The 68402-nt window shown below is 44.3% G+C and overlaps 1 protein-coding gene and 1 pseudogene across 1 annotated transcript; one reads left to right on the plus strand and one right to left on the minus strand.

Annotated features, from left to right (window-relative positions):
- Nucleotides 1-6716: 6716 nt before the first annotated feature.
- LOC147459390 (uncharacterized) lies at nt 6717-14478 on the minus strand (annotated as a pseudogene).
- Nucleotides 14479-16405: 1927 nt separating this feature from the next.
- LOC147459391 (uncharacterized) lies at nt 16406-60282 on the plus strand. The gene is made up of 12 exons (XM_086510660.1): nt 16406-16560; nt 47550-47634; nt 47719-47770; nt 47910-47930; nt 48005-48058; nt 48245-48295; nt 58743-58805; nt 58958-59023; nt 59098-59136; nt 59227-59349; nt 59441-59533; nt 59976-60282. Exons 1-12 carry the CDS (start codon nt 16479-16481, stop codon nt 60132-60134), a joined length of 888 nt encoding a protein of 295 aa, XP_086366786.1. The 5' UTR covers nt 16406-16478; the 3' UTR covers nt 60135-60282.
- Nucleotides 60283-68402: the final 8120 nt, after the last annotated feature.

Raw genomic sequence — 68402 nt, forward strand, 5'->3', positions numbered from 1 at the left:
GATTGTCTCTAAGACTCTCTTGAATGGCCTTGGTGAGATCTGCTAAAGTCATCTCAAATATCTATGGCTCCTTGCAATAGGCTTTAGGGTCATTGGTTGATGCCCCGATGCTTGCGAGCTAATAGATTTAGGCTCAACAAACACTCTTTCTCCTTGAATCATTAAATTATCCTCCAATTGGATCGCATTGGTGCTGAATGCTTCCCAAGTGGTGATACCTCTAATGACTAGGCCATTGTAGATATCCTCATGTCGTAATTCCCTAATGAATCTATCAAGCAATTGATTATTATTGAAGCGCTCATTTGGATTACAAGGAGAATTCAAATGCTTCAAGAGGCTAATAAAGTCTCTCATCGACTCTCCTTCCTCTCGTTGGGCTTTTGGGAGCTGAGAGGCTACACCCCAAAGCAATCCCTCTTGTATGTATTCTTTCAAGAACAGTCTCCTAAGAGTAGGGTAAATTGTTTTTTCCTCCACCCTTAGGGTTCTATACCAATCCCCTGCCTTCCCACTTAAGGTTAGGCTTAAGGCATTACTCTTATGCAGGTCATTGTGTTCTCCTAGAGAATCGCATATTTGTTCAAACACTTCGATATGCTTTCTCACATCCCCGTCTCCACTAAATTTTTGTGTGAGCTTGGCTATTTGTACTACCTTACTTCTAGGTTCTCTATCAGGCATGTTACACATATTCTCAGTAATAGATTGACCGATAGCTTGAGCAAATGTTGCCAAGTCACCTAAGTGAGCATGGGTGGAGGTGCTCCAGAGACTACATGTGGAGTAGGTATTGGCATTGGGCTTGGCAAGTAGGAAGCCCTTGGTCCACGTTTGGTACGGTGTTGTGCCATGTGGCAGCCCAAAGTTCATATGTGTGGCCCTAGGCATAGCAAACGTTGGATGTGACATGCTAATGCTAGCTGGTATGGTCCCATAAAAATAAGGACTTGTGTGTTGTGGTGGTGGAGCATAGGTTGTTGAAACAATGAGAGGGGTAGGGGCTACATGAGTACAAGGACCTATAGATGTATATGATTAGTACACACTTGTAGGTACTGTTGCAGGCATTGAGCTACCATATAGCAGTGCTTTACGAACAAATGAGGTCCATGGCGTTTTTCTTGGCATGCCATCATTGGGGTAGGCATGGTAGCCGTGGTGTCATTAAGGGAAAGATGAGCTAGACTTGGAAAAGTAAAGCTATCACTTGTGGGCTCAGATTGCACTGAGACTCCTGGCGAAACAACATATGGAGGATCCATTAGACTTACCGAGGGAGTCTCCATTTGCGATAAGGTTGGTTGTTTAGCCTTCCCTGTATCCAAGAATCTCATGAGACCCGTTGAAGGCATATGGATCCCCTTGTTCTATCTCTCCAGCTTGATAACCCTATGGATGACCTCACAAACTCTTTGTTGTTGATCCTCCACGCTAGTAGCACCCGTTGTGGATTGTAGGACATCTAACCAACACACGTGATAGGTGTGACCTGTGTATAGGTCGGTTAGAGTTTTCATTTGTAGTTCGTACTCCCAGTTCTCATTTAAGAATGCTCCATCTAGGATTGAGGTGCTAGGGGTGTCTTTTGAACTAGATGCAACGTGGCTCTCTATGGGTTGACCCTTAGTGGTCGCTAATTCAGGAGCACTTGATTGCTCTCCTAGCAAGGATATTGACATAGGAGCTTTAACTTTTAACTCTCTTCGTTGCTCCGCCTTGCGTAAGCTCTCAATTTCCTTTTCCCTAGCCGCGATGATATACCGCTCAACTTCTTGTACTTCGGCAAGGCTTCTACCATCAGGTAATATAACCTCGGAGGGGAATAGCTCTGAAGATCAGGTGGTGCGGTGAATGGAGTATTCACGTGCATACTTTCTGAGAGCACGGGGTCTACGTTGGTCATGAATGGCAAATTTACTTTCCCACCCCCCTCATTTACATCACTAGCTCCATGTTTGGAGCGAGTGGCTCTACTAAAGGTTTCCTTCAAGCGGCTAAGCACGCTCGGCCCGGACCGTGGACCCATGGCATGCGTGTCTTGGCTTGAGCTATCGGGATTAGGCATTGAAAAACCCTCCATGACGTCATAGTCAGAGGAAGAGTCACTAGCCGCTATGTTTGGGTCTTGGTTTGTACTACCTTGGGTCCGTGCCGAGGGCCTAGAACCTAAGGTAGGTGGATATTGAGAACTCGCATAAGTCAAAATGCTCTTTAGTTTCTTGGCCTCTAGCACTAACCAAAGCACAAATGCATGTGCCTTTGGCACCCTACAAGCGTCAGCGAATGCCCTTGAAGGTTAACCGCTCGATTTTTTAGGTGTTTTGCACCCCGTTTTCTACACACACACACACCTTCCTTCTCTACCTTTCCTACATCTGAAATTGCACCACAATGCAGCACAGAGTGCCTCTTGAGCTTAGTGCAGGGCATTACCCCGACAATGGTGCCAAAAATGTGGGCTTCTTCTGCACGTACTGAAGCAAGGACCTTGCCTAGCACTGTGTGCGAGCCACAAATGGCTCCAAGCATGCAACTAGCCTAAACTAGTAAGCTCAAAGATCGCGATGGTGTGTCACTCACTGCTCTACGCTTGCTGTCGTGGAGGATTCCTCGCCGCGAAGAAGAAGGAGCTACCGCCGTGCCGCGCTCAACCGCCTCGCCGCTGTCGCAATGCTTGATCGCACACACACACTCTCTCTCTCTCTCTTTCATGCATACACACACACAAGGAGATGATGAAGAAGAAGATGGAGATGGAGCAAGAGCACTCTTCAATTGCACAAATGAGAGAATGAGTGATTTTTAGATTTAGGTGACTTATATATGAACCCGCCCCATTCACACTTGGACGCCCATACTTAGCCAACTAGCCCTTGAATGTTCCTGTTAGAGTGCGCCTCTCATCAGCGATCACTCTTACCCTTTTCCTATTGGACCGACAAGCCCAGCCCATGACTACTAGAAGTAGACGCCAGTGGTTAACAATCAGTGGCAAGACAATGTAAGTGATGGAATGATCAGCCAATAGCAATAGTTTGTCCCACGTGAGAATTCGTTTACATTTGAGACAATCAAATGTGATCCAATGTTGAGGAATTTATTATTGTTGGTTCTTTGATTATTTGTCTGAATCCATACAGAGCCATGTAAAGTTGTAGAGGGATATGGCAATTGTTGCTATTGTTTGCATCTATGTTGAAATGGTTTCTGCGGTCTTGTTCAATGCATGCAAAGTTCTCTCCAGTGCTTCGTAAAGGGATGAGAGTTTCAACGAAGGATGTCTGTATAATGAAACAATGTTTAATTTCTTCTTGCTCATAATATATATGTTTGACGAAACAATTTCGATCCCATATGATATTAATCTATTTGTCTTCATAAAGCGATACTAGTTCTTGTGCAGTATAAGAACACTTGTTGGTCCTTTGGAGGATATATAATCAAATCTGAGGAATGGGTTTCTTAATTTTTCTGTGTATGTTTCTTGGATACACAGGATGTCTCATGACATAAGGCTCGTGTCTTTTATGATGTCAGAGTAATGCGCATACATGGACACTGTGTTTATAGATTGAATGATGATATTGTTTTCTGTGAAGTCTCTCAGTTTTTTGTTTAGAGTTTTCCACGTTGATTCTTGCTTCTGGCATTCTATTTTTTTCGACTTGAAACTCTCTTGGGATTTTTCTTATGGGAGTCCATTTTCTCGATATAGATTCTGTGAGGGAGATGTTGGTTCTCAAACCTTGTAGGCTGACCTACTTTGACGTTGTAAAATTCAATCCAGATTATTTTTTCGTTCTATGTCTGTAAACAGCTCTTGTAAAGCCCATCAGCTCCATTCATGAGTCCATCTATAATGTTCAACTTTCCAACACATAGTTCTACGACTAGGTTTGGTTTGAAGTGCAAGGTTTTTTGTAAGCCTCCACATTGTTTTGGATCTTCTGGAATCTTTATATATTTGTGGCAACTTTTGGAATTTTTTGTCATTGGCTTCAAATATATCTGGTATTCCTGGTGTGATTTCAAATATGTACTTGTTATACGTGTCTTTGCTTATATTAACGTAAAACAAATAAGAGTAGTTATTCAATGGAGGTGGTTCACGGCAGTAAGAATTGTTTAAGTGTCTGATATCTTTCTCTATGTGTTCACTTTTACGTATTCGACTTAAAATTTCAATGAATTTTATGTTTTCTTGTCGCATTGGTTGTGTTATTTCATATCGTTTGATATGTGAGTGCCAAAACGAAACTAGCAATGTGTTGAGCATGTTCTTGTGATAGGAGAAGATCCAAGTATCACGAACAGGACTCGCTTGACAAAGATCTCCACAAAGGATAATGTCCATGCTTGCAAATGGTCTATCATGTATTCTTTTTATTGCTCGAAGTCGTGCATCAGCTTGTTGGAAAAGACTTCGTCCAACAAGGGAGATCTCATCAATAACTACTAATTGTAAACTCGCATATTGTGAAGAGAGTCATCTAGTTTTTCTGCGCTCAACGAGGTTTGGTCACTCGCTATTAGTGGGAGACGAAGAGCAGAATGTATTGTGGTTCCACTAGTATTGAATGTTGCTTTTTCAGTGTACGCCATGAACAAAATTCTAGCAGATTCAATGTTTATGGGCAATTTAAAATTGTAGTGTCGTAGTAAGCCTTGAACCAACAACAATGATAGAAATGTTTTACCAGTTCCAGCACCTCCAGTAAGAAAAAGGTGTATTGGTCTGTGTGGATTTGTTCGTTTTCTCAGCATGACATCATCAAACAAAAGACGTTGCTGAGTATTTAGCATTCATAAGCCTTTGTGAAATTGTTTATTTGAAATCGCAATTAACTTTGTTATTGCTAGCTTTCTATTACTGGCAGTGTTTAAGTCTGGAAGATTTGAAGCAATGTTGTCGTGCATATTTTCAAGTAAAGAAGCAAAGGAACGTGATGTTGATGTTGTTGCAGTTTGTGAGATACTATTTCGTCCACAATATCTTTATTGAATTTTTTCTCATTGTAGGACACAAGATCTAGATGACGTTTATATATATCTTCCCATGTTTTAGGATAATGAAAGTGCTGGTTCTCGTCGTTGTGCCAAGGTAGATACAATAGGCATTGTTCGAGGTAAAAGTTGTCAGGGTCTTTATGCTTGTCGTATCGAACATAACGAATGATTCAATTTTCTCTCAATGAAACAATTTTGCGTCCACAATGCTTGTAGCACGAGCAAAATTCTACCAAGTAGATATTATGCAAGTACGTTGGTCTCTTGCTATATTTGTCGATGATGTTCTCAAAGAATATATCTTTACTGTCTGGATCCAATCATTTGAGTGTTTCTTTTCTTTTCAAAATGAGCGAACGTTGGTCTGGAGGATTTGTGTTGATGAAATTAAATTCTCTAGTAGGACTGTGTAAAGGCGAAGACAAAACAATATAAGCAGCTTGTTGTGCACTCAATTGTTGCATATTCAAGATCGTGTTTTAAATGCGCCGTAATCTTTCCACAGCGTTGGCATTATTGGCGATACAAATATTGATCTCAACTTTAATAGATGATATTAATGTGTTATCCAGTTTTGTTATGTATGATGAGCAATATGTAGCAGCTCCGTATGCGTTTACTATGTATTGGATGTCAGTGTTAGCGTTCCACAGTTTTGAAATTTTTGGATTGAAATTGTTTGTAAAAATATCCTATGTCCTTCGTTCCATCAGCACGGTCGACGTTACAATTTTTATCAAATTGCCAATATGTAATCATCGAAAGAAAGATCTAATTTTTTGAGCCAATCCTTGAAATCAGTTGGTAATTCTTCAGCTTTGGTTGCTTCGAGGAACTCTTTGATTTTTTAAAGATTTTTGTTTATGTTGTTTGTTATACTTCTCTTCTTCTTGTAATGGTCTAAGTATACAAGTATAAGGCATCGGATATTGGAGAAAATCAAAATGACATCTGTTTCTTTTTTTCAAGCAAGTTTTTTGATGCGCGTGTTATCGAACGTCTCTCAAACCTTCCTGGAGAATATTCCTATCAGTGCTAATGCATTTGTCAATGAATGCCGTTACACTGTTTGCTTCTGTTTCAGTCAGCTAAGGCGCATTTTCAATCCATATTAGACCGTGATCATGTTGACTACCACAACTTTCAAACTCGGTCACGAAAAGTAGTCTTTCACATTTCCTCCTAGTATGTTACTGTCTTTGTTGAGTATTTTTTTCAAGCTTCAAAATCTATGTAAATAATATCTAGAACATGTAATTGGGTCCAATCGCACGAGGCGTTTAATGTAAAAAAAAAATTGTCTCATTGTCATCTTTGGTTATAGGAGAGAATTCTTATAAACAACTGATTAGTTCTTTCCAACGTCTCTCCTGCAGACGACAAAGTGACAAAGAAGGTAGGAGGACCTAGTTGTCTTGTCATCGCAAATATATTTTTTTCTTTATTTTTTGTTTGTAATCTGGAGAAGTTATCAAAGCTTCCTAACCTCTGTAGCCTATCTTTGATTGAATAATTATGTCGACGTTCGTATCGTGCAACACATTTCGTGCATGAAGAACGGTCTCTTCGAGCTTGACCTTTCTCAGATGAACCCATAAAGACAAAATAATTTGTTGGGTCATTATTTTCACTGCTTTGAAGAATAAGTTTTCTATGTCCAATGCAAATCGTATATCGCTATTAAGTAATTCCCATTTTGTAAATTTTTAGTAGTTTTTAATTGCTAGCTCGTGATACTTGCGTGGTTCGCCAAAGAATATCCTTGGAAAACCTAGTTCTTCACAGAATGTGTCTTTCAACAAATCAAGTGGATAATTTCCTTCACAAGGTGCAACTTGTATGATCTTATCGTTGTAGTCAATGATTTGTTGTGCTGATGTGAACTGATGAATGCGAGTATCGTGATAATCTTCATTGTCTTCGTCACTGTCATTGTGCGTTGCAAGATGTATGTAATGCGCCTTCTGCAAGAGGGCAATATGTCGTAACCAATCTTGATCCAAACTTACGTTTTCTTTTGTGTAAAGATCGGAATGTAGAAGCTCTTTCAGTGCTTCAGAAGCGAGCATTCGGCGCACTAGTCCGCTCAAATAACAATGGTTATATTTTGGTTTTCTCTTTAAACCTATAGGAATCGAGTTTTCCTCATTGATGAATCGTGGCAAGCTTCTTTGTGTTTCAATAACGTTTACTAGTACGTTCACAATGCTTCCAGGTAAACTGTATTGCCCGTCGTATGTCAACTCTCATATTTTTGAGAACAGTATTCGAGGTGCGATCAGTCTTTCTTCTAGCTTGTTTAGCTTTTGTACAATTTTTTTCTTGTCATTAAATCCAATTTCTTGCAAAAATTTGTAAGTTATCACTAGTTTTCTTCTCTTTCTTTTGCAAGCTTCACAAATTTGCATAACAGTGTCGCTAGCTTTCTTTTTTTCGTCAACATTATTTGGTGACTGAACAGTATTCATTGCAAAGCTCGCATAAGGTCGAAGGAGTATCTTGTATTTCATTTAAATATGTTTCTGTAGGTGTATCACTGACTCATAATCTCTTTCGCAAGCATGGTTCTATTTTTGGGGAGGAATATTTTGGCGTGACTTTCTTAAACATTTTACTTTTGTTATTATCACTGTTTTTGTACGAATTGTGCTAATTTCTTGACACAAGTACTCTTCGGCGACACATTTGTTGCTTCATTAAGATACAAAATTAGCAACCTGTTAGATTCTAAAACCTTCAAAGGTGTCCAAACTTCAAATCTTTTCGATCCTGATGCAGGTTTGCGCATAGAATACACGTATAAAGTTTCATCAATGTCTATGATCAATATTCACTATTTCATACCAGCATTGCTGCATTCACCGGCGATGAATTTCTTTTGCTTCTTTCATTGTCCACTCTGTAAAGTCACCTCAAAGCACAAGCGATTTGCTACACAAAAAAACTCAATAATCTGAATAGTCAATTCCAATGAATTGCGAGAGGTTTTTAGCAATTCGTAGACTCTGTCGTAATTTACTTCGTTTGTGCCAATGTTGTTTCCTAAGAGAGTGTTTATTACGTTTGTCGATGTGGTTTAGAGTCCCATTTGGAAGAGGGTATACGCAGCTAAGTTTGTCAAAAGATCCGTTGGTGCAAGCGTTGTGGAAAATCCTCTTGACAGCTTGCCAATGCTTAGACCCTGGGCTATGCATGGATCTGCTGACCTGTGAGACTGCAAACTGAATATCCGGCCTCGTGTTGCATTCATAAATGAGGCAGCCAGCAACAGTTTGGTAAAGAGTGACATCAACAGGATCACCAGCATCATGTAGACTCAACTTCAAACCTGTTTCCATGGGAGTGGCAATAGGTTTGCAATCCTCAAGTCCAAACTTACATAGCAATGTCTCTATGTAACTTTTCTGACACAAGGCAATACCACCATCACACTGCTTAAACTGTATACCCAAATAATGATGCAACAACCCCAAATCTTTCATCTTGAAAGTAGCATTCAAATTAGCCTTAAATTCAGCAATATGTCTCTCATTTGGTCTAGTGATCAACAAATCATCAACATAAAGAACCACAATGAGAAGTACATCACCCTCACGCTTTACATACAATGTGCTTTTTGTTGGACTGTTACGAAAGCCTTGTTTGACCAAATGAGTGTCAGCTTTCTCATACCGAGCACGAGGAGATTGCTTCAACCCATACAAAGCCTTGTTACATTTGCACACTTTGTCCTCTTGTCCTTTTATGACAAAACCGTGAGGCTGCGTTACATAAACTTCCTCAAATATGTCACCATTCAAGAAAGCAGTAACAATGTCTGATTGATGCACATCCCAACCAAAATGAGCTGCCAATGCACATAGAAAACGCACAGTAGTCATACGACAAGTGGGAGCAAAATTCTCTTCATAATCTATGCCTTTTTGTTGTGCATAACCCTTTGCAACAAGTCAAGCCTTATGGCGATCGATCTCACCATCCGGCTTGCGTTTCAACTTGTAAACCCACTTCGTACCAATGGCCTTTTTGCCAGGAGGCAAATCACATAAAGTCCATGTGTCATTTTCTATAAGTGCATCATATTCTGATTGCATGGCAGTCATCCAATTTTCTGAATTTTGTGCTTCATCAAAAGTCAGAGGCTCCTCAACATCATGTAAGCTAGACACAGCCAAAGCATAACAATCTGATGCATAAGATGCATGGCGAGAGCCTGAACGAGTACGACTAGACAAAGGTGCATCCAATTTACTGTCACGCAAAGTGTGCACCAGCCATTTTGGCATACCTCTAGCCTGCTCATTTTCAGTCCTTTCCTCATCAAGTACATCATGTACATCTACATCAGTAATAGGCTGATCTAGAACATTTTCAAAAACCCCCATAGGCTGTACATTTGCCTCATTGGAACTTACATTCGTATTTCCACCACTGAAAAGAGGCAACAAAGTGTCATAAATGTCCTGTGAGCTTACATTACTGTCTCTAGTACATGACAGCAAGGGCTGAACAGAATCTTCCACAAACATTACATCCCGAGAAACCAGAATACGTTTTGTTTGCGGATGATACAACCTGTAACCTTTGCTTTCAGCACTATAACCAACAAAAATACATTTGACAGCCTTATCATCCAATTTTCTGCACTGCACTTGTGGCACCAAAGCATATGCCAAACAACCAAAAACACGCATGTGCTCAATAGAAGGTTTTCTATCATGCCATGCTTCATATGGAGTAATAGATTGCAAAGCTTTTGTAGGACACCTGTTAAGTACATAAGTGGCACACATAATGGCCTCAAGCCAAAAAAAAATGCGGCAAAGCTTGACTTTTGACCATACATCATGCCATTTCCGTCAGTGACCTGTTTTTCCTCTCAGCAACACCATTTTGCTGAGGTGTATAAGGCACTGTACATTGGTGTTTTATCCCACGACTAGCCAGAAATGCATTAAATTCATGAGACATATACTCCCCCCCTCGATCGGAACGGAGGGTGCCCATAGTACATTTCGAGACATTTTCAGCCATAGCCAGAAATTGTTTGAAGCACATAAAAACTTCAGACTTCGCTTTAAGCGGAAATACCCATGCATGCCTGGAGTAATCATCAATGAAAGTCATGAAGTACAGGTAATTGCCCAAGGACGGAGTTTGCATGGGCCCACAAACATCACTATGCACAAGCTGCAACCTGCATGTGGCCCGAACTGAACCATCCTTTGGAAATTTAGAACGCTGCATCTTACCCAAAATACAGCCTTCACAAACATGTTTGACAGGTGCTTCAAGAGGCGGCAAAGAAGCAACCATATCAGATTTCTGCAAACGCAACAAATTGGCAAAATTCAGATGACCAAAACGTGCATGCCAAAGTTTTGCATCTGAAATAGCCCTTGAATCTACAACATCATTTGAAAAATTTTGTCCACACTTGTCATACAAAGTGAGCTTATACAACCCACGGCACAAAAGCCCAAATGCAACAATTTCATCACCAAAACCAAGATCATGAACTGTACATCTGTCATCCACAAATTTGACTACAAGTCCAAGTCTAGCTAGTGTGGATACAGACAAGAGATTCTTCTTGATCCCAGGTACATAAAGTGCATCAACAAGTGTGAAGGAACTGCCATTAGCAACAGTGAGCACAATCTTTCCAACTCCTTGAACTGGATAAGAGGCGTTGTTGGCACAAGTGACTGAATTCCCATGAGGAACTGACTCGAGAGAGGTAAACAATTCACGATGTGAGGTAATGTGCTTTGTAGCACCACTGTCAAAATACCACACATGTGAATCTGCAGCAACTGACAAGCATGCATCATGGACAACATGATTGTAAGTGCACTCTGCGCTAAAAGCCCATTCTGCATCAACATCAGCAACACAATCTCCTTTCACAGAAGACTCAACAATGGCTGAATTTGTAGTGGAACCAGCATTTGCAGTGGAACCACCCTCTTTCTTCTTAGCCTCTTTGGCCTTCAACTTAGGACACGACTTGATCAAGTGATCATTGGCTTTACAATAATGGCAACGCATCTTCTTTTTGCCCTTATCACCAGAATTGCCAGACGAAGTACTGCCAGCAGAAGCATTAGGAACATAATTTTTGCCACTCGCAACAGAACCATAAGAAGTGGCTGCATTACTGTTACCACCCTTTCTTTGAGAAGCAATAAAAGCCTGTTCAACTGCACGCTGCCTAGTCCTGTTTCTTCTGGAAAGTGACTCTTGCAACAACAATGTGCATAATGCATCAAACTTGACAACTTCAGGATTTCCTTGGGTCATAAGTCTCCAAGTACTAGCAAAAGTCTGGTAAGAATCTGGTAAGGCATCAAGAACAGTCTGCACAAGGGAACTGTCTGAAATGACTTCACCTGCAGAAATAAGTTGCTCATTGATATCCTTGACACTAGCAAGGAAAGTGTCCATGTCATCTTCCTCATGCATAATCTTCGACTCCAGCTCTTTACGCAACAAAGCAATTTTAGCCTCATTGCGGCTTGCATAAAGACCTGCTAAAATATCCCAAGCCTGTTTTGCTGATTTTGCTGAACGGATGTGAGGAACAATGGTGCGCTTCACAGACAACGCAATCAATGCATGAGCCTGCGCATCCTTAACATCCCAACGAGCTTATTCTGCCGTAGGCAAAACAACTCTTACAGCTGCAATCCTTGCAGCAAGACCTGCAACATCCTCAACATCGCCTACATCCTCAGAACCAGGACGTACATCAATGCCCTGCACAATGTTCCAGACACCCTTTGACACAAGAACATGTTGCATCATATAAGCCCACATAGGGTAGTTATCCCCATCCAACCTGTCCTCAGCAGCAAACATCTTGAACACATCTGTGTTGTTGTTGTTAGCCATGGTAAATGCTGCACTTGATGTGAAAACTGCCCGAAAATAGGAGAAACGGAGTGGGAACAACCTGTGCTATATAGCACAAACCGTAGAAGACTATAAGGCACCTGTAATGCAAAAAATGGCACTGACATAAATTTTGCACAAAATGACGAAATAGCCTGTGCAGTACTGCCTGTAGTGGAAACGGAGGCCGAAATGAGCCCAAATCAAAATTCTGAGCAGACCGAGCTCGACGAGCTTGCCCAAAATATTTGTCGACCTGCGAACGCTCGCCAAAGCTCACTGAAATCGAAGAAGGTGAGCAGGCGTGTGCTGGAGCAGCTGGCGATTAAGCCCGGGAGGACGTGACCTACTCTGATACCAATTGTTGGAATTAGGGTTGTAGAGAAACACACACAGCTTGGAGAAGACGAAGGAAGCTCAAGGCACACAATAGAGAGTGTGTTACTTAGTGTGCAATGGAAAGATAGATAGCCCTAGAGTGATGGGCGTATATACAATGCACGGGGGAAAAAACCTCCTAAAGAGGGAAAAAATGCCCCGGCAGTCCTAGTGTGTTCACACACATCACTACCACATGTATATGGTAACACCAAGATCTCTCTTGCAACAACTATTGGACTTTTAGAGTACAAGCTTTGAAAAGTCTTGCCCAAAGCCAAGACCTCATCGACAATCAGACCAACTAGTTGCGCAGAAATGACAGGCCCTTCGCTCGGCTTGATCTTCACTTGAAGCTTAGGAATGTCATAGCTTGTAGTCGTCTTTTGGCAAGTAATACAGAACAAACCCTCTGTGGTTTTATGAACCTTATTCAATTTGCAAATGGCACAGAATGTCTCCAAGAGAACACCATTTATGTTAGAGAAACGCAAGACGCCGAACACTTGTAGGTCAAAAGTGAGGATCAAGAACCACACAACACAATTTCTAAGTAACTAATTTATCCAACAGTACATGTTTCCCATAACTAAGACTCTCAACTTGTGTCTTGGTTATGGGAAACTACAGGTCAAAAGTGAGGATCAAGAACCACACAACACAATTTCTAAGTAATTAAATTATCCAACAGTACATGTTTCCCATAACCAAGACTCTCAACTTGTGTCTTGTAAGCCTGTAAGAGATCAGATTGTAAGACTCTCAACTTGTGTCTTGTAAGCCTGTAAGAGATCAGATTGGAGATGCTTGCTGTGGACAGGCACCAAGATTGTGAGATCCAAGATGGACAGCGTGTTCTCACGACCTAAAAAGGGCCCGATGTTCCTTGCTACAAAAGTTTTCACTTCTCCATTGTCAATATCCCTTTTGATAGACTTGTACTCTTCTTTAGGATCATTGACAAAAGTCAACTAAAACAAGCACCGGTTAAATGTCGTGAAATCTTTTTTGACCAAAAAAGCGCAAAGTATTTCAATATAAGACACTTACAATTGCTCAATCCTTGGGAGTAGAACCGTCAGCCGCTAGTAGCTCTCCACGAGTAGAGTTGGCATAGATTTCGAAATTCTCGCTCTTAATAATAACAAAAGCAAGCGTACCCAAGTAATTTTTTGCTCCACTCACCCCCACACTTGCAGCCTCATCTGAAAAAAATCTTATCTTTGTTTCCGGGTAAAAGCTCAAGCGGATTGGAAATGAAGCAATGCAAGTGACGATCGAGGCAGCATCCAAGTAAAGAGAGAAAGGTGATGTTCCACCGCCTGCCTTGTTCTTTGTTTTGATTGCAGAACTCTCTATACGCACAAAACTACCAACACTTAACAAGGAAGCAAATTGTCTTGAGAGATGAACCAACGACGACAGTGACTGTGTTGGAGTTGTGCGAATCCACAAGATCAGCCTTGAAAATTTTTACGATTTTTGGGTTGAAAATCTTGTATGTACCATAATTGTTTAGCACATAACCTTCGATTCCAAATCTAGAATTGATGTCAGAGAGGTCCATTATATGCAAAAAAGGCACATTATGTTCTTCAACAGGTGGTTCTTGTTTCGAAAAAGGGTTAACTTTCACTTCATCGTCTTCAGTGTCAATTACAACATCTACAAAACAGTATATAAGAACATGGTAGCTCATTCACATCAAAAGACAAAGGTAGACAATCAATGTTTTTGGTTTTATATATACCGTGCCCCTTGATCTTAACGATAGCCATCTTTGCTTTTCGAGCATCCAACTTGTGCACCTATTGAGAAAAACGGGACATTTCAAAGCACAAAAGATAAATTGGTTTTGTGTAAGCTTTCTTATAAGGTAGAAATCAACGTACTGCAAGCTTGCCCTTTGCCTTTTGAGAGAGATGGTTGGATAGTGAAGTTCGGTTCACTGTACACACTACGCTTGCGAGAAGTTGTCGGAGTGCTTGCAGATGACTCACTCACATCAATTCGTACACATTCATGTTTGGAAGTTCCACTTTTTGGATGTGTGATACGTGCAAGGCTAACACTTTTTCTTGGCTCTACGAAACGAATATATTCAAGTAAGAATACCAAAGCGCAAAAAACACCATGACACCTGTACTCCATACCGTCAATCTCCATGCTTTGTATGCCACAATGGCTGTTGGCCATATTTTGGCACACTTATTTGCTTTGTCTACATGACACAAAAAAATATAAAGGAACACTTCGCAACTATAATTCTATCAATGATCATCTATACTAAATCTACAAGGAAGAGGGGTCAGAAAGGGGGAAGAGGGGGGGGGGGGGGGGGGGGGGGGGGATTGCATCTCTCCGATGGCACACCTTGCAAATAAACCACTATCTTTTGGAGGGGCACAAAAAAGAGCGAAGAAAGGTGGCATTCACACCAAACAGATAGAAGTGGAGAGAGCAGGGAAAACGAGCAATGGCATTTTGAAGAAATACTAGACTTTATTACACCACTAATCCAACATAGAACAGTGCCGCATGAGAGAAAAAGGAATGGAGAGAGCAGGGGAAGCGAATGCCTTTTTTTTGGGTAGTGATAGACTATATTACAACACTAACCCATCGTAAAGCACGAGACCATAAAGAAAACCAACAATGCACAGTTTGCATTCTTTCAAGCCCGAATGGAGTCAACAGAGAGAGAGAGAGAGAGAGAGAGAGAGAGAGAGAGAGAGAGAGAGAGAGAGAGAGAGAGAGAGAGAGAGAGAGAGAGAGAGAGAGAGAGAGAGAGAGAGAGAGAGAGAGTTGCATGCGTCCAAAAAAAACATCTTTGTTGAAAAGCAAGCCTACTCTCAGTATCATGCCCACCACCATTAGATTACTCTCAAACAATGTCCTACAGCATGCACATACACACGCATGGAAGAAGCGCACACGATCTCTCACAAACAACACAATATGGTCGACCTTACCACCTCAAATTCGAATGCAGACAACGTATTATCCTCTACATGGCCATTCTCGTGTACATGCAATCCATTTGACAGGGGGCCTAGGTGCTCTGTATTCGCCTCCCTGACTAAATTAGGAGAAACATCAGAACCGAAATAAATTTTTTCATCGTATGAGAGGCCAAACAAGGATAACAAAAAACCTATGGCAAAGAATCTTGTACATGTGATGCCTTATAAAGCCACAAGCTCGGGATGGTCTACATTACTTAGTGGATGCAAGCTGCATAAGGATCATTTGTTGTATGTATTGAAGCCAAATATGTACATGCTCTCTTTGTATAGAGGAAAACGGATTACAAACAGTATCTTTTTCTTCATTTCACAGCACCCCCCTTGGTACAGATTGAATGGCCGAGAGAGAGATTAGAAGAGACGTCATAACGGTGTGAAGAACAAAACACGGCTGCCATTTTTGCAGGTCATATACATCCCATAAGACAACAGCATAGTCTATACATAAACATACCCAAACACATGCTCAAGAAGAAGAGCAGTATCTGATACACAAGCCTCAAAGGCACCTCACATTCCCGACCTCAAAACCCACCCATTTAAGCCCGCCACAGACCATAACCGAAAATGGGAACTTCACACGAAGCCATTCCGCAATGAAAGCCAGATCCGAAGTCGATCGAGGAGCATGGGCACATCATGGCACACCTGGCCGACATTGGAGCCTCTGTCGAAGGTGGACATCAGCGCAGACGCAAGCAAATGCAGAGCCGTCCCCGAATCCGCACACGTCGGAGCAAAGAAAGCGAGGTGCAGGGGCCACCATCGCGTGACTCGTGCACATTAGAAAGGGATTTGCTACGTAAATTTCCAAAAGGGGGGGAGGTAAGGCGTCTCCTCCCAATCAATGAGGGGGGGACACATAGATGCCCCGACTTTGAGCCAAACACTAAGGCTGGCAGTATGGCAGGCCTTAGCCCCTTCTAATTTTTTTTTACCATCAGCGCGGGGAAGGAAGTAGGGAGAAACTATACACACATCATGTATTTACAACTGTACATTGCTGCACATTACACCTCGAGGGGCAACCGTGGGAACCACCCCCCCATAGGGAAGGAGAATACACCCAAGAGAATGCAACTTGTGAGCCTCGAACCCTCAACCTAAACTTGCGCTTGAAACTTCATATGGGAACATTAATGAATAATTTTGGAGAAGGAAACCAGCGTGATGGGGAAGCTCCCAGTTGTCTGCCTCATCGCCCTGGTGGTTTTGCCTTTGTCCTCGTCTTTGCCGTTCATCGTTCTTCATGGTACGTCAGCTCTCTGTGTTTTCTGCACGAGAGAGAAGAAGAAGAGAAGTTTAATGCTAGGAACGTTCCAGAGAGAGAGAGAGAGAGAGAGAGAGAGAGAGAGAGAGATTTTTATTGACATCGGAACATTCCAAGACACCTCAAAGATCTCTCGCACGAGTCTTGAACTCACGATGCGATACTACACACACACACAGAGAGAGAGAGAGAGAGAGAGAGAGAGAGAGAGAGAGAGAGAGAGAGAGAGAGAGAGAGAGAGAGAGAGAGAGAGAGAAATGAAATGAAATGAAATGTTATATTAACGTCTTCAAAAGGCCAGAATGACCTATGAGACCAAACTGATACAAAAGTGGTGAATCTGTTACAATGTCTGGGTACCTTAGTACTAAAGTACTAAGTATGAAAAGTGTGAAAATAAATGTGAAAAACTAAATACAAAGTAATAAATAAACTTCTTAGGAGCATTCTAGGTGTCTGGCTAGAGAGAGAGAGAGAGAGAGAGAGAGAGAGAGAGAGAGAGAGAGAGAGAGAGAGAGAGAGAGAAGGCATGTTCACCCAAAAAAAAGGAGCTCCATAAATTGGAGAAAAACAAGGTTGTACAGCGGTGTCAATTTCTGAAAGACCACCTGCAAGAAGAGTTACTTTAACATTCCAACTTTCATGGAACAAAATTGTTTACTATCTCCATGAAATAGTCCATTGAGCTCCCTTGATTCTATGTAATGCAGCTGAAAGTTGAGCTTTTAAGGGCTGCAAACAAGTGGTGCTCCAACACTTAAGTAAAAGAAATGGGTCTTTGTTATGTCATCTACAGAAGCAAGATAGTGGAGCACAAATGGCAGGCGTGGATAGGGTGCTTAGAGCACATTGTGGGTGCCATGATTTAGTGGTGGAGTCCACATTGAATCTGAGGAGACCTAGATGGCCACAACAGTGCGTAGCTCGGCACACCATAGAGATGGGTACGCTTGGCCAAGAAATCGAACCCAAAACAACCTAGAAAGTGTGGCCGAGGGGCCTAAGTAGAAGAGTTATAGTTTTTTTTTTCTAAAACCTAAATCTAACCAACATATGGAACACTGGCCGAGGGGCCTAAAACCCTAAAAACATCAAAGGCGTGATTCTTGGCTGATTTTTGTAAATCGCGCTGATAGAGCTGCCACGTGGCACCATCGTATGGGTTTCTGCAATTTGCGTTACTGAGTTGGCAGTTTTTACGCAAGGCTTTTGAGGTCAGCGCTTTTGGGAATAAGTGCTTTTTGGATCATATGCTTTTGGGGCTCGCTTTTGGGCATCCCTTGTAAGTTTATACGGGCCGAGAGGGCACTCTTCCATAGAGCATATGGATGCAGAGTCTTGGAGAGAGTTGTGTCAAAGTCGACGATGCGGAAGCGTAGAGCAATGGGGAGAATACACGAGAGAGAGAGAGAGAGAGAGAGAGAGAGAGAGAGAGAGAGAGAGAGAGAGAGAGAGAGAGAGAGAGAGAGAGAGAGAGAGAGAGAGAGAGAGAGAGATACTGCTGAACCAACCAACCTTGGCAATGTATTGATACTTTACAATGGGTGTAGGTGTACTTATATAGTCACCTTAGCAAATTGTCCTACCCCCAACTCTGACAAATAAGTAAAATAAATACCTAAAAGCCAAATTAAATACCTCATAGTGGACATAAATAGTGAGACCAAGTCGATGAAGAAGCTACCATGGACACCCTAGAAGGGGCCTCCAACTGGGTACTCCTCAGTTTTGCTACCCTCAACTCTTTACCTTAGAAGAATGCCATCTTGAGCATCAGTTTCCTTATAGAAAATTGAACTACGTCCAAGGATCCCCATTCGTGAATTGTGAACACATCACGTCCAAATATTCCAAGATAATGAACTTTGAAACACATCCTATCCATAATCCGACCAAGAAGAATGGATTGGTGCACTCATCCATAGTGTTTTAGATACGTTTAATTGGTTCCCTGCCAGATGCATGTGCTTTGAACTCTGACCCACGTGTTCAAACACCGATAACTTGAACTCCAACCAAGGGTCCAAATTAATTTTACGGAGCACATCTTGCCCCTCGCTGCCACTCACAAGCCTCTTTCTGGCTGAAGCTAGCGGCGGCATCTGCCCTTTGACTAGAAATCTGGTTCCTGGCCACTGTGGTTACCACCATGTGTGCCATGCCGATCTCCTTTGTCAAATCTTTACCACCGTTATCTCTGTCTAGCTTGCCTTTATCTTTGTCTTCCTGTAAGTTCTCGCCTTTTTCTTTGGCTTCAACCTCCCGAGCCAAACAAAGCGTCATGTCCCATCTATAACATTGGTTTTTGGACCTCATGGGTACCGAGGTAGCTAATTGAGTACTGGTACTGCCATCTTGTCAAGCTTGCCTTTGCCTTTGTCCTCTAGTGAACTTGTAACAAATTGCTGACATGTCAAAGCCTAAAGAATGGAGCCAACTTATAGATGCCGGCCGAGGGGCCTAAACCCTAAGAAGAACAAGTAATAGAAGAAGTCTTCCTAACTTATGGGGACCCCGTCCGATGGGGCCTCAAGTGACATAAAGGATTAAAATAAAGCAGGACCCACAAACACGCAAAAACTGATGACTTGACAGATTTTCGAAAATTGCGCTGGCATGATGACGTGGGAGGCTGTACGGAATTTCGCGTTTTGCGTTGGCTGATGACGTGGCAGGCTGTATGGATTTTTGTGATTTACGTTGGCAGCTTTTGGCTTTGCTTTTTGGACCAGAAGCTTTTGAGTTTTGAAGGCTTTTCACTGTAATTGCTTTTTAGGCCAAGGGCTTTTAAATATGAGGTTCGAGCTCATTCTCTGGCATGCTTCTTGGGAAGGTGCAGAGTCTGGAGTACCGGCTTGTACTGTGTTGATGCAATATAAAGAAATACCGAAAGGGGCGCCAAGGTTTGGGGCCAATACTCTCTGGGGTGGAATTCCGCCGCTCCGTGTCTCGTGTTGTCTCTCTCTTTCAGTTCAGTTGTTATTGAAGTGCTAAAAGTTTGTTCAGTCTGTTCTTTTCTATTGGCACGTGGTGCCCGTCTTGTGACAGTGGTATCAGAGCATGCTTTTCTGAAAGCAGACCGGTCCTACAAAAGAGCAGAGGAATTTTATAGCTATTGGAATTTTATTTGAGGTATCTTTGCCCTCCAACCCGGACTTATTAGCGACTGCCACCCTTACTTCATCGCGCATCGGGCGCGCTTCCGTCTTCACCGCTCATGTCTTACAGGGCATAAGCCAATTAAGATCACTTACAAGAGAAGGGTCCAAATTTGTTTCAAGTCACCGTTTTTCTCAGAAGCAGTGCCATGCAGATGTTGATGTCTACAGCTACCAAGCCGCACACTTTCAAGGACTTGGCAAGCTTTCAAGAAAAAAATAGCCCGAAGTTATATGGTTTTTGAACTCTTCCTTTGGAGTGCAACTTCTGGCAGAGTGGGGTATCCTAAAATGCTTGCCATGGTAACCCTAGCAGATTATAACTTGAAATTTCTCGACATCTCTTAGTAGATGTCTCTTCACGAGCAGATGACCTTGGAGGTCTAGTGCGATTGCTATCTTGGGACTACCATCGCCGTCAAAGAAACATTGTTTGTCCAAGAGTCGATGGACCATGCTGTGCTCGGTTACGCCCTTATGGAAAGAACCTAACCCTTATTTTTGGTGTGGGTTTCAGGATGGAAAGTCAGTCGACTTTTCGAGCTCGACTGATGTTGAGATTGCTTTTTAGTTTGGTGATCCTGTTTGGAATTTGTTTGAAATGGATGCTATCTGTTTTGAACCTGTTTTGGTGTCGATTTGAAATGTTTGACTCTGGTTTTAATACTGGTTTCAATGATTGGTGATTTTACACCCGGGTGGAGTAGTGAGAAATGATGTTTGAGAATGCTTGTTCATACTCATGGCCCGGACCCTTGTGGTTATTTGCGTGGGGAGTATTGAATGATTGAAGAGTGCTGTGTTTACTCGTGGCCCGGACCCTTGTGGTTATTTACGGGGGGAGTATTGTTGTTACTCATGGCCCAGACCTGGATGGTTATGCGGGGGGAGTATTAAGAAGTCTGAGCAGTGGTTACTCTCAACACCTCCAAATGACGCAGGTTGCGGTTTGGGGGGCGTTTGGTTGTAAAAGGCCTCTATATCTCATGGCGCGGACCTTTTTAGGTTATTTGTGGGAGGAGTGATGAGGGAGTCGTTGAACAGCTCATGGCCCGGACCTGGATGGTTATTTGCGGGGGGAGTGTTCATCGGCGGCTTTATGTTTCTATGTCTTGTAACATGCATATGTGAGCATTTGTGTTGCATTGTGATGTGCCAACTACTGAATATTTCTAATTGGATGAGATTGCCTGGGTGTGTAATTTTAATGCATCAAGACACCCGTGGAAGATCAGTATGGTCTGGGTGTGCTGGCTAATTTTACTATGCCGGAATATCAAGAGTTTTGATATGAACGAAAGGAGAAGCTAACTCCTTGATCAAAAGAGCAGAAAGGAGAAGCTAACTCCTTAATAAAAAGAGCAAACTGATTGTCCCTCGGAATGACCCTCGGAAATTTTTGAGCTAACTTGAGTTGTTTTGCAGATATGCTGGGGAAGATGTAACAAATTGCTGACGTGTCAAAGCCTAAAGAATGGAGCCAACTTACAGATGCCGGCCGAGGGGCCTAAACCCTAAGAAGAACAAGTAATAGAAGAAGTCCTCTGTTAGGTGCAGCGGAATGATTGTTGCGCTTTGCTCAAGATGAGTGCTCCGAACTGTGCTCAAGGTTCCTTTTAGTTCTTATGGAAGGTAGAGCCTTCCGTTCTTAATGGAAGTGCTATGATCACGAACAAAGTGAATGGACATGCAAGTGAATGAGACTGAGAGAAAGAGAGAGAAGAGAGATACGACACCAGAGACGTTGTAAAACCCTCCTCCGAAGGCCCCACTGTCGTCGGCGAGAGTGGTCTACTTTTGATTGCACAAAGTGGTACAATGCGTATGCAATGGATTGATGCAACTTGGGACTATGCCGACGACGACGACGGTGATGACGACGACTTGATGGCTGAAATCTGTGGTCTTCTATTTGCTGATTTTTGGGACTGTTTCGGTGGCTGAAAATGACTGTTTTGGCTGCGTTTTCATGGGCTGAAATTGGGGGAACTTCTGCAACCAATGGGGATGTATCTGCTACCTCCTGTGTATGCTGAAAACGCTGAATCTTCTGATGCAAAACAGGCTGAAAATATCAATGCTGGGCTGATCTGCTACAGATGGGCTGCAAAACAAAAACGCTGATGCTCCTCTGCTACAGATGGCCTGCAAAGCAAAAACGCTGATGCTTTCTCTGCTACAGATGGCTGAATATAAAAAACGCTACTGCCTTCTGCTAGCGTTAGTGAATCTGATGTCGATCTGGGGGCTGGTGATCATGGGAGGAAAACGCTAGGGTGCTGAATATGGCGATGATGCAGGGATAGGAAAACGCCAAGTGAAAGTGCGGCGAGGATGGGGATCCAAAACGCCAAGGGGTTCTTGCGGGGTTCTGCTGAGAAGGTGCCTGTTGAGCATGTGCTCCTGCTGCCTCTTCTGCCATTGAGTGCTAACTTGGGGTTGCTTATATATTAACTTAGCAAAATTGCCCTACCTACTTTTGTTGGGAAGTCACTTAAATTAATAAGTGAAAAATGTCAAAAATAGGGAAAATAGGCTAAATGCACTGGAAAATTCCCCTGATGGAATCTGATGGATTCTGATGGGAATACTGATGATCATGCTGTGTGCAACCAAAGGATATGCATCTATGCTAAGTGATTGGGCATGCACAGTCTACGAATAAACTCACAAAAGTGCCAGATCACTTTTAATGTAGACTTGACTGGACTGACTGAACCCTGTTGTGGTGTAGCTTGTCCACGGACACATAGGGTTGGGATGTGTCACGTGACATCCCCTCCTTTTCAAAGTGAGGTACTGATACCGAACTGTATGGCGTCGAGGGAGATCGCCAATAGCATCCGGAATCTTGGAAGGGACTCTTCGCCGGCCCACTCTGCTGTGTGGGTCGTGCGGTACTTGAACTTCATTTCACTTGGCAGCCAATCAGACGTAGGAGCACTACCAATCGAGAAAGCACTGTTTTTCTCCAGTTGACCCGTGCGCCTGATGCACAGCAAAAGGTCTCAAGAGCCTGGTCACACCTGTGAAGGTTGGCCTCTTGGCCCTCCCAAGTACAAAGCTGAGGTCGTATGCAAACTCAACATCCAGTAACTCGTCGCTTGAACAGGGAGCGCTAAGCCACGTAGACCAACCTGCTGTGAAACCAAAAATCTGCTCATCGCCTCAACATAGAACAGAAAGAGAAAGGGGGCAAGAGGGCAGCCCTGTCTGACCGAACGTGTGAGCATGAAGCGATCTCCTCTACCACTTACCAAAAGTACATGACTATATGCCCGTCTGTAAAGAGCTGCCACACCTCTGATCCAAGCATCTCAGAAGCCCATCCTGCGTAGAGTGCCCTCCAAAAAGTCCGAGTCAACTCTATCAAGTATCACCAGATCCTCACCATGGAGGTGAGCGAGGGTAGAAGCCTCCCAGAACGTAAAGATGTTGTCAAGGATACTACGCTCCTTGACAAAACCAGTCCGTGTCCCATGTATAATGCTCTCTAGAAGTGGCCGAATCCTTAAACTCAGAGCCTTGGCAAGAATTTTGTAGGCTGAGTTGAGGATGGTGATGGGCCTCCTCTGTCGAATCTCATCCAAGGAGCCACCCTCCTTGGGAATGAGGTAAATCGGACCCTCACTCATGCTGTCAGGCATCTCTCCTGTGTGCAGGATGTACTGAAAAGCGCTGCAGAGATCTGAGCCAAGCAAGTCCCAATACTCTAAGAAAAAAGTGGGAGTCAAACCATCTTTTCTTGGACAGCTATCACGGGGAAGTGCTTTGAGGGCCACGTGAAGCTCCTTTAGTTGAAGAGGCAGCTCAAGCCTCTGGCGCATCTCCTCAGTCACAAAACAAGGCATTTGTGTCCAAACTTGCTCTCTGCATGCATCCCGACGCTCTGATTGAGGCTCTGTTGATAGTAGGTCACGATAAAAGTCAGTAGCAACTGCTCGCATGTCCTCAGGTTCTAAAGCAACTGACCCGTCAGGCCTCCTCAACTGGCTGACCTTGGCATGTGTATGCCGGGGTCCCACTGCCTCAAAGAAAGCCCCTGTCGCTCTGTCACCCACCTGGGTCCACTGAGATGCCTGTTAATGGAAAGCAAACCAATGGCGCCTCTCCTTTGTGCTGGCAAGCTCCCGGCGAGCGTGCTGCAACTGCTCCTCCAACCAAGGATTGTTTGGATGCTGCTCATGCATCCTATGCAAGGAGGCAACACCCCGTCGGAGACGCTGCTCCTCTCTTGCCGCAGCCATGCAGGCCGGAGACTCCTGAAGAAAGAGCCGACTAAGCTGAGGGCTGCTGAGCAAGTCCAGAGGCCACTCTGTCAGCAGGAGAGTCCTGCATGTCTAAGCTCTCTGTCCAAAGAGCCACCACTTGCTCTCTGAGGACAGAGTCCAACAAGACCCTCTTAGAGATGCGTAGCATCGTGCTCCCCCTCCTCTGTCTATCTGTCACTGTGAGGATCACTAGTGCATGGTCCGAAAAGGAAGTCCCAGCCAGAATGCAAACTGTCCCACCCAAGTCACAGAAGTGGTCACTAGTGTAGAAGCGAGCTATCCGAGATAGATTCATTCCTGCGGTCTTAATGAAAGAAAGCTAGGCTGTCTGGGGGCCTCACAAAGCTAGAATGCTGCCACACATCTGAAACCTGCAGTCATACAAAACCTCGCCCAAGCTGCCAACTCAACTCCATGCACAGTAGTATGGCTACCTCCAATCCTGTCAAAGGGATCCTCCAACATGTTGAAGTCACCCCCAATGCACCATTGCTTTGCCTGCGGCAGAGACTGAACAATATGAGACCAAAACTCTGTACGTGCACTCGCCACATTGGGCACATAGATGTTCAGGAAGCCCACGAGGCAACCCTGAACCTGCATAATGATCCAGTGAGCCTTGCCTGGCACAATAATCCCTCTACCCACAATGGCCTGCTGCAAAGAATCCGCAATAGTCATACATACCCCTCCCTGGATGCCTCCAGGTCCAAGTGCAGCTGACCAAAACGTCTCATAGCGACCATGCAAAATCTGACCACACCGTCTAATGCGGCTCTCACAAAGATGATGCTCCTATAGCATAAGCATGTCAATCTCACCGAAGGGCTACATCCTCTGTCCAAGAATCCTCATGTACAAATACATAACAAGGAGGACTCTGAGTGTCAACAAACAAATGCACCACAATGTGCCTGCAACCCGCTAAGTCCGGAGGCGTCACGCTGAACTTGGCAAGAGGCCAAAGTGTCTGCACCAAATCTGTCACTCCTAAGTCCCCTATGTGGTGTGAGAACTCAGTAGCCTAAATCTGGAGCCAGGCAAGATTAGTGTGCTGGGTCCACTCTGTGGAATCCTTGCCGCACAATGGAAAGGATCTTTCTTCTGGGTGGTGAGATGGTTGCAGTAGGTGAAATGTACAAGTACCTTGGCATCGACGTAGACTCGACCTTTTCCATTGAACGCATCGTCAAGGAGCGAGTGGACAAGGGGAGGAAAAGCCTATTCGCATGTCAGCACCTACTGGCAAACCGAGCCATCCTTATATGGTCTCGACCGACTGTTTTTAAGGCGTGCGTATATCCAGTGATTTGTTATGGCGCGGAAATTATGGGGGCCCACGATTAGCGCGTTCTTCACTCTTTGTAGCGCCTCGTCGCCACCGGGATGCGAATGTTACTCGGAAAGGGAGCAAGGTCAACCTTTGTAGGGACGACAACTCTCCATCACGAGTTTAACATACCACCCGTACCTGCCTTTTGTGGGGGACAACGAGTAAGGGCTTTTAACAAGTACCGCTCGGTTTCATGTACCTGGATAGGCTCCTTGGTAAACAAGAAGCCTAAGAACCAACCGTTCAAGAAGTGGACTTGGACGACAAGAATCTGGAATTGGATGAATAAGTACATCCCAACGGTTGACTTTAGCTTAGTTCGCTACCATGCATGGGACAAGTGGGACGGGAGGCATTTATGCCTGGCGTTGGAGCCCTATAAGGAGGCCGGCTTTGGACAAACACGTGGATACTTGCTGTAGCTCAATAGGAGCACTAATAGAAAGGAGGAGAGAATGCTGGCCCTCGCGAGAGTAGGTGGGCTCAAACTGGCTGATAGTTACATGCGCGGACACAGCATTTGCACGCTGTGCTCCCAGTTAGAGGGTCGTTCGCTTCATTTGCTAATGAACTGTTCGGCGGTGATGAATCTAGGGGGAGATGGCTAGACCAATTCAACTCCACCTTCAATGCAATCGACCCTTCGTTGGACCCTGAAGAAAGGACCGTTATCCTCCTTGGTGGGGAGGCTTGCGGGAAGCGGATGCCCTTCTGGGTACGCTTGATCCGCACTCGAGGGACGGAACCGCAGGGCACGTGCCTGTGGCGAAGTTCCTCGGTGAAGTTGTACCCTGATACTTGGGTGCTTTGCATAGGCGGATGGGGAGATAATGCTCCCCTTCCTATGCTATTATTTTGAATCTGATCCCTTCCGAGGGAAATGATGTAATTCTCCTATTCTCCCCAAGCGAAGCCAAATGAGCTGCAAGAGCGCCCAAGTGCCATTCCCCCCCGGGGGGGTCAACTTCACCTAAAAGAGGTTGGGAGGTGCAAAAGGGAGACACCACCAACTTCAGCAGACGCCACTTGTGAGCCGACGCCCTTCCAAGCGGGTATGGCATTTCCTAGGGGAAAACCGTTAGGTTTCAAAGTCAATATAGTGAGGTGAGCGATAAGTTACCTGGAGGAGGCAACTCCAAAGGGAAGACCGAAGCAAGTCCCGTAGTACCTGGGCCTCTGAACAGAGGTACTTGGTCGCTGTCACGCCCAAATCAAGTTGGCGAAATGGGTCTCTCAAGGGAATAGTCATGGCCCTAAGAGTGTAGATAATTTTGGCCTCTTGTAGTCCAGAGGAAACTAGTGACAAAAGCGTCTGCCTTCGGTTTCTGGGTGCATAGTCCTGGTCGTTCTTGTTGTATACTTTTTTGGTGTACGAGGGAAGTGGCCGGGCCTGCACTACCCGACTCCGGAAAAAAAAAAAAAAGAAACCCACTCCCGTGTCCAAAGCCTCAGTGCCTCTAGTTGGTAGAACAGGACGTGGACTCGACAGCAAGCCTCCTCCAAGTCAGGAAAAGAGTCACCCAAGAACCGTGCGAAGTTGCAGTTGGAGAAGTCCCAGCGTTTGCGAATGTCAAAGCTAGTCAAACCTCTAGGGACTGTTGCAAAAGGAGAAGTCTGCACCAAAAAAGGCGGCCTCAGGTGGGGAAGTCCCTCTCGAGCCACACGGCTTGTGGCGAAAGCACTACCAAGAGATCGCCTCGCGGCAGACGCGTGTTCAATCCCCTGCATCTGAGGAGGAGTGGAGGAGGGGTTGAGAGATGAGGACGTGGGCCCCACCGGGAAGAAAGGGGGGACGAGAAGCAGAGGTGGAGGTGGGGGAGGGGGAGGAGGTTGGGGAGGCGGAGCGGCAGTGTTTGAGGGAGGGGAGGTGGAGGTGGAGGAGCTGAAGTAGACGGGGCCTCCTCAGGCAGGCCCTGCTGAAGGGGTCAAAAGGGTTCCTAGTCGGAACCTAGTGCTGCTGAGCTGCAGAAGGTCGGCCACCAGGGGAGCAGTGGGGCAAGCCCTCCCCTATCGGCGGCGGCCAGGCACTTGCTGCCAACCGTCAGCTGTCTGATCACTGGTCTCAGTCGAGGTACCATCGTGTTCGTCCTGTGTCTGGCTGTTGGGCATGCTTAGTCTTGGGAGGCTGCGCCTGTGCTGTGGGTCGAGGTCTCATGCAAGGACAGACCGTTGCCAAATGGCCCATTTGCCTGCAAATGAAACAGTGATTCCGGAGGCCCAAATACTCCACGCTCTGAAGGAACACCCACACTTTGGGAGAGTGTGGGTGTTTCGAACTAGAACACGTACTGTGGGGATGCCGGCCACCTTGGCAGCTACAGAGGCTACCGTGCGAGGTGTCTCTAGGACAGTCCCAATCTTTGAGCCTATCCTCGATGTGAGGATTAGTGGTGCTAATTCTATAATTAAGACTTAAAACTTCATACTTAAGATCAAACTCAGACTCAAGCGACTGATTGTGTGTTTGATTGATTGAATGATTGCTTGAAACTGAGTACAATATGCTCCTTATATAGGAGACAAAGAGACACAAATGAAAAGACACGTCTCATGGTGAAGAGGCGCGACTTTAGACGTAAAGACACATACTTTCAGCGAAGAGCTGCAACCATTGGACGAAGAGCTACAACCGTAGAGCGAAGGGGTGTGACCAGTTGTCGAAGGAGTGTGGCTTTTGGCGAAGAGGCATGTCTCTTGAGCGAAAGGTCGTGACCATCCAAGCGTAGGGGTTCTCCTTGGCATGGCACTTTGCGTATCTGCAACTAGGAGTGGACGTAATACTGCAACATAGTCACAATCGTGACATTCCCTCCCATTTAAAATGAGAGCCTCGGTTAAAGAAATGACTTCTGATGTTGATAGAACTCTAGAAAAGCATTGAATCTCGGAAAATCTTCAACCTTTGAGTTATTCAAAACCTTTGTTGAACCTTTACTTCTTGCGAAACCTTTTTGCTTTGACTGCTAATTCCCATGTTATTGCATCGTTCAAAGACTTTTTAGGAAAACCTGGCATAGTCAGGTTGTCTGCAACAAGGGATTGATCTTCAAAATCCTTTATGCAATGTAAGATAAATGGTTTAAGATCTTTCAATAATTGTGAAATACTTGGGGAAGAGGAAATCTTCTCAAGGCACTCTTCAAATGGGATAACTTCAACTTTGTGAATCACTGGAGAGGATTTTGGATTGAGATTGTAATTATCTTCCAATAACGAATCCCAAAATTCTTCAGAATTGTCTTCAGAAACTGTCACTTCATGACTTGCAATTGGCATATCATCATCCAACAAAGAATCAAAGAAAGCGTAGTCATCTTCAGACTCGAAATCTGCAACTATGTCCTTATCCTTGTTTGGTAACGAAGTATCACTTGGAAAAAATTATGCATCAATAATAATTTCTGCATTTGTATTGGAGATCATATTCGTTTCATAATCCACTATATCATGCTTGACTTGTACACATGAGGCTTGAATCACTCGTTCCGCATGATAAAGCCCATGTAAAATCAGTTCACGTCCATCTTTGGACAAATTGATAGTGTGTCCTCGAAAGCAATGTTGACCAAGAATCATGTCGTAATAAGATAAAGGCATGACTTCGAAATCCAATTGATCTGCATAAGTTTGAATCTCAAACTGCAATTGTCGAACTATCTGATCACAAGTCAAATTTGATCCATCTGCTAATTCCACATCATATAAGTGAGATGTCTTCTGAGTTGGTAAGCCAAGCTATTGAACTATTTGAGTGCTGACGAAATTATTAGAACTTCCGCTGTCCACCAAAAAATTAATGGAACGATCGTTTAGAGTTCCAAGAAGACTCAAAACTTGCTTTGAAAGAGGCTCCAAAACTGAAGAATTGCATCGAGCATGCTTCATAAGAATAGTCGTATCCTTTGAGACACGAATTGTATTGACCACTGATTTTCCTTTATCCTTAGCAGAATCTGGTTGTTCAGCATTCGATCATGTTTCCGCGTTATGGTCGCCATCGCAAATTATACATAAAACTATCTTTCTTTGAAGTCGAAGAAGCATTTGACGAAGAGCCTTGCTGAGAATTGGAACGCTGATCTTGAGAAAAATCACGTCCTTTACCACGATCAAGTGGAGCATTTGCAGAAGATCTGCTTTGAAATGTCGATCTTGAGAATAGAGCCTTGAAGTTGAATAAGGCTGTGTTGCTTGCTGTCTGAACTGAGAATGATGTTGTTGACTTTGGCTATAGCTTTCTCTGCAATCGCACTGTGAAAAGCGAGCGCTATTTGAAGATCTATCACCAAGAAGAAAATTCCGTGCAGGCAGGGCGCTGATTACCGCCAAGATGCTCCACATAGGCAATTGCAGCATCCAAGGTGGTAGGGTTGTATTTGTGCACATCGTCCTTCAAGTTGGGTTCGAGTCCGTCGATAAAGCTGTGAAGTTTATCGGAGGGACTAAGGGTCTCTATCTCCAGAGTTAGTCTTTGGAACTCTGTGATGTATGCGGCCAAGGAACCTGTCTGGCTCAGGCGGCGAAGAGAAGACCGGGCATGAAAATCCGCACTGGCAGGTTCGAACACCTTGCGAATAGCACGCCGGAATTTAACCCAAGGTTTGTGTTTACCATCAGCAACCCGTCGAGGCCACCAAAGAAATGTCGTGTCTTTGAGCATCACTACCACATATATATGGTAACAATAAAATGGGCCTGCCACGCAAGCATGTCAGCGCAGATGACGAAAATCCATACTCGACTAAGTCTGTGTTTGATAAGTAGACCTCCATTTTGAATAGCCATTGGTCCAGCACGCGCTTGTCGTGGCGACCATTATACGGTTCTAGCAGTTTAACATCAAGCTTCTTCTTCTGTGCAGCATTAAAAATTTTGTAAAGTAATTGAAGTTCGTGATTGTCTACCTCTTCAGTTGGATTTGGTTCGTTTGGTTCGTCCACGGAAGCTTCAGACGAAGGTGTTAAATCAGCATGTGTAGTCCGAGAAGTTGTAGGACGATTTCGGGAATCGCATCTGATCCAAACGAATGTGTAGTGATGCGAGACTGTGGAAAGTATAACCGGCCTGTACAACGTAGAGGGCGGTACTATTTCAATTGCCTGTTAACTTTACACAGAGCACTGAGAAGGGAAGAGAACACAGTTGCGTCCAGCGACTAGAATGTCACTGCGCACACGAGACCGACACCTTGTAGGCCCCAAAGACTGGCGCCCCTTTCGGTATTTCTTTATTCAAATTAAGGTAGACGAATCGACCACTTCGCACAAGCTTTCACAAAGCTGTCCAAACCTGGCGAGGGCTGAAAACGCAGGTTTGCGACCTGATTTTGGCAGCATAACGGCGCAAAAACCCTTGTAGGTCAAAAGCACCTGTCTAGGACGGATCCCCTCGCTATCTGGAAGCTTTTTGGTGAGCTGTCACAGAAATTTAGCGGGCTGTAATTCCCTGTTTTTCACTGCCGGGTGCCCAAAGGCCTGTACACGCATCCCAAGGCTCCCACGAGGCTCCCACGGTGCTCCCTTGCAGTTTAGGTGCGAAACCCTAAACCTGCAGAAAAACACAGCAGGCTGTAATTCGCTGTTTCGGATCGTTTTTAGCGGAGCGAATACGCCTACGCGTGTCCCAAGGGCTCCCGCATGCAATGGGACAGTTCCCCTGTGAATTGGACGAGTTTTCACGCGAGAAAACTCTCCGAGCTCGCAATCTTTCGCGATGGAACTGTGCGTACTTGTGGGGGATTAGCAATTAGCTAATCCGGTTCCTGTTCAGAAGGCTCTTGCCTTGGCAAACGCGCATAAACCCCCATAACTGTACATGTTCATCTGAGAAGCCCAACTAGTGGGGCATTACCATATGTGCCAAAGGGGAGAGAGAGATGCATGAGAGCAAGTCATCGCGCTACATGAGACAGAGGAGAAGGCAAGCTTTCCATTAAAGTTGTAGACCTGCACCCACTATTCAATCACACACTGTAGGTCACTTGCCTTGAGCAAAAATCAGCCCCAGCCTCAAATGGGCGCCCCCTCCAGCTGAGGTGTCCTGCAAATGACTCTACACCAAGTGTCCAGTTTGCCCCTTTGAGTTAATTCCCTAATTCCCACTCACTTATAAAGTTGTAAGTGACTTTCCGAGTGGCCCAGATTTCATTTGGCGGCCACAGGCTTCCATACTCATCAGAATTCAGTGCTAACTGGCCCGACCAGTCCCCGACTGACCGACCCAGACTCTCGATGTGAGAAACCTATTCGGCCGCAGCCGTTTCACACTGGCCATGCAATGTCCACTTGCACCTTTTCAAGGGTCCCGGGGAAACAAGTAAAAATAAAAATATCTAGTACTTATTTATTGAAGGCAACAGGAAAAATAAACCTCTTGGTGACAGAAAGTGTGACCATCTGCTCTTTGAAGAGAGTAAGGGCATCGTCAGATTGACCACATCCGTCTTGAGAATTCGGCATGGTTACGTCTCAAAGGGAATAACGAACAGGTGCAAATTTTGGGAACAAGTTCTGAGATGTGTACTCCAGGAGCGTTGTGTTTAGAATGGGTTCCGGCTCTTGGGTCGGGTAAATCTCGGGTTTTGTTCCCGAAGCAATTTTGCCTGAATATGGAAGTCGTCTTCGGCTATGATGGCAAAAAGTCTTGCGCGCGCAAAGTGCACACAAGGCCAGCGCGGGAGAGTGGAAGGGAGGGTGATACCGGTTGTAAACGGATGTTGAAGTTCATTTTGATCTGGTGGGTTTTTTTTTGTGGTCAAGTTATTTTATTTGGGGGTTTATATGATCAAGTGAGTGAGTTTACATGGGTTTTTAAAAAATTGGGTAAATTTTGGGGTAGGCCAGCCAAGTTTGGGGTGGGCAGTCAAGTTAAAACATTTTTAATGTTTTATACTTAAGTTCAGCCAGTGTAATAAACCATTAGCGTAAGAATTCAGCGAGGCGTAAAAACTCAACCAGCGAGTAAAATTCAGCCAGCGCATAAAAACGTCAGACGTTGTTGTCTTGGGGAATTCTGCTGACGCTTGGTGAGTGTTGCTGCTGCCGCTTGGGAAGAGGTGTAGCGAAGGGGCACAACTCTCCAAGTACTTACTGCACACAACTCTCCGGGTACTCGCAGTGCGCAACTTGCCGGGTCGGCCACACACACACTCCGGGTACGCCACACACTGTGTCTTTACTTATAGATTTGAATTAGAAAAAATCCAAGTTACCTTATGCTCGTATGCACATGTGTACCACCTTTCTTCTGCTTCCATGCAACTCCAGGAAGGGGATAGAGTATAGCGGCGAGGGTGAGAAGCTCACAACCTTCGGGTCCCGGGATTTTTTTTTTTGCTTTGATACCACTGTGAGGATTAGTGGTTCTAATTCTATAATTAAGACTGAAAACTTCATACTTGAGATCAAACTGAGACTCAAGAAATTGATGTGTGTTTGATTGATTGAATGATTGCTTGAAACTGAGTACAATAGGCTCCTTATATAGGAGGCGAAAAGACATGAAAAGACACGTCTCATGGTGAAGAGATGCGACTTTAGACTTAAAGACACATCCTTTTAGCGAAGAGCTGCAACCATTGGACGAAGAGTCGCAACTGTAGAGTGAAGAGGTGTGACCGGTCGTCGAAGGAGTGTGGCTTTTGGTGAATAGGCATGTCTCTTGAGCGAAAGGTTGTGACCATCCTAGCGTAGGGGTTCTCCTTGGCATGGCACTTCGCGTATCTGCAACTAGGAGTGGATGTAATACTGCAACATAGTCACAATCGTGACACTGGACAAGAGTGGCAGGTACTCCCTCCTCAAACTGGGAAAGCAGACGGAGATGGAAAGGTCTACCTCCTCTACCAGAACATTTGTAGCTGGATTGAGCCATGCCTCCACTGTCGAAAGTGGGCTCGAACTGGTCTAATGGCCAAGGGACTCATCATGATGATCTTGGACGCCATCTCGGAGGTCTCTAACTCTATCTGATAGTAGCCGCGTCCGAGGAAGTGAACATCCAAGATCTTGCCCACCTCGGCGAGAAGGCGGGGCCTGGAGAAGATCGCGCACCTCTCCTGTGCTGGGTTTGGTGCCGAGAATCTTGCAAATGACAGAAGTCGCCTGCAGGCGTTCCACCTCTGCTGCGAGGCTCGCTTGCTCTGTCGACAAAAGAGCAAGTCGGATGGTGGGCTCTGCGGGGTCAGGCGAGGGGGCTTCTTGAGAGTCCCTCTGAGGTGGAGCATGAGCCTCCATGAGTGTTTGCTGCCGTGGAGAAAGGGCAAAATGACGATGACGAGAGGTGGCCCTCTGCTGGCCGAACACGCCGTAAGTGCTCATGAATTCAGTCGAACAAGACCAGGGGGGAGGGGGAGGGGGTGGGGGTTGCAATGCAGAAAGAGTGGGAGTGCGAGGCTGCGGGCGGCAGGCGGCGGGAGGGGGGCTGAGACCTGGCGGGCTGGGGCGGACGTGCTGAGGGTTGACTGTGTGCTGTAGCTGCTGCGCGTTGGTGCTGATTGCAGGCAGCGGGCAGGGCAGGGCAGCACGAGGGAGGGTTTTTGGGGGGGGGGGGGGGGGGGGGGGGGTTGTGCAGAGCGTGCGCAGGGGAATTGGGCGAGGGCTCAGGGCAGCAGTGAGCGTCGACGGTGAGTGGTTTTGTGGTGGGCAACGTGTAGTAGCAGGGCTACAGGTTACTTGCACAGGACATGCAATTACTGTTATAGTTTGTCTCGGGCTCACACTCGATGGACTCTCGCCTTGGCAGTGACATGAGTGGTAGTCTGATGGACACCATGGCGAGTTCACCACCACCACAGTTTGGAGATAGAGGTAGCTCTACTGTCAGGGATATTTTACTGCCCATAGGTGGCTCTTTATGGTTGTATATATGCTCAGTTGGTACTAGTCATCGTATCGGTCTACTTTCTATGGTCTAGCGTATAGAGTCTCGTGTCTTGTGTCTAGTACAACACATCTGCACTTCCCTTCACAGTGGAGCCTCGACACCCTCATTGTACCTATGAGTCCTCGGCTCGGAGCTAAGTGTGCTACCAGCTAGAGATGTGTCACCTGCGCACTTCACTTGCGCTACATGGACATGCTTCTGCTACAATCTAGCCTGAGTCTTAGCTTAGGAGTGAGCCTGGCACCTTTGTGAGCCTCTAGCAGGACGTGCATGTCGAAGCTGGTCATAGTTGCATACCCTCTCTTGCACAGTATAGCATTTTCAGCATGCAAGAGTTTTGCCGCGTGTGAACCACCTCTAACTTAGCATTTATTAATAAGTCAATTTCAGCCTATTTTTCGCATGGTCGTGGCGTCTCATTTAGGCCTGCTCGAACCAGCCTTTTTCACCTATAAAGGCAGCCTATGGGCAGCGCTAAAGGGCAGAAGAGGCAGCACCCAACAGAGGAACTTTAGATTCGGGAACAGAGGCCAGCATCAGTGTTTTCAGCCCCTTCTCACCAGCGTTTCAGCCCTTCATGATCAGCGTTTTCAGCCCAAGACAGCCGGTGTTTCCTGCCTTTGATCGCCAGTAGACCTGAGCCCTAGCCTCGTCATTGGTTGCAGTTCCTAGCCATCGACATCGCTAGCAGTGCCGGCATTTAGCCATAGCGTCGTCGTCGTCACCGTCGTTGACACAGTACCCCAACACCTAGTACCCCTTGTGCCTTGGCTTGGCATAGGGATCCACAACCTCGCCGTCGACATCAGTGTCGTTGACATAGAGCCACAGAACCTTGTCGTCGACATCATTGTCGTCGGCATAGACTCGGTAGTACCCATCGTCGTCATCATCGTCGTCGACATAGAACGTCTCAGTACCTCAGTACCTCGCAACATCCCGCAGTACCATCAATACCCAGTACCCATCAATACTTGTTAGCATCAACATCCCAGCATTTAGTCATTGTATCAGCATTGTGCAAGAATAAGAAAAGTACTTGCTCTGGCAACAGAGCAAGGGGGCCCTTAGGGTTTGGGACCTGACATTCTGTGTCGTCTCTTTTCTCTCTCTCTCTCTCTCTCTCTCTCTCTCTCTCTCTCTCTCTCGTGTCTCTCTTTCTTTCAAAGTGTCCCTTGTGTTTGCGCGTAGTACTAGATCCGAGCTGAAAACCATGTCCGACCGTATGCAGGGTATCGTGGTATTGATGCGATAGTTAAAGCGGTAGAGACATTCTTTTATTAGCCTACTTTGAGAAGAGATGTGGATGCCTTTGTGCGAGCATGCTGATTTGCAAAAGGTCAAGTTTGACAGGCAAAAGGCACCAGGGTTATTACAGCAACTGCCGATTCCGGATAAGCCATGGGAAAGCATTGCTATGGACTTTATCTTTGATCTTCCAAGAACGCCGACCGGCGACAGGGAATGATGGTATATGGACCATTATTTGTAGGTTCAGGAAGTAGGCCCATTTTATTCCTGTCAAAAAGAAGATAAATTCTGATTAGATGGCACGGTTGTTAATGTACAATGTGTTCAAGTACCATGGTATGCCACAATCGATTGTCAATAATGGTGATCCTCGCATGACGAGTTTGTTTTGGAGAGGATTGTTTGAGAACATGGGCACTACGCTCAAGTTCTCGTCTTCGTTTCATCCACAAATTGATGGACAGTCAGAAGAGGCTAATTCTACTGTCTTGGATCTGTTGAAATATTATGTGTTAGATAATAAGAGCAAGTGGGAACAATATTTGCTATGCTTGAGTATGCGTACATCAATACGATGCATTCGTCCATAGGAAAGGCACCTTTTGAGATTGTTGAAGGTGGCAAAAAGGTTCCTCCCATTTATCATACAAAGGATAAGATCTTTGAGGCAAATCGATATGTTGAAAACATGGATGAAATGTATAAGAAAATCAAAGTTGCCTTGGAGAAGACTCGGGCAAAGCAGAAAAGGGCTGTTGATCGTCAACGTCGTGAATTACTGTTTTCACCTGGTGATTGGGTGCTTTACGGTTTGAAAAGGCAAGGTTAAAGAAGATGAAGGGCAAGGAAAGGCTGTTTCCGAAGCTCAACATGCGTTACTATGGGCCTTTTCAAGTGCTTGATAAGATCAACGATGTTGCTTATAGGCTGAAATTGCCTGACACTTGGAAGATTCATGATGCATTTTGCGCGAGTCTTCTACCTTTTTCTGGGTGATGTGCTTGAAGGTATGCCAAAGAGGCAGAGTACCGTGCTGTTTGGAGTGCTACATGTGAGTCAGTGTGGATTGGGAGGCCACTTTTGGAGATGTGCTTTTCGTAGCAGACGACCATTCTGTACTCAGACAACTAGAGTTGTAAAGCCATTGCGAGGAACTCGGTGTTTCTTGTTCGGACCAAGCATATAGAGATACAATACCATTTTGTTCGTGAGCAGACCAAGGGTGGCTCTCCGACTAGAGTATATTCCAACTTTGGATAACCCTGCTGACGTCTTCACCAAACCTCTTCCACAAGCGACACTATCCTCTCATGCGCAGAGAGGTGCTTTGCTCGCGGTTGCAGACGAGTTTCTCATCCGATTCACCCTTTTCCGTTGCACCTTTGACGGTTTGTGCTTTTAGAACTGATGATTTTGGGCTCTGCTTTTGGGCATCCCTTGTAAGTTTAAAAGAGTCCTGAGGGCCACTTGTATGAAGAGCATTTGGACGCAAAGTCTTAAAGAGAGTTGGATCTTCGGGAGTTGTACCTTGGTGAAGTAATAATAAGAAATACCGAAACGGGGCACCAATCTTTGGGGCTAGTGCAGTTGGGTACGGAACTCCGCCGTTCTGTGTCAACTCTCCTCTCTCTCTCTCTCTCTCTCTCTCTCTCTCTCTCTCTCTCTCTCTCTCTCTCTCTCTCCCTCTTCAAGCTTAATGATTTTGCAGTTTCTGTTTGTGTGTTTCTATTGATTTCTCGCTTGAAGTGTCCAAGCTTGTAACACTTAAAATCCTTGGGTTGAGGAGCAGGTAGAGGTGGTGGATAGTACAGATATGCATAAGGATTTGAACTATGAAACATAGGAGGTGGTGGCAAAGGTTTCCAAAAGTAGGTGTTGCAACCGTTTGACGTTAAACTCCTCCCATAGAAATAGAAGCATCTGTGGATAGATGAGATGAAGCTCTCGTACTATTGGGTGCCAGAGGATAAAATACGCAAGGCATGCCAAGAGGCATCATGTAGTTCAAGGATTGTTGCAGATTATGCTGAATAGGCCAACTGCGTCGAGGATGCCTTCTTGAAAGTATGGCATGCAATACATTGACGAGAAATTGTACGTATTTGTTGGAATCCATCAGTGCCAACTGTCTATTCTTGAAGGACCAGCTTGCTTGTTGGAAAACCACACAACTCATACCACTGTAACCATCTTGAGCGCCACGTGCCAATTAAAAGTACAATTGGAACAGACTTTAGCACTTAATCACAAAGAGAGAATCACACTGTAGACTCAGAGTGGTAGAGTTCCAATCTTATTTATATTGACCTTCATAGGAGTACAACTGCCCGAGGAGCGCACTCTACAATTTGCTACCAAGCTGATCAACAGGAGGGGCCCTCTAGGCTCACTCATGAAGGCCCTTGGCTGAAAAGCATTCGATACAAAAGTTGGCGCTGCATCCAAAAGCATGTGCTAAAACCTCGACGCTCAAAGGCTCTGCACCTGGCATAAAAATTGCCACATGAGCACTCAGATTTCACGTCACGCTTTATGGGGTCCATGTTAGCAAACCTTTACAATGGTGCCACATCATCCCGTGGGTACAATGCCAGACTTATCACTTTTGTGACATTCATGATACCACTAATTCAGATTTTTCATTGATAGATAGGATTATTGTAAGGTGCAGCGGAAGTGAATGATGTTCTTTCTCAGAATGAGTGATCCGATCGTGCTCAAGGTTCCTTTTTTCCTTACGGAAGGGATAGCCTTCCGTACCCTTAATGAGAGGTTGCAAGTGGTCACAAACAAAGTGAATAGACATTGTGCGTGAAGGTGCTGAGACTGAGAGATAGAGAGAGAATAGAATACGACACCAGTAAGTTGTAAACCCTCCAAGGGCCCCACTCTCGATGGCGAGAGTGGTTTACTATTGATTGCACAAACTGGTACCAGACTCTGATGCTAGCTTGAGAGGCTATGACGAAATGAGTGGCTGATGTCGGTGAATCTAATGCTGAAACTGATGCTTGAAACGCTGACTTAATGGCTCATGAAAAACGATGGCTGCAAGCCTTCTCCGTCGCCGATTGGCTGTCCAAAAAACTCTGTCTTGCTGTTGTTTGGAAAACGCTGAGTGCTGTCTTTTTGATTGCTGCAAAAACGTTGCTCTGCTGTTCCTTTGCTGGCTGAAATTCCCTGCTGAAAACGCTGGAATGGCTGCTATAAAACACTGGCAGAAATACAGAAAACGCTGTAGCAGAACTCTGCTAGTGGAAGCGCCAAGTGCAGGGCTGAATCGTTGATGAAAAACGCTGCTGAAAATCGCTAAGGCTGAAAACGCTAGGCTGAAGGGGGGGTGTCTTGCTGAGAGGGAGAGAGGGTAGCCTGTTGCAAGTCGATTGCTTGTTGCACCTTCTCCACTTCTGCCTGATTAGCCTAGCCCTAGGTTTGCTTGTATATTACTTTAGCAAAATTGCCCTACCCAGTTCCCAACAAAAGTCACTTAAAATAATAAGTGAAAAATGTCTAAAATAGGGAAAATAGGTTTGATGCATTGGAAAATGCTCCTGATGGATTTTGATGGTAATGCTGATGATCATGCTGTGTGCAACCAAAGGATATGCATCTACTCTAAGTGCCTGGGCATGCACGGTTTGCGAACAGACTCACAAAAGTGCCAGAACACTTCCTAAGCTAGACTGACTGGATTGACTGAACCCTTGTCATGCTGTAGCTTGTCCACGAACACATAGGGTTGGATGTGTCACGTGACATCCCCTCCTTTTTAGAGTGAGGTTCTGGGACCGAGCTGCATGGCTTCCTTGTAGTCTGCCAACAACTCTGGGTAATCTTTGAAAAACTCTTCATCAACTTACACTGCTTTGTGGGTCCCTCGATCCTTGAACTTCAAAAAGTATTGTCTCACTTGCTTCTTCGAACCATGTCGAAACTGATGCAACAACAGTTGCTCCGGCTCCATGACTTCAGCAACAGGGTTGTTCTCGTCCGTCGGACGGAACGAGGCGTATGGTGGCGTCCCGTCCGGTCAAGGCGTCCGTTGCGTCCGGTGGTTTTTTAGTACGTTTGACCGGTTTTTTAGTCCGTTGACTGTGCTTTTTTTGGGAGGTTTTTGGGTTACCTTTTGGCATAGGATCCCTCCCACCTAGCCTAGGATTCCCCTCCCTCCCCCCCCCACCTCCCACATGTCCTGAGCCTCTCTCTCTCTCTCTCACACACACACACACACACACACACACACATTGCTTTGGATTCCATTAGACTCCTCTCTCTTCCTCTCCCTCTCCCTCTCTCTCATTGCTTTGGTCCTTCACCTTGGATTCCATTAGGCTCCTCTCTCTCTCTCTCATCCTCTTATCTAACTCTCTCTTGTTCAAGGGCAAGTATCTACACTCTAAATCTATATATGGATGCCCTCTTTCTGTTCTTCTCCATTATGTTCCAACTCAAGGCTCAAGCTCACGAGTCATTCTCAAGCTCTCTCATGAGTCATGAGAGATTGCTCAATGGCTCAATGAATCCAGGATAAGCCCAGATTCACCCTTAAAGGAAAGTGCAAGGTATAGACCCATGGTAGTCACCCACAAGACAATATAACCATCAGCTCCATCCTGCATAGTATTGACTAAATACCACGACATCCCCACTGTGATAACCAATTGTCTAATTGTCTCAAGTGTAAAATCTAGGGTTAAGAATTGCATGTTTTTATTTTTGAACGTACGTAACCATGTCGTACGACATTAAATTTTCTAGTTCAATGAGTACCGTACATCTTCGTACGTGGACAAACGTACGAAACCGTACGAGACCACCCTGCTTCAGCTTCATCTATGATCTCAGGTTCTTCTTCTTCCAAAATGTCCTTTGGAGGCGTTCCCTGAAACACTTTCAACCAAGAAACATGGAAAACGTTGTGCATTGACCATGAGTTAGGCAATTGCAATTTCATTGAAACCTGATTTATCTTTTTAATGACTGGAAATGGACCATACATACGAAAAGACAACTTGGGACACTTCTTACCAACTTGCTTAAGACGTTGCTTTATGATTCTTAAATACACCCAATCCCCTTCCTGGATCGAAACATCCCGACGATGGTTATTAGCCTGCCGTGAATAAGATTCATGATCCTTGCTTAGCCGAAGCTTCACACTCCCAGAAATCTCATCCAATGACTGACTTTCAGCATTGGCATCAGGCGTTTGACTGACCGAGCGAGTCAAAAGCGACTGGAACGGACGGCCAAAAGCTGCCTCATACGGAGTTCGACCAATGGCAGAGGAAAAAGAGTCCTTCAAAATAGCCTGAACCAATGGGAGATAGAGCTTCCAATGAGACTGCTGATCATGTACATATGACATAAAACATTAAAAGCCAACTGATTGTAAATCTCTGTCTGACCATTTGACTGTGGATGAAAAGCCGATGAAAAATTCAACTTAGTGCCAAAATTTATAAAGAGTGTGCGCCAAAAATTGGACGTGAACTTAACATCCCTATCTGAAACAATCGATTTTGGCAAACCACATAGGGGTACCATTGCTTAATGAACAACCGTGCTACATCCTGTGCAGTGACTGTGGCTTTACAAGGAATCAATATGCAAACCTTGCTGAAACGATCAACAATTGTCAAATATTGAGTGTTCTTTGAATGCAAACTTGGTGGAAGGTTAGTCACAAAATCCATGGAAATATCTTGAAAAGGTTCATCGGGAATAGGTAGCGGAAGCAAGAGGCCTTGCTGCTTACCCCGAGGAGCTTTTACCTTTTGACATATAGTGCACTGTGTGACATAACGAAACACATCTTTGCGCATTTTAGGCCAATAAAAGAATCTTTCCATTTTTTTTAAAAGTGGTGTTCATTTCCTTGTGCCCACCCGTGAGAGAATCATGTGCATCATGCAATATGGTTGGCCTGAGAGAGGGCAACACACATAAACGTTGACGAAAATATAACAAACCATCACAAATGAGATAGTTGCTTGGCCCTTGGGAAGCAAGAGCCTGCAACCATTGCTTACCAAAACTCGGAATCCGCATATTGATTCTTCATGCTATTGAAAGACACACCCTGAATAGAAAATGTGGATCTTGACTCAAGAGTCAAAATCTGTCCTTTGCGACTCAACGCATCTGCAACAAGGTTAGCTTTTCCAGGCACATACTCAATCAAACCTCCAAATTGCTCAAAAAATTGTGACGACTGTGCTTGACGGTCACTCCAATGTGCACTAGGTATAGACTGGAGCCACTTGAGGGCTTGGTGATCTGTGCGAACTGTGAACTCTCTACCATACAGAAAATGTTTCCAATGCTTAAGAGAGTGAATGACAGACAAAAGTTCTTTATCATAAACTGAATAGTTCTTTTCCGCACTATTGAGCTTCCGGCTAAGGAAAGCTACAGAACGACCATGCTGCTGAAGCACAGCGCCTATGACGACATTGCTCGCATCCGTCCATACCTCAAAGGGGTCATCCCAAGAGGCAAGGATAAGACACGGTGCTTCTGTTACTGCAACCTTGAGAGCTGCGAAAGCCTCAATGACTGCTTCGGGCAAGTCTACGCGCTGACGGCGAGTCTTTACCCCTTTCAAAACACCAGTCGTAGGTGCGGCAATGTGTGCAAAATCCTCTGTGCGCGAACTACATGCTTGACATAAACCAAGAAAAGAATGCATATCATATGCAGTTTTGGGCAAATCCCAATTATGTACCTGTTCCACCTTCGCGGGATCTAGCTTGACGCCTTCTGCAGAAATGATATAACCAAGGTAAGTGACTTCAATAAGAAAAAATTCAGACTTCTTAGCTGCAATGTACAATTGACACTCATCCAAACGAGTTAGCCTTTCGACATCCTTTTCATGTTGTTCCCACGATGCAGAAAAAATGAGAATATCATCCAAAAAGATGAACACACATACACTGACCATATCGCCGAAACGGCCTACCATGAGACGATTAAATGTACCCACGGCACCTGTCAATCCAAAAGGCATAACAACATACTCCCATTGCCCTCGCTTGATGCGAAAAGCGGTCTTGAAGATGTCGCCTTTGAATACCCGTAGCTGATGGTGTCCACTCTTGAGATCGACCTTGTTGAAAACCTTTGCCCCATTGAGCCTATCAAGTATATACTCAATGCGAGCCATCGAAAAACTTGTTCTTGACGGTCATCTTGTTCAATGCCCTGTATCAACACACAAACAAGACGAACCATCCTTCTTACGAACAAACAAAATAGGAGCAGCAAAAGGACTTACCCTAGGGAATCCTCTAGCCACCCAACTCCGTGAGTTGTTGCTCTAACTCTTCCTTCCGTGTCTTGTTCAAACGGTAGGGAGCCTTACTGACAGGCTGTACCCCCTCCATAAGCTCGATGCGGTGGTCGTCCGGCCGCTCAAGTGGGAGATGGGGTGGAAGATCATCCTGCACATGCAAAATGAGAGGCAAAGAATGCAGACCTTCCTCAGCACGAATGATGATGGGTGAGTCAGTCTTGGCATTTAATGTGAGCGTTGGCCTCCCAATCAATGAGAGGGTTATGCTCACGAAACCATCTAATGCCCAAAAGCATATCACATCCTGAAAGAGGAGACACGAGAAATTTTCTACGCAAAGCAGCTTGTTGAACTGTAAACAACACATCAAGGTACTCTTTCGTGATGAGAGAGTCCATACCAAGAGCGAAGCCAGAAACCTCGAGAGGAGATTTCTGACTGACCTCTAGGCGGGCTCTCTCAACAAGAGAGGCACTAATCACATCATGCATACTGCCTGGATCAAACAATATGATAAAACGCTGACCCTTTACATGACCATAACACTTCATGAGAGACTCATCAATGTGTGTTAGAGACGTGAGAAGATTCAGCTTGGTTCATTAAAGTGCTTGTGGTTACTGTGGGTGCCTTTGATTCTTTAGGTGGGGCTGTCTTAGGACAAGCCTTCTTAATGTGACCCTTGATGTGACATTGATAACATCTACCTTCCTTAGCATAAATCACTTGTTCTTCAGCCGTGATGTATCCTCCTATAATTCCTTGTGTAACTTTTTCATCCGCGGTTAGCTTAGGTTTTGTAGGCGCTTTAGCTTTACCTTTAGATTCATTTTGAGAGTTCTTTTCCGAAGAATTAGAGGAAGATGGGCTAGAAGAGTTGCCATTCTTACCGTTCTTACCATTCTGCGGGTTCTGAGAAGTCTGAGAGGTTCCTTAAGAAGTCTTGTTCTTGTTAGGCTTTCCCTTGTTGTGCTTCATCTTCTGTGCGAGAGCAATCGCTACCGCCTTGTTGAGATCGATTGGATCAAGTACCTCCACATCAAACTTGATATACTCGTCCAATCCATAAAGGAATGCCTCCTTGCGCTTCGCATGCGATTTGTGTAATTGAGTGCCAAGCTGCAAAACACGATTAGAGAAACACATAACTGGTATACCATTTTGCTTGAGAGCGCGCAAATCGTCCTTCAATCGTGCGAGGTACTGAGGTGGCATAAACCGCGCCTTGAGCTTGTCTTGGAAATCGGCCCAATTGAAGGAAAGGGGCATAAATTCGTTGGCTTCCTCTAGGCCGATCGTGAGGCACAGAGAGAACTACGCACTCAAGAATTGGTTCGACAGGTTCTCGCCTCGAAGTCTGAGCCAACCAAAGATGTTGGTAGTTCATCAAGTGGCGCAAGCCAAGATTCGGACTCCAACAACCCAGTCACAGAGAAGTTGACTTTCAGTAAGTATGATGGTAAGATGGATGCCACAATTATTCATTCTTGGTTGCATCAATTTAATGCTTATTTTGCGACAACTAAGAAGACAGGCAATAGCAAGGTTTTGATGGCTGCCATGTACCTTGTTGGTGATGCCATAAATTGGTACCACGCATGGAAAGAGGCACAGTTGGCCGCGCACCTCCAAGGCCGCTCGTCTTTCTTCGGCCGCCAAGTGCACAACATCGTGCTCATGCTCCAAAGCTGCCTTTCTTTCTGCTTTTCTTTCTTTTCGTCCCTTGTCTGCCAAGCGTGCTTGTTCACGCTCGCGAATCATCAGTTTGTCGGAGGCTGCCTGTCGTTCTTGGCGCTCACGCTCCAAGGTAACGCACTGCGCTTCTTGTTGAGCCATTGCAACGCGGTTCGCTTCTTGTTGTTGTGCCATCACAATGCGATTCGCATCTTGTTGTTGTGCCATCATATCCATCATCGTCTTGACCAAAGCCTCCATAGGATTTGGTGCAATCCCTGGCGTAGATGGCAAAGGGGGAGGGTCAGGAAAACCTCCATGGTGAGGAAATTCTTCTTCACTACTTTCATGCCCATCACCTCCATGCGAAGTATCCATTCCGCTTCGGGTGATGACCATACACTGTGACCTTTGGTTCTTAAGTTCACGAGGAACTTGGGTTCTTGAGGGTCTTGAGGTTCTTGGGGGTCTTGAGGTTCTTCTTTCGCTTGCAATCTGTGTTAGAGAAGGATCTTCTCTTCACCCGAGTTCTGCTCTTTTCCGCGGGCGCACCCCTTGGCGGCCTTGCGCTCACACCAAGGTTGCTTTTTCCCACCTCACGCCGATTGGCCGGCCGCTAAGTGCACGGTCCGCTCTCAATGAGTGAAAAGAGGCACAAGGGGAGGTTGGACAAGCCCTTCTTTCTTGGGTTTCCTATCACTCTTCAAAAACACGATTAGGAATCGACACGCCCAAGTGGACTTGGGTTACGTGCGACCGCAACAAGAAGCAAAAAAAAATTTATGTGGTTCTTGTGGTTCTTTCCTTGATTGATACAGAACACTGCCAAAGCTCTGATACCAATGTAAGTTGCAGCAGAAGTGAATAATGTTCTTTCTTAGAATGAGTGATCCGATCGTGCTCAAGGCTCCTTTTTTTCTTACGGAAGGGAGAGCCTTCTGTACCCTTAATGAGAGATTGCAAGTGGTCACAAACAAAGTGAATAGACATTGTGCGTGAAGGTGCTGAGATTGAGAGATAGAGAGAGAAGAGAATACGACACCAGGAAGTTGTAAACCCTCCTCCAAGGACCCACTCTTGATGGTGAGAGTGGTTTACTATTGATTGCATTAACTGGTACAAGACTCTGATGCTAGCTTGAGAGGCTATGACGAAATGAGTGGCTGACGGTGAATCTAATGCTGAAACTGATGCTTGAAACGTTGACTTAATGGCTCATGAAAAACGCTGGCTGCAGGCCTTCTCCGTCGCCAATTGGCTGTCCAAAAAACTCTGTCTTGCTGTTGTTTGGAAAGCGCTGAGTGCGGTCCTTTTAACTGCTCCAAAACGTTGCTCTGCTGTCCCTTTGCTGGCTGAAATTCCCTGCTGAAAACGCTGGAATGGCTGCTGTAAATTGCTAGAATGGCTGCTGTAAAACGCTGGCAGAAATTCAGAAAAACGCTGTAGCAGAACTCTGCTAGTGGAAGCGCCAAGTGCAGGGCTGAATCGTTGATGAAAAACGCTGCTGAAAATCACCAAGGCTGAAAACGCTAGGCTGAAGGGGGGGGGTGTCTTGCTGAGAGGGAGAGAGGGTAGCCTGTTGCAACGCGATTGCCTGTTGCACCTTCTCCACTTCTGCCTGATTAGCCTAGCCCTAGGTTTGCTTATATATTACTTTAGCAAAATTGCCCTACCCAGTTCCCAACAAAAGTCACTTAAAATAATAAGTGAAAAATGTCTAAAATAGGGAAAATAGGTTTGATGCACTAGAAAATACTCCTGATGGATTATGATGGTAATGCTGATGATCATGCTGTGTGCAACCAGAGGATATGCATCTACTCTACGTGCCTGGGCATGCACGGTCTGCGAACAGACTCACAAAAGTGCCAAAACACTTCCTAAGCTAGATTGACTGGACTGACTGAACCCTTGTCATGCTGTAGCTTGTCCATGGACACATAGGGTTGGATGTGTCACGTGACAATTATCTACCTAGGAGCCCTCTAGGATTTTACTGTCAGTAGCGGCTTGTTGGTGAGGCAGCTACTATTGTTTGCCACTAGACTTGTTAGATCCCTTCATTACCTACCTAGGCCAAACAATAGACTTGTTAGATCCCTTCATTACCTATGAAGACATCTCGATCTCTAGACCTTCCATGCACTTAGGATCTGTGAGAGGTTTAAGTTTTGAGGGCCATCTCCTGGGTATTTTGCCTAGATCTGGGGGAGCATGCCTGGCCTCGAATCCTCCATGACTGCAGATTCTCCTGTAGGGTCTTGGGCAGTCACCAGTGCCCACTTTGTTGAGCCTTGTCAAATTTGGGCCATCTATAGAGGGTGCCCAATATTAGGGCTTTTGACCCTTCTTATTTGTTCCAGCACTCCTGAATAGAGGTTACCCCATTGCAGGGCTTGTGTCACACTCTTTTCTGTCTCACGTTCTCTCCCATGTCTCTTCTCCATGTGCTCTTGTGTTCATACACATTTGCTGCACTTTGATAGTGTTAGCTCAGCAGCCATAGAATCTAAGCGTGCGTGGAACTCTGGACTCAGAAAACATTCAGTACTCTTAGGACTCCTTAGCTTAGATTAGCTTAGTAGTACCTATAACATAGGGGCACGTGTGCTGGCAACAAATGTACAAGTTTTGTGCTAAACAATTGCGGAGTAAATGAATAACTGTCGGAGTGCTGACAGCTGTGAATTTGGGCCAATTAAATCTTCTGTGAAGTGTTCGTATGCCATAATATTTCCTTGAAGTTTATTTGCAGCATGGTGTTAAATTCTTTAGTTATTATTAGTTTTCCATTGTACATGCCTCCCACTACCCTTAGAATGCCCAAGACTCAAGTCACCTAGCAAAGTGAGGGAATGTATGCTTGCGGTATTGCACACAAACAAAAAGACCTCAAGTTTCTTTGAGCTCTAAAGCATGATTTGTACTCGAAGAATATTAGGTACACATATGACGGTTAGGCATTTCATCAGGGTTGCTCTTTCTACTCTTAAAACAATTTTTTAGTGTACTAAGCTTTTTTATGTTTAATTGGATCTCTAGTAATTTTATGGCTAAATTTGGGTCTTAGTAAAAATTGCCACTTTCTTTATGACATTGTATAGGCCTTGGAGATCAATGCAAAAATGCTGGTATCACTCGATTCACAAAATTGTTAAGCAATTTTTCAGGCCAAGAGGGTTTTTGCATGTGAGCTTTTATTTGTTGCAGCTTTTTTATTTTGTGTCTAGAGTTATTTTCTGTTTTTATGCTAATCTATATTATTTGTTACAGAGAGATTGGGGATGGTAGTCATGATTCATGGTTTACTTCTGTCACAAAGCAAGTGAGTGAATCAGCTCTGTATTTTTTGTGTCTTTTGTTGGTTTTTTTTTTTCCATTTTGCACACCTTCAGGTCTTTGCTGAGCATTGCAGTTTACTAAAGGGTACCTTTTTTTTTTTTTCTTATTTTGGCTGAGCACAGGTGGAGTCTGTGTGTGAAATGGTAAGCTTTATCTGGTGCCAGTTAATCATGACACAATAGACAAGAGGTTCCTCATTGTATGCTCGTAATTCTAGGTGAAGTCGCTTCCAGAACTTCAGTTTGGATATAACATGGTTGGTCTCTCTCAGGTTGGTAGAGTTATTTTGAAAGTAAGAAAACCAGAGTTCCATTCAATGCTATTTGTGGAATGAGAAATGTGGCTATATGTAAGCTGTAGTTTTTAGAATGTCCTTATGTTCTTCTTATGGTTAGGCGGTGTGTATTTAACTGATCACATTTTAAAACTTTGTTGCGTTCTGTCTTCTCCCAAACAGGGAAATGTGATTGGTCGTGGAGTAATTCAGTGGTGTGATGGTGGGCCTCCTGTAAGTTGGTTCTTTTCTTTTTATTCAAGCCATTGTCAATAGAAGAGATGCCGGATTTTAGATTGTTTTGCCCCTCATGTGCCCATTTACTTTTTGTGTGTGCATCTATTGAAGTGTAGTAAATATGGGGCTTGAGAATCATAACAAGCAATGAGCTGTGTGCACTGGTTGTCTTAACCTTAGGATGGAGTCTCTTTTTTTTTTTCCAATTCAAGAAATGAGCAATCTCTATGTGTATGAATGTATTCGTGTGCACCAGTATATATGCACACACTTCTGTTTCCATGAGCTATGCTCAAGTGCATTAAACTTGTAGCTTGAGAAGCATTTTCATGAGGGTACTGATCAACAATAGTATTAATACACCTTAGCCTGACATTTTCATACTTTCAAGTCTTCGGTCTTCAATGGGAAAATCTTTTTACTGTACTTACTGCTCAAAAATGAATTGCCCTTCAATGTTTGAATGCAGAGAGTAGACATAAAGACAAATTTTCAGGAACTGTGTAAATCTTTGTAAAAACCGGAGAAGTACTCATCTGGCTCTGCAACTGCTTTTAATTAGCCCCATTTCAGAAGGCTGAGCTATATCTGCCCCAAAGGGACTCTTATCTTGTGAAAGGGGTTGCATGTAGTGACCCAAAGCAATGGAGCAAGTATCGCGAACCTGGCAGTTGACGTTTTCTTTGGAGCAAGGGAAACTTGCACTTATAAATAGCCAGTGGGTACTCTCATGTAGGGTCCTCCAAGTGCAACACTTTTTTCTTCCTAGTATTTTCCTGTTGGTGCAGATATGGACCCACCTTGGAGGTATGGATTGTGTGTGTTCTCGCATGTGGTGTATCCATCGCAGCCCCTTTTCTGATTTGTTATATCCTTTTACCCCCAATCATGCCAGGGACCAATTTAAAAAGGTGTTCATTTGCTGGTGTTATACCAGATGCTCAAACTGCTTGGTATTGCGTCTTTTCTGTGAGGTGTACTGGCTGCCCATGGCAGCGGAGAGCCGTACTTGCACAGGTGCTGTTGGTGTTGGTGGTTTCCATCCTATTCTGCTGCCACTTCTGACATGATATTAGAGCCCTAGAGTTGACATGGTCCTTGAGTTGGTGGAAAGGGCCATAGAAACGCCGACTGAGCTTTGTGTAAAGTCGTTCTTTACCTTTTACCTTGCGTAGCCTTGTCTTTTCGAAACAAAGTACTAGCGAATCGTTGTTAACCTGCCATCGATGCAGCTTGCTTCTTTTTCACTTGAGAGTTCTGCAAAGCCTTTTTAACCTTTTTGTAAGTCAAATCCAACAAATTTGTTGGCCTCAAAGGTCTCGTCCTTTGTGAGTAGGATAGGTGGAACTCTGCAAGTTCCGTCAATGATTTGGATCGGAGCTTTGCCTGTCGAGGACTGAGTGGTGGTGTTGTAGGCAAACTCAATCAATGGAAGGTGTTTCTCCCTCAAATTCTCGTGATCAGCTACATATTTCTTCAGAAGGTAAAGTGATTGGATTTTTCATTCTCGGATTGCCCATCGATTTGAGGAGGAGAACTTTAAAGTAGTGTTGATGTTTTCAAATAGAGCTCTCCAAAAGAGACTCGTCATACGTGGATCTCGATCACTGGCAATAAAGGATGACATCCCATATGTCCGAAGATATGATGTAGAAAGAGCTGTGCCATCTGATCCTCTTTGATATTCTTCTTGACTGGAACTAAATGAGCTTGCTTGTTCAATCAGTTGATGATAATCCAGTTACCATTGCAACTGATGAGTTAGTCGGCAAGTCAGAGATGAAATTCATTGCTATGCTCTCGAATGGACAAATAGGAATATGAAGAGGAAGTAGCAAAGCCAGAGGCTGGCAAGAAAGGTCTGCATACGGATAGCTCGTCCAAGGATATCGAGAGTGGCATGGAAACCTCCAGGAACCTGGGGAAAAATGAAGAGCAAGGAAGTGATAACGTCACCGGATATGTTGGTTGGCAGGGTAGCCTTGGCTAACACTTGAAGAGCAAGACTCTCCAGCTGCTGCGCCATAAATTTTTGCTGTAGTGAAACGGCGGAGCTCCATATGAAAATCAATCTGGAAGGAAGAACTGCTCGCAGAGCCTGGAGGGCGAGGAAATGTAATAGTAAGAGTGACAGCCTGTTCCTCTTGGTCGAATTTATCATCCTTGCGATGCTCCTCTTGACATCGACACCACCTCAACATCTTCTTCCTCGTTCTCTTTATCATCTTCTTCTTTTGAGTCCTCTCCATCTTCATCAGCAGTCCTCTTCATCATTATAGATATTTTTGGTCTTTAGAGTTGTCCTCGTCGCCATCGTCTGCCTTCTCCTGAGAGGGTTGCTCGGAATGCATGAGAATGCTCCTGATGCTGTGAATTTCCATCTGGCTGGGCAGTTGTGTTGCTGGTTGTCTTTTTTAGCGAGAAGAACTGGAGCGCCTTATGGAGACTTGCTAGGTTCAATAAAACCTTTGACAAGATAGGCTTGAAGTTTCCTAGCTATCTCGTCTTCCTCTTTCGGACTGAAACGAGATGGCTATGGGGCAAAAGCTCTATCTTATGATCAAGATCAGGCCCACGAGACGGTGGAAGCCCATCTGGTAAATCCAGTGGAAAGACGTCTGCAAATTCAGCCAAAACAGAATCCAAATAACGCTTAACAGTTACATCATGATCAGACAAAGACTCAGGAACTTCCAATGCAGGTACCAAGGGACTCCTAGGAGGACATCACAGCCTTCCAAAGGCATGATGTAGAAGTCCTCGTGCCCTAAATGCCCTTGACAATGCAACCGAAGTTTGCCAATGACGGGTGTAATGGCTATGTCCCGTCGAGGCGCCGCTTGAACTGCCTCTGCTGGTGGTTCCATCTTGTCAGGTGTAATCTCGAGCCGTGCCGCCAATTCAGGTGAAATGAAGCTGGCCTTGGCTCCTCCATTAAAGAAAATCAGGGCTTCTTGATCATTCACTTTGCCCCAAACTCGGTAAAGTTCTGTACTTTCATCTATCTGGCTTGGGTCAGTACCCATGCAATATGGTACAAATCCTGCTTTCATCTTGCCTTTTGTGCCACGTTCCTCTCGAACTCTCTCCGGCCTGTCTTCAGTCGGTCCTTGCGGTGCCTTTTTGGGGCACTTTGTGGAGATGTGCCCTTGTTCCCCGCAACCAAAACACTTCCCCTCTTTGATATAGTTTGCTCTTTCTCGAAGAGTCAGTCGGGGTCGTGCATCCTTATCCTTCTTTTCTTGGGAACTCTTTTTCTTTCTACTTTCATTGTTAAAGGTCTGTCTGTTCTCTGAGTCAAGATCTCATCAATGGGGTAAGTCGAATTCCTCGAGTGTATGGAGAATCCCGACCCATTAATTCTTGGATAGAATTCGACTTTTGTTCAAGGCAGAAATCTTGGATCTCTGTAGGGAGTCCGCAGAAAAACCGCTTAATCTGTTCCTTAAAGGTGACCTTCTTAAATGAAGAGGTTGGTAGAAAAGAGTCCCAAAACCTCTTGCAATGAGCGTCCAAAGAATCTCCCTTGGTCATTCGGAGATGGTTCCAAGCGGTTCTTATATCCCGTTCGTACTCCTGGGTCAGCCAAGAAGAAATAAAGAGCCGTTTGAATTTCAACCACTTGATTGGAGCTTCTTTCCTCAAAAGAAGAGTGGACCACCATGTTCGAGCATTTCCTTTGAGAAAAGATGCATGCCTCCTAATCTTGGAGTGCTCTGAGTAATGCCCTCCAGAGAAGGCTATGTCAAACTGCTGGATGAAGGCCAAAGCCCTCGGAGCATCTCGGAATCCATAAAAGGATTCAAATTTTATCGACTGTCCACCTTTAAATTCTTTTGCTTTCTTGCTTTTGTCTTCGAGGAAGTCATATTGGTTGGCTCTGTAGAAGTGCTTCTTCTTTGCATAAAACATATGGTCATCGGAGTTTGAACTGTCAGAGGATGACTCCTCTGTAGAGCTATTAGAAACTGGGCAGAATTTGAGTTTCTTTGCCTTTTTCTTGCCCTTTCCGAAGCTTTGCTTTTTGCTTTTCTTTTTGCCCTTTCTGTCCTCGCTCGAGTCAGAAGAGCTAGAAGAACTGTCACAAGAAGAGGAAGAAGAAAAACTGGGTAGTCCTTCAAAGCGTACACGCTTCTTTTGCTTTCTTGCAGATGCAAAAGAAGATTGACGGCCCAAGTAACCAGGGTAGTCAGTCCCCTTCTTGCGCTTTTTCAATTGCTTTTTGGAATTGATTTCTCGCGTCCAAAAGCTGACTGATCTGAGTCTGAACCACCTCATGAAGTTCTTGTTCTGTAAACATCCTCGAAGAACGAGGTTTCTTGATTGCCGGTTTGATTGGTAGTTCGGTGGCTTTCTGCCACTGAGTGTGCATGGATTGCTAAGACAAAAATTTTGCAAACTGTGGGTCTTTTGCAAACGTAATCATTTGCTTTGTGCACTCGTCAACCTGCTGTCGACGTTGCATCTCTTGAAGTTCATATTGAGTAGGCCGAGGTGGCCCATACTCTTCCTCTGTTAAATCGTTAAAATCTTCCGCGTGGTCTCCTCCCGCATCAGCAGATGGAGAAGAAGTCGATTGATTCTTGTCAGAATCCCTAAGTGTCGCGAAATAAGAGATTGGATTTCCCGGTAGAAGAGAAATCGGCCGTGCTTTGATACCACTGTAACAAACTTGGACACCCCAAGTCAAGATTCTGCCGCGACACAACAGAGATTCACTTCAAATTAACTCACAAAACAAAAGAGTCGATATGGCTCGTCGTAGTTTCGTGCCAAGAGATATTGGCCCCAACTGGCGCCCCTTTCGGTATTTATTTTTATATTAATATGTGAGCAAAGTACAATTGAGCCCGCGAGTGCTCGCTCTCAGACTCTGCGTCCAGATGCTTTGAGAAGTGCGTCCCTAAGGCCACTTGTAAACATTACCAAAAGCAAAGCCTCAAAAACTTCAAATCAAAAGCAAGAGGCCCCAAAAGCAGCCAGTGCGATTTGCGGAAAATCCGTACAGTCAGCGCGTTTTGCGGAGATCCATAGTGTCACGTCAATACGAAAAGCAGACGTCCGTACTGTTCGTACGTTGCCACGTTAGCAGCCAGAGCATATTGCGGGATTCCATACACACTGCCACGTCAGCATGTCGGCGCATTTCCCGGATGGCTTCCATGTCACCAGTTTATGTGTGTGTATGTCTGGGTGGCTCAGCCACGTCACCAGTTTGTGACGATTATCCCTTTGGGTCTCAGGGATACTGCTGTGCTGACAGTATTCTTCTGTATGACTTTATTAAATGGAATTCCCAAAAATTGAACATGAATGATTTGTATTGTCTCATGTGACTTGTTTGAGTGCAGGAACTGAAAGACGAAATGATTGCAGCATTTCGATCTTATAAATCTCTATAAACATGATCGCAATAAGGATTAGTTAATCCGACATTAGTGAGGTCCGAGATGGATCTAGATGCTGTCACGATTGTGACTATGTTACAGTATTACATCTACTCCTAGTTGCAGATACGCGAAGTGCCATGCCAAGGAGGATCCCTGAACTTGGATGGTCACACCCCTTCGCCCAAAAGACATGCCTCTTCGCCAAAAGCCACACTCCTTTGACGACTGGTCACACCCCTTCACCTTACGGATGCGACTCTTCACCCAATGGTTGCAGCTCTTTGCCGAAAGGATGTGTCTTTTCGTCTAAAGTCATGTCTCTTCACAAAGAGACATGCCTCTTCACTGATGACTATTCAATTCCTATAAAAGGAACCCTTGTATCACACATTTCAATCAATCAAACACAGAGTCTTCTAAGTCTTGTTCTAAGTTCAGTTTCAGTTTCTTAAGTCTTAATCATGAGTTTAAGTACTTAATTAAGGATTAGCACCAAGAATCCTTACAGTGGTATCGGAGCAAATTTTTTCCCGAGACCCGAAGGTTGTGAGCCTCTCACCCTCGCCGCTACCCTCTCCCCCCCTTCCCGGAGTTGCATGGAAGCAGAAGAGAGGTGGTACACATGTGCATACGAGCATGAGGTAACTTAAACTTATTTAGTTCCAATTCTATACATAATGGATAGCAGTACAAATGTGTGTGTGTGGGCGTACCGGTGATAATGACCCTTAATGAGGAGGTTGGAGCGGAAGTGCCCCTTCAGTTTGAAGAGTTCGCACCCCTTCCCAAGGATCGCACCTCTTCACGCGAACGGTTCTCAAATCAGCCCAACAACACATCTTCACCTTGGCGGTAGCCCTTGGCGCCAAGAGACTCGCAGATGGGCTGAATTTTATGCAGGCTTCTTTGCACCCCTTCGCCGGTGTCTCTTCGTTGGTGACCCTCCGCATGCTACACCCAACCCAAAAGGTACCCTTCTCACGAGGCATCATCAGCGCAGCAAGCCAACGATGGCAACTTTTCGTCAAAAATATGCTACGCAAGGCAATCATGCAGCGCTGCGTTGAATTTACAGTCCAGCCAGCGTATTTTGTAAGCCCAGCGCTGAAGTTATTAAATTGGGCCACCCTTTAAAATTATGAAGAGAATTGGCCGGCCGCCCAAATAATTTAGGTGGGCACCCAAATATTTTTAAAAAATAAAGAATAACCAGCCAGCGCTTGCATAAAAAAAAGGAGGGTAGCGTAAGCAAACTTCAGCGCCCCTCACTGACCCAAATTTGATCGCCCCCTCTGCTGGCCATTTTACGGGTACTATTGCTCGTGTGGACACTCCCCTTTCCCTTGGCAATCAAATTTCAGCAGCCGACAATGGAACTTCAACTCGTGTGAATGTGCCATGGCCAATTCTCTAGATGGGTTCGAAGGCTTCACGATCATCACGTAACTGAGTTACGTGGACCTCAGTTACGTGGACGATATTCCCTCTGAGCTGTCAATATGTCCGGAGAAGGTGACGACGATATTTTACCCGAGAACCCGATAGCAATTCTCAAAAAGCAGATGGCCGCACTTTCAACAAGCCTCGCATCAATTCACATTCGCTTGGATCAGATGCAGATACAAAACGCTTCCCGGAGTCACTCAACAGCTTCTCAGACAATACAGGCATCTTCTTTCGACGCTTCAGTGGTCGACCAACAAGAACCACTCAAACATAAGCCTTCGGAACCGAAATTTTCTCACCCAGAGCATGGTTTCTCAGAGACAACTGGACACAAAGTACCTTCATGCGAGCAACAAAAGTCTCAGCATGAATATTCTTGGAAAAGTTACAATTCTAAGCAGCAAACTTCTTATTGGAATCATCAGCAACAAAAGCAGCAATATGAAGCTTCCAACAGATCATCAACAATATCAAGATGGGCTTACTTAGTGACACAGATATCCGACCATAGTCAAGTACTCGGTCGTAAACGCCGCGACGTTGGACAAGTTCCCCCTCGCGAGCCATGCCCTACATTTAAGTCTTTCTTGTCTGATGGTGGTAAAGTTGAAGATTTATTGATCCTTTCCTTGTGCAAGAGGATCCTTCAGAGGTCTAAGAGGCGACAACTCCCTCGACCTCCCCCTTCTCAATTGGAAGCCTTAATACACGCTGAGAAAGCTGAAGATTCAGAAGATTTCAATTCTTATGTGACAACCAACAAGCACATAACCCCTTCTTTGGCCGTCATCTAGGCAAGAAAATTCGCCTCGTCACCGCCTTTGCAGAATACAGTCTTTGTCTCGAAACAGACACCAGATGCCATGGTGAATGATAATTCTTCAAACTTGAAGACTCCAGTCCTTACCTTCAGCGGTGCAAAGGATAAAGTAGATACAGACTCTTGCAGCACGACTTTAGTTGCTGCAAATGAATCTTTGGACACAATTTGTTCCACAGATAAACCTTTACAAATGGATATACATTCAAAAACTACTCTGTCTCAGTCTACGACATCCCTTCAGGAGGATTTTACTGTTCCAGACAAACCAATGGAGTACCTTACAGATTTCCAACCAGTGGTCATCACTCAAGCCGGTTTATCAATAATTTCACTCGAAGCAAATACAGATTCAATCTTTTCTTGGACAAAGCTTGAAGTTACAAAAGACTTTGACAAAGACACTTATCAAGTTGCAGATATGATCAGTTTTCAGTTTGACAAAATAGTCATGGTTAACAACAGTGCCATGACGTGGGACTTAACAGAAAGAGCTTTGGATGCAGAAGCATAACAACAATATATTTCCTTCTTCCCGGAGTTTCTACAACTACCTTGGGTCTTATATAAAGAGGGAGAGAATGTCACGATTGTGACTATGTTACAGTATTACATCTACTCCTAGTTGCAGATACGTGAAGTGCCATGCCAAGGAGGACCCCTGCGCTTGGATGGTCACACCCCTTCGCCCAAAAGACGTGCCTCTTCGCCAAAAGCCACACTCCTTCGACGACGACTGGTCACACCCCTTCACCTTACGGATGCGACTCTTCACCCAATGGTTGCAACTCTTCGCCGAAAGGATGTGTCTTTTCGCCTAAAGTCATGTCTCTTCACAAAGAGACATGCCTCTTCACTGATGACTATTCAATTCCTATAAAAGGAACCCTTGTATCACACATTTCAATCAATCAAACACAGAGTCTTCTAAGTCTTGTTCGAAGTTCAGTTTCAGTTTCTTAAGTCTTAATCATGAGTTTAAGTACTTAATTAAGGATTAGCACCAAGAATCCTTACAGATGCGGTTACTAAATACGTTGCTAGCAGTCATGGTTTGAGATTTAAAATGAATTTTTTTGTGATTGATTTGTCATGTGATGTCCTGTGATGTCATGTGAATTGATATGACTGTCGTTTTTGTACAAGTGCTAGATGTGTCGTGTCTAGTGCGTCGGTACTTAGAGCCAGTGTTTGCTGATCTGGATTATGGCCTCTGTCTGTTTTGCAGGCGTAATCGAGGGCGATTACAATTCTTTAAAGAGGGGGTATATCACAAACTGCTTACATGGCATGACCATTAATAAAGAAACCCCTAATAAGTTGTTCCAACTTATGGGGTAAGTGACGAGGGGCCAAAGGGACACAAAGAAGCATAAAAAATTGCGTAAAAATTGATGACGTGGCTGGTTGTACGAACGACCGCGATATGCGCTGCTAACATGGCAGGTGTGCGGAATTCCACGAATTGCGTTGATTGCTTTGGGTGGCAGCTTTTGGCACCAGATGCTTGCTTTTCCAAGGCGATGGGCCTTTAAATAAGTCCCTTGGGTCTCTCTCTGGCTCATTCAGAGTTGACGAGCCGGTGAGTAGAGGAGAGCCCAGGGAATCTGTACTTGCTCAATTATTCTAATACAAAAAGAAATACCGAAAGGGGCGCCAATCTTTGGGGCCAATATCTCTTGGCACGGAACTACGCCGGGCCGCGTTGTCTCGAATTGAACAGTGATTTTAAAGTTTTGAACTGTTTAAAGTGAATCTATCTCTCGTGTCACAACAGATGTTAGACTTGGGGTGTCCAAGTTTGTTACAGACGCACCAAATTGTGAATCAAACCTTGCAGATAGTGTCTATCTACCCTACATACCGCATATGCAAATAGGTTACATAAAAAATGCATCAAATAAGCATATTGGTACACAACTTGAAAACATTTAAATTTTTAATTTTATTACAATTTATGATATAACTAATTACTTGACTGGAGCTAGAGAGAGAGAGTGTGCAAAAGAGAGAGAGAGAGAGAGAGAGAGAGAGAGAGAGAGAGAGAGAGAGAGAGAGAGAGAGAGAGAGAGAGATGATAAAATGAAATGTTATATGGATCGAATAGCTTATCGAACGGCAGGTTTTGGCGCTTATATACCTCCGGCCTTTCGATCGATAGGCTTATCGATTGATACAAAAATTTATGGATTGTTTGTATTCTTCGAAAATTCATGATTAATTTGGTATAATGCGATTTTTTTCCATTATTTGTTCGAACAAATTCAACCCAAATGGTTTGGATGGATATTCACCTATAGGCTATCCGGGTGGGTCTGTCACATTTTACATGTATCTTTTTTCTTGTGCAGCTATGTAGGTTTCCCTCAGCTGTGTTCTCTGTAGATCTTGGGTGTTTTTCACCTGCAGTTGTATCTTGATATTTGGCTTCGGCTGTTTTTTTAAAATCTTGTTTTGGCTTAATATAATTTGAAGGGTAGAAACTAATTAGAAAGAAGAAAAGAGAAAGGAGGATGAATATGAACTGACCAGGGCCTGATCCAGAACGCTAACATTGAAATAGTAACATATCGGCGAAATGATTGTAAAGCAGTCAATTGGTTGACTGGTTGGTTGGCTGCTGGCATTGGGGGACCGGAGTGATCCAAATTTAAATGGCGTGGCCTGGATGGTATATCAAGGATGCTTGTATGTAACGCTTTTGTGTGTATATTTAAACATAGATGTTTTTCAACAATGCTCCCCAGTAAAGATTAAATCTAATGTAACTGGTTTTTTTCTGCATCAGGTAAACAACATGGTATCACTGGGTGGGCCTCATGCAGGCACAGCTTCGGTTCCCTTGTGTGGGGTAAGCTGTCTTGTTCTTACAGTGAGGCATGTTATGGTTTTGTTGGATTCTTTTGCGAGTACGCTAGCTGGAGCTCTTTGGGCATCCACATGTCTGCGAGGCATAAATAATGGTAACATCAGTACAATCTTAGAAAAGCTACTTGTCTACAGAGAGGGACCTTCTGTGGAGTTGCCAACCTTTTAATAGAGCTGGGAGTATACACTCCCTATGTGCAGGTGTGGTATTGACCTCTTTGTAACCTTACAAACTGTAAGCTGAAGTTTTAAATTGAATTAATTTGACTCTGCAGGAGCATCTTGGACCTGCAGGTTATGTAAAGATCCCAACAGTATGTAGTAACAAAATTTATTTCTGTTGCTAGCTGTCCACTTGTTGCTCTTGGTCTTTGCGTTGATTGATGAATTCTAATATTGGTTAGGATTTAGAAGGGTATTCGAAGGGTTGCAAATTTCTTCCAAAATTGAACAATGAGCTGGAAGAGTTTAGAAATACGACTTACAAGGAGCGGTTCAGCAGCCTGAATGAACTCGTATTGATTATGGTACTGTCTGCTGGCTATGCTTGTCTTGTAATAGAAATCCAAGAATGTGGCATGGCTAATATTGTGACTTTTTTTCCTTTGAGGGGATCAGTTTGAAAATGACAAGGTTTTGATTCCTCCGGAGACGGCTTGGTTTGGATTCTATGCTTCAAATAACCTCAAGAACATTGTAGCTGCTAACGAGGTAGGAAATTTCAGTTTTTATTTGCGAGTTTGTAAGTGCCGAGGAAGTCATTCTTTTCTTCTTTATTTTCTCAACCTCTATATCTTCATATGGAATATACTTGGGTTTGCTTTACCCAAGATTTAGAAATTTTCTCATGTAGGAAAACAGTCTTTTTCAGTGTTTTTCATACAATGCATAACATCATGAGCTTCTGCTCGAGAGGCATCGCATACCTAGCTAGGTACGATTGGCGGGGCCGGCGGTCCCCTGCCCCCAATCGTACCTAGCTAGGTATGCGGTGCCTCCCTCACAGAAGCTCATGATGTTGAGGTAAGTCACAATGTGAGAATTATTGTGAGAATTTGTCCAAAACTTCTTGTGATAGAATTAATCGGTGAAATTTGTTGGATGCACGTGCTGTGGGTTTCTGCCCTTGTCCGTGTAATTTTTTTTTTTGCAGACTGATCTTTACAAGGATGATTGGATTGGTCTTAGAGCCCTTGATGAGGCAGGGAAAGTGACCTGGCTTTCTTTGCCTGGCGGTCACCTTCACATAAAGGAGGCTGAAATGATGACACATGTTGTACCATATCTTATTGATCCTCATGCAACAGTTTAATAGTTTGAAAAAGTTGTAACAGATTGTATTAGTGGCACTTATATGTATAAAATGTATTTACTATTGACTCACACGGACAGATATTGTTTAAATTGTCAAAAGGAAATTATTGCCCAAGGACTAAAACCCTTGTATGGATCTTACAGAAGCGGGCCTAACATGCTCTCTCTCTCTCTCTCTCTCTCTCTCTCTCTCTCAACATTGTCAATATTGGAGGTAAAGGTTCTCAGATAATGACAAAGGTTATCGCATGACCATCAAAACTCAGAGCATATTTGTGACTGAAAAGAAACGTGAAAATGCCGGCCACTCAAACCATTGTCTTGTCACAAAGGGATTCAATTTGCAACTATTGATAGTTATAGATAACTTTGAATGAATTCGTTTCATTTGGTTGTGTTCAATCTTGGCATCGAACTTTGCCAAATTTTCAGGGCTCTGTTTTGTTTTCCATGAAGAAATCTCTCTCTCTCTCTCTCTCTCTCTCTCTCTCTCTCTCTCTCTCTCTCTCTCAACTTTGGTCACACATGGACATAACCTTTTGGTCTTTTGACGACGCTAATATTTCATTTCATTTCATTTTCATCTCTCTCTCTCTCTCTCTCTCTCTCTCTCTCTCTCTCTCATAGGTCGTTTGGGGCTGTTTAAGGTGTTAATATAACATTAAATGAATTCATACATTTGTGTGTTTGATAAAAATTTTTAAAAGGCTTTTTTTTCCCCTTTTTCCAAAAAGAAATATCTCTCTCTCTCTCTCTCTCTCTCTCTCTCTCTCTTATCACCACAATTCTAGAGCATCGAAAATCACTCAACCCCGTACATACTACATCACATGTATCTTTGGTCCCATAGGCCTCTCTCTCTCTCTCTCTCTCTCTCTCGTTTTTTTCGACTGTCGTCACACATGGATGTAGCCTTTTGGCCTCATTATTTTTGCCTTTTGAAGACTAACATTTTATTTTCTCTCTCTAAATTGTTCAAAAAAAGGTTTTAGTTTTATGAAACTTTTTGTTATTTTTAACTTAGGAAAATGTCACTCAGTCGTCCGACAAGAGGGATGGTCAAGTATCGAGAGCGACACACAAAATACGATACTTGGCGATGGTTATTGGGTGGAGAACCATCACATCTCTTACGAGTAATTCGACTCTGCATTCAGATCTCTACAAGCAGTAAGTTTAAACAAATCATATTGTATTAGTTTTTTTGAGTTGTAATTTGGTTTTGGTTAATGTAGAGTCAGGGTGATCAAATGTGTGAACCTATGGACGATGACGAAGAGGAGGAGAACTTGGGACAGATATATAATTATTTGTAGTCCTCTCTTAAGATCTCAATGTGGCACAAGAAAAACTCTAAGCATATGTATATACAGCTAAACTAATTTTATATTATTTTGTAATTTTTTAAAATTATTGATCTGTTCCACTTTAAATTGTCAAGGTAAGGTACATTCAAACTCTATTGTTTATTTTTTTCTTTACAATTTTCTAAAATGCAATTGATGTTTCAAATGTTTCATGCAATTAAAAAATAAAGGTGTTCATTTAGGCCACCCAATTTTGGGTGGCCTAAATGAATACCTTTACTTTTGAGCGCATAGTGGTAATATCTGTGATAATAGGCGCAGCAATGTATACGATAATAGTCGCAAATATATATCCGCGACCATTACCACGCATATTGCTGACAAACCATTGCCTCGTCACTTGCCGTTGCTATTACCGCCAACACAGCAGTTCTCAATTTTTCCACAAAGAGAGAGAGAGAGAGAGAGAGAGAGAGAGAGAGAGAGAGAGAGAGAGAAGAATAAGAAAGAAAGAAAAGATGAGAGTAAAGTAGAGAGAGAGAGAGAGAGAGTGGAAAAAAAAAGCATGACGACATTAGAAAATGAGATTAAAAAAAACAAAGAGTATGAGATACAAAGTTTTTGGAAAAATTGATGAGAAATGAAATGTTATATTAACGTCTTCAAAAGGCCAAAGTGACCTATGAGACCAGAAAGTTACAATGTGGTGGATCTGATACAAAGTCAGAGTAACAAAATAACAACATAACAAAACAAAAAATACTATGGGATCCTAAGCTGGTCGATGTGAACTAAGCAAAATGAGCAGCTGGCTGGGATAGCTAAATCACAGGAGATCCAGCATCGGTCGTTGGGGATCTCATCAATCTCCTCCATGGTCAGTAGTCTGACCGAGCGTCGTGCATGCCTGGCCAGAGTGCTCCGAATCTTCTGATGTAGCCTCCGTCGATGCTGTGTAGTCCTCCGCAGTCGTGGGCGCCTGGATTTCCCCAGCTCAATCGCTCGATCGATCAGTGTGCCGCTGGTGGCTCCTCCGGCTATCCAGTGTCTGCTCTGAAGAAATCTGTGATCCGTCTTCAAGGCTGGCTAGCCTCTCCACTCATCAGGCTATCTTTGTGTCTGTGCAGCTCGAGCAAGAACAAACACAGGCATCTTTGATCCTCGTATCCCATGACTTTGGAGAGTGGTCCAAAACCCTCTCTAAACAAGCAATGGAAGCAGCCTCGTATCTCGTAGTAGATGGGGCAACGGCATGTGTAGTGTAACTCTGTCGCACAGGCTCCATGTCACCCAAGGGGCATGTCCTGGCCTCTGTCGGTACTCCGCTGTATCTCCCAGTCTCAATCCGCAGCTGGTGAGAAGATGTGCGTAATTGGCCAATAGCACATCGTATCCCATGAGACAAGTGGGTGTCCATGTATCTGGGTCTCATCACAAAACCATCCTCCGGAAGCTGGAGAAGATGCTCTCTGTAGAAAGCCATCTTTGTGCCTAGCTCCTGTGCTGGTTGTATCCATGTCCTCCTGGTGTCTAGCTGGTCAGGTCTTGGCGAATGAGCCTGGTGATCTCGGACTGTGTAAGAGTGAGAGATGGTGCATCCAATGACTACTAGAAGGGTGGCAACCTGTCTATGTTGAACCTCGTGCACCTGAAACCATGATGTCATCTCCCCATACCAGCATGCTGTCTCTCCCTGCGTGGATAACTGTCGAAAGGACTCAAGTGCAAGGCGGGCATATCTGTCTCTAGGAAGTTGCCACATGCGGTATATGAAGGAGACTGATCTGGTGAGCGCCTCAACCACGGGGCGGGGGGGGGGCTAGCTTTGCTCGGATAATGGCACATGGTACTGAGGCCTTGGCTCTAATGAGCCATGAGATCATAGAGACGAGAGGTTTCTCCATGCTCCCCCATCCATCAATGCGACATGACCTCCCATGATGATCGAATGAAGGTCCCCATATCTCAGCTCCATAGAGCAATGCAGAAGCCACCAAAGTCATCAAAGAGCCAAAGCTTCATCCGAGGCTCTTGAAACTGAACCTGCGAACACATCCTCTCCAATCTACCCAATGTTACATGGGCTCTAGTCAATCTGGTCTCTGTTGCGCTCCTTAGTGAGAATGCAGGTCCACTAAAAACCACTCCAAGGTAAGTGTAAGAATTTGTATACTCCACAATCTCCTGGTCGTATGTGAATGTAGGTGTTGACCTCTTGATCCACTGTGGGGTGGTATTGAACACCATAACCTTGGTTTTACCAAGGTTGACAGACAAACCACTTTCATGGGCAAACCTATGCAAAGCATCCAAGTGATATTGCATCCCCTCTGGAGATTCAGAGATCAACACAATATCATCTACATATAACAAAAGTGGAATCAATGTCCCTACCAGCTATGCACCTCTATCACCCAGAAACCTCATCCACATACATATCGAATAGAGTAGGAGAGAGCGAGCAACCTTGCTTCACCCCAATAGTGGAGTGAACCGGTGTAGATAGTCCCTTAGAGGTGCATACATACCCTACTACTAATCTATACAATGCCATGATCCCCCGGATGAGCTCTGTGTGGGTACTCCCATCTCTTGTGATCTACGCATCAATCTAGCTCTGGGTACTATGTCAAAGGCTTTGCAGAAGTCCACAAAGCTACAATAGATCCGTCTTCCATGAGATCTGCCCTCCTCGATGATGGCCATGAGTGTCAAGGTATGGTGAAGAGTAGAAAAGACTCTCCTGAACCCTGTCTGCCCAACTGCACGCATTCCTTCCTCTCTGCCCATCTACTCAACTACTACTCAAGAATGGATGCATAGAACCGTGCGAGGTGTGAGAGCTTGCCTGATACTTGGAGCCTATCTACAATTGTACCTATCTTCAAGTCAGGAGACCCTATGGAGGCTGGGAATTATTGCACAATCATGATTGCTCCAAATTAAAAGAACTTACATATTTGTGCTCTCGAATCATAGTGTCTAGGAGTTTGTCTACCCGAGCTTCGTGATGTTAATTATAGGATGAGCCCGGCAGCTTGTTTTTTCTTTTCGTACATGGCCCACTCCTACTCCGCATCTGCCATGTTGCCTCCGTGATAGCTCCTATTTGGGTTTGCGACCTGGTCGGTCGTTGCGCGCCGTACACTTGATTGCTTGTTTTTCAATAATATTTTAATGCAGCCCTCCAACGAATGTGCTAAAAAACGCTCATTGGGGGTATTTGGGAATCGAGCATGCAACGCTTCCTTGATGTAGCGTGCTGGCCTGATCGGGCTCCTGAACTCTGAACTTTACAAAATAATTCTTATACGTCGAGTATAAAATCTAAAGATGGCGTCGAAACGCCTTGCCTTGTGTTGTATCAAAGTCCACTTCACCGTCATATTTTACTCTATAGTAGTACCCATGCATGTCTAGCACGGGTGTGTCAGTATCCTCCTCCTCTATGTCTCGGATGGCACACTCTAAAATAGGGGACTCTGTCCTCTCCGAAAGAAGAGAAGCCATAGGATCCCCCGCCGCCGCTGCGCCTCTCTTGAGGCTTGTTGCCCTGAGATGAATGTCGACGCGTGCTGCCAGAAGAAGTGCATCGACGATGCCTGGGTGAAGCATGAGTGGAATGGAGTGATGTGGGACCCTACGATGGAAGAGGAAAGGGACCTTGTGATAGAAGGGGAGTAGGTTGGTAAGAAGGGACCGTAGAAGGAGATGCTCTCGGTGCGAGACTTTGAACGTATAGCGTCCCTCCCTAGCTCTCCCATGGCGCAGTCTGTTGAGAAAGACTGTAGGTCGCAAGCTGCTGCTGATTGTAGCGGCCAAACAATCCCTCCGTCGAACAGAGGTACTCATCTCGTAAAGAGAGTGTACACTGGAGGTCAGGATCTACCATCGACATAGGAACTTGGGTAGATGTACCGGCACCTCCGTAGGTGCAGGAGGGCCATGCTTGCAAATAACAAAGAGAAACCTATACTCATGCTAATTCTAATCACTAACTATCTTTAGAGCTCTACACTCTCTTTATAGAGACGTAGAGAGGGATAGAACGAGGACAATAGAGTAGAGAGAGAGAAATAGGAGATTTATCTACTCATATTTCTCTTTATCTCCCTCTCTATCCCTTTCCCTCTATTTTTCTCTTTCTCTCCCTCTCTCTATCTCTACTCTCTCGCTCTCTCTCTCTCTCTCTCTCTCTCTCTCTCTGTGTGTCTTCCTTTGTACTCTCTCATTTCCTACCTCTCTCCCCGTTTCTATCCCTTTCCCTCTCTGCTCTCTATCTCTCTTTATCTCTATTCATTACCCTCTATTTATCTCCCTCTCTACTCTTTATCTCTATCTCTCTCTATTCTATTTCTCCCTCTCTATTTTCTCATTCTCTCTCTATCTCTATTCTTTACCTCTCTTTCTCCTTATCTCTACTCTCTCTTTCTCCCTATCCCTTTCCCTCTATTTCCCTCCCTCTCTACTCTCTTTCTCCTTATCTCTACTCTCTCTTTCTCCCTATCCCTTTCCCTCTATTTCCCTCCCTCTCTACTCTCTTTCTTTCCCTCTCTCAATCTCGTTCTTTATCTCTCCCTCTCTCAATATTGTTACCTATCTCTCCTTCTCTACTCTCTCTTTCTCTCTACCACTTTCCCTCTATTTCCCTTACTCCCCCATCTCTATCTCTACTCTCTTTCTCTCCCTCTTTCTCACTCCCTCTCTCTCTCTCTCTAACTTTTTATTTCTACCTCTCTGTATCCCATATTCCCTCTCCACAATATCTATTTAAACAAAAAAATTTCTCTTTTTATAAATCCTCTTTATCTCTCTAATCTTCCTCTCTTTCTCTCCCTTACTCTCTCTCTCTCTCTCTCTCTCTCTCTCTCTCTCTCTCTCTCTCTCTCTCTCTCTCTCTCCCCATTCTACTCTTTTTTTTAAACTCTATTATTTTTTGTATTCTAATCCTTTTTTTTCTACTGTAATCGTTATGTTTTCTATTCTAATCTTTGACTATTTTACACAATCATAAAAAAACTTAATCTACTCTAATGTCCATTTACAAACAAAGTGCCATTTTCAAAGTCTTGCATAGAGATTAATTTACTCTGCACAAACAACCTACAACAAAAGACCTTAAATCCTAATCCCTATTCTATCATATGGTCAAATGGACGAGGTATGTGCACTTTCTCTATCTCTTATTTTTTTAATCTTTATGTGTGTGTGTGTGTGTGGGGAATACAATAGGGCAAGAGGGGGAGGGGAGGATCTATGTGTTTACCTTGACTTGTAGAGGTGGTTGATGATTAGGTTGAACGTCCAAAGTAGATCGCGATAAGCCCCTCTCCGAAAACTCCTTCAAAAGCGGTCCGAAATTGTGTGTGTGTGTGTGTGTGTGAGTGTGAGAGAGAGAGAGAGAGAGAGAGAGAGAGAGAGAGAGAGGAGAGATGGGAGAGGGAGAGAGGTAGAGATTGGGGGAGGTAGAATATGGAAGGAACTCAAGGGTGTAGGTGCGATGGCGGAGGGGATTTTGAGCAAAGTATGCTGCAAATATGCGGCATACTCTGCTCCCCCTTTCTTTTTTAGGAACTAGCTATTACTACGGATATTACCACAACGTATTTTCAAACGGATACAAAAGTATCTGAGGTAGCAGGGGGGGTACAAACCACCTCCCTCTACCCTTAGATTATAGGATATCCTATCTAAAGCCTTTTAATTTTTTGAATAATCCTCTCTTAAAATTGATAGTGTAGTTACTTTTGTACTAACATACTATTAAAAAACTAGCTCTCTACTCTAATAACTATTTAGTGTATAGAGCACATGTTTATATCTACTAATTTTAGAGATTTTTTTTTTAAATCTTATTCTTTTTGTATCATTTACTATTGAAAATTTAGCCATCTACTCTAGTAACTACTCATTGTACTTTATTTAAACATATTTCTAGTCATTTTTATCTATTTTTCTATTGAAAATATACCTCGTTTATGACTTTCTCACTTTCTCGTTTACGATTTTGACATTGTAGCTCATTTTGCCGCTGGGTATGTGCATATGTTGGACAAGAAAGTGAGGGAAGCTACTTTCAGACTCGGAGAGTTAGTAAGGTACACCACAAGGCTCCACTCAACTAGACATTTCTATGTACACAATACCCTCAACTAGCACTTAGTGTACTTGTGTGTTTTCTTGTAGATTTGTAAGCTCCAAGGAAATTGAAATAGATTCCATCCTTGCTGCTCAAACACTTGCAGTGGAAACCGTGTGTGCCATTAAGATGCATTTCCTCGATCGGTTTTTCTTAGCCAAATCCACCTCTTGGTTCACGCGGTTGAGGAGATCGCTATATGTGGAGTAGTGCATGCACGATTGATTCTCTTTTTAGAGAGGTTTTTGAAGACTCTCAAAGATTTTGTGCGGCTACAATCCCAGCCACAAGCATGTATGGCCAAAGGGTGGATCATGCAAGAGGCATTTGTTTACATCTCAGAGTATTTGGCACAAGTTGATCCCTCAATGCCTCGCATGTGATCATGCAAGGAGGATGCAAGGATGAATTCACACTTGCCAAGTGGAAAGGGAAAATTATTTAACATGGATATGGATCTATCCCGAGTGGTCAATAACTTTGTATCCTCAATACAAAGGTTATGACCAACTGGGTGGACTTGTGGACAACGGCAAAGGCAAGGAGTTTGCAGGAGAGGGAAGCATGGAAGCAAGCGCATGGAGGGAAGAGCGCACCCCCAATGCCTAGACACCTTGCATGTTTTCCAGATCTCATTAGTGCCGAGTGGATTCATGAGGAAATGACAGAAGCAAAAGCACGTGGAGAAGACATCACCAACAAAGAATGGGAGCATGCACGAGGTTGCGTACCAAAGGCAAAGTACTAATATAAACCATATTGTATAGTTTTTTCTTGATTTTATCTTTGTAGCTGATAAAAGACGTTTTCTTATTTTGTA

This window comes from Adiantum capillus-veneris, chromosome 4, assembly GCF_014529385.1.
Source record: "Adiantum capillus-veneris isolate H3 chromosome 4, ASM1452938v2, whole genome shotgun sequence".
NCBI classification, from domain to species: Eukaryota; Viridiplantae; Streptophyta; class Polypodiopsida; order Polypodiales; family Pteridaceae; genus Adiantum; species Adiantum capillus-veneris.

Coding starts and splice junctions, on each gene's coding strand:
- LOC147459391 (XM_086510660.1), top strand. CDS start 16,479: ATGGGGAAGCTCCCAGTTGTCTGCCTCATCGCCCTGGTGGTTTTGCCT. Junction 16,561..47,549: donor GCCGTTCATCGTTCTTCATG/GTACGTCAGCTC, acceptor GACATTGTATAG/GCCTTGGAGATCAATGCAAA. Junction 48,059..48,244: donor ACATGGTTGGTCTCTCTCAG/GTTGGTAGAGTT, acceptor TCTCCCAAACAG/GGAAATGTGATTGGTCGTGG.